Raw genomic sequence first — 55,773 nt, 5'->3', positions numbered from 1 at the left:
TGGCTTATGAACGACCCCAAACCACCATAGCTGGGCAGCCACTCCTTTCCAGGGAGATTTAACTTGTAGACGGAGGGCCAAAGGCTCTGAACGCCAGCCCTCTCCTGCCTGCTTCACGAACCTTTGGTCAGCCTTGATCTCGCTGTTCTGGTGATCCTCACTCACCACTAAGGATAAAGCTGCTCTGTCCCTCTGCCAGCACTGTTGGCCCCCGACCAGGCCTCCAGGCTCCCATTTCTTTTATCTCCAACACACCAGTGATCGGCCCCATGCGGACTCAGGCCTTAACTTAATGCCCTTAATGAATATCAAGGTGGGCTGGGCCAAAACTGAGTAACTACAATACATGTCTGTATTACAATACAAGGACCCACTACAATATATATATACAGTACTATATTTATACTGTAACTGAAAAGGGGTAAAAAAGCTATTTATGATGCAGACAAGCTTTAAATTATCTGAATAATTTGGGATGTTTCAGACAAAAATCCTTCCTTGGCTGGTTAGAGAGCAATGTAAACACAATGCAGTAAACATATTAAAACCTGATGTCATAACAAACCTGTACGTGGCCCTAATGACACAGGAGCTGCTGTTTTGCTGAGGTCCATGAAAGCCCAGTCAAACTAAATTCAGCCTGGTCCCTAGTGTGATTGTCATGGTTCTGTGCGGACTTGTGCCCTCGCCGCTCCACCCCACCGGTTCAGTCTGCAACACCTGGGCGCGAACCTGGGTCTCTGGTGTAATGCCACAGGGAACCCGTCGAGTGAGCTAAAGGAGACCTCCCCAAACCTGGGCGGCTGAGGTCCCTGCTACACGCAGGGAGGGCGATGACATCACCGTACTAAAACTAGCTCCTCTATACTACCAGTGTTCAGCCAGTTCTGTGTTGCCACTTGGTCAATTTGGGTCCTAATCTGATATTAAAAAGTGGTGCCTCAGCTACAGCGTTCAACCTGTATTTAGAAACATTGCCTACAACGGCCTGAACCGCTCTGTATTCCACACAAATTTTACATTTATGGGAAAAAAAATCTTCAATTGCAACTTTTATTGAAGATACAGTACATCCAGTGTAATTTTCAGAAATACTTACCTTTGAAGTTCAATTAATTCAGTTTGAGTTAGAATGTTTTTACTGACCTTACACTTTTAATAATATACATCATCTTGTACAAATGTTCAGCTGATTCACTTAAACATTGTTAATGTGAGTATATTTAGTTCTGAATGCAAATCTACTAAAAGCTATATTTTTCTATTCTTTGTCCTGCAGTCATTCTTTTGTAAATATTCTTTGGTAGAGTTCAGAATAAATGTGTCAAACAGTATTGATTCAACATTAACTTTTACTTGTTATTACTGAGATATGTGCATGCATTTACATTTGGTAGTCTGTTATAAATATACATTACTCAACAATTTAGAACATTTATCCATAATAAACTACAGTATTTCATACTATTTGAACTATGAACCTACTAAAACTATAAAAATGCCGTAGTATACCTGTTGTTATTCGTCCAGACGCCAAATGTTTTTCCACGTCAAAATGAAGAGTAAGGAGAAATAAAATGAAATAAAACATTCCTTCAGTTTTGAGAAGCACTGTCTCTTCACAAAGACTGCTGAATCCCTTTTGGTTTAAAGATTGTATTTCACTGCTACCTGATGGTTGAGTTAAAATTGGTAGCCCAGCCTTTTCCAAATTTTTTTTTTCTATAGGAATGAGAAATATGACATTCTGACATGCTGTTTGTGCATTGCTATTGGACACAGGGTGGTATGTTAGTTTCCTGGAGCAGTATTGGATCTTTCTGACATTCTTAGATACCATGCACTTAAAAAAACTGGGAACTTCACTGAAGATAAGCAGCCCAAGTAAGAGTCTGACTGATTTTGTTCTGCAAGAATTGCTTGTGAATATGGACTTCTGCAGCATGAATTATAGTATTTTTTTTAGAAATAGATGTAGAATGATTATAAATCGGTGGTAAATAAATTGGAGCAACCTCAAAATGTACTGCAGATTTTCCAAACATAATTAACAGCACATGAATTCAAGAGAATATTGGCAGGGCTGTGAAAAAAGAATGCTCTCACATTGATATCATGGAGACTGTGGCAGGTGCACCTGTTTCACTTTACATGTACACACTACACAGCAAATAGCAGCTCTGGTTTAATTTTGAAACAAAACATAAAAATGTAAATTCTTGGTGAAAAAGTAGATTTCATATTGGGGTAGTGCAGGAAAAAAGTAATCAGAGGGTTAAACTGAACTTGATGTGGTATAAATGTGGCTGCACTTTGCACTATGTGTATCCTGTCTACAATGTCTATGTCATTGTCTTGTCTGTCCTGCCTGTATTTCCACTGTGGACGAGGAGGAACAATATTTCGTTTCACTGTATACTTCTCTATGGCTGGAATGACAAATAAACATGAACTTTAAGTTTACAAAATGCAACAGGATGAATTAAGGAGGCCTATGGTACCCAGACAGACAGTAGAAGAAACAAGCATTTGTAAGTTTTCAGTAGGTCATAGATCAGGTTGGAAGATTCCCTAATACAGGCCTCATCCCCTTATCTACTTTAAGAAATATATCTGTAGCAGAAATTGAGGTAAGTAAAGTATAAAAGCCACAGAAAAATTGTACCCTCTAGGTACTGTGGACTAAAGTCTAGGTTTTGAGGCAGTTTACTGAGTGTTAGTCACTTCACGTGACACCTGAATGGTGAAAGCCAGTTCTGCTGCCTTGATGACATCAGTGAATAAAACTGAAAAACTTCCTTATTCCTGTTTCCTTATAGCCATTTTTACCCCAATGGACTGTGAAGGGGGATTCTCTACAGCAGGAGGGTTAACTACTGTATCACCCTACAGATAGTCTCGAGAGTACAGTTTTTTTTCCGGGCCTTAGGCACTAAAAGAACAACAATTAACAATATTACAACAGAGGAAAAGCAAACATCTAGGAAACATTTCTAAGAAAAACAGGAGGATGACAGGCTGCATTGCTGGTCCTGAATAATGGGCAAATTTAGCCCCATTGATAGTTTTATCATAAACCATTGGGGCAAGTTTCAATCAACTGTAACCCCTGAGGCTGTTGTGTAGGGACTCTGTAGGGACAGGTGTATTACAAACTAAGGTACTGGGATTCGTGTGCAATTCTTAGTGGTAGGAAAAACCTGTTGAGACCCTGAGGAGATCCTATTACCAAGCCCCAGGGCCCGTCCTGATGCACTGAAATGTCTGAAACCTATAGTACAGACAGGACAAGTGCCATGATCCCGTACATTGTACATAGTCAGGGGAGTTAAGGCAGGCGTCAGACAGGGAATACAAGCTGTAACGAATGGCATCCTCTGAGACTCACTAGCATTAGAGCAGTAACTATCAAAACCCTTAGGTTCTGTGAGGCGTGGGGAAAATGAGAAAGGGATAATATATGCTTGTATTACAGTAAACAAACTAAAGATAAAACTGGGAAAAGGTTCACATCTTTATGCTCTGCACATGTACTGTTACACAGTACTGCAAGTACTGTAGATATATTCAGCAGTCCCAAAGGACGCTAACAAATTACTGTGCTTATGCTTAACTATTAACTACCAAATTGGATGGAATGGCTTCATGTTCTTATACTGAAAATAATTAGTGAATCTCAACATCTCAACAATCTCAGCACAAGAATTAAATTGAAAAAAGGCTGAGCTGTGGTGTGTTGGCATGTATGTAGATCAGCTACTAATCGTGTTTAATGAAAATGGTAGGGAAGGGAATAAGTACTGTGCTACTCTATTGAACAGCTACTGTATGCAATGCAGCTAAAGTCAGTTTCCACAGTACAGTAACAGGTCATGTGGTTATTGAAGTAGAGGTAGATTTTAGGTAGAGTCCTACAGTATATTAGGATAACTGCAAAACCCGAGCATGTAGAAAACTTGAGGAAAATAAAAAGAAGGAGTTTGTCAGGGGTCAGGTAAAGGAATGTAGAAGATTACCCAATGTGGACCTCATCCCCTTACTCTGATGCTAGTCTTTCACAGCAGCAGAAAAAAAAAAACAGTTTTGACTGGCTGATCCCACCACCTGAATCAATGGAACCTGTGCTACATTTACGTACTGTAAATCATTTATACTAAATGTTTTACCACTTGAATCCATTGTGCCAGGGGTAGGTGGTGAAAGAGCCTGGAGTGCTGTGGGTGACTGATCAGATCCTTATGAACACTGCTTTTATCACTGCATGTGATTACTGCTTATGGGTCATTATGTTGGAATCTTGGCGAGAAGCAGCTGTTAGCCCGAATGTGTGAAATGTGTGAAGGTGGTGTTGTTGTAATAGTTCAGGTGGGCAGCTGCGTCAGCCTGCGTAGGCTGCAAAGGAACAAGTAATAGGTTAATTCCATGCTGGAAAAAAGAAGAAAGAAAACACAACATTTCGGCCGTGGAGCCTTCTTCAGGTGTGATGAAGGTTGTTGTAATGTACTGTTTTGTTCTTATTTTCTCCTATTTTCTGCAAAACAAAAAACAGTTGAACTAATAAAATTAGTTGTAATAGTTATAGTTATAATTATAGTTATAATAGAGTCTTTTTTCATTATTATTTTCATCTGCATTGGACTCTTCAACCATCATGCAATTTCCTCATACCATGTGCAGGAGTAAGCATCGTGTTTATTTTTGAAAAAGACAAACAACTGTATCATCTGGTACATACCCTAGATTTGTAGAGACTGCAGCGATTCCCCCCTGTTTCCCCTTGCCCGGTTGCACAGGCGGTGTTATGTCAAGAGAGGCAGAAGAGATTGCCCTTTTCTGGTACATGGGCGTGCAAGTCACTTAGGAAGGAGAGGCAGGCAGGAGGCAAAGCTTGGAGCTCAGCTTATGGGTTTGTATGAAAGAGAGAGTAGGGGAAAGGGGCCCCTTTTTATAGAGGCAGGTAGAAGGGAAAAGTGCCTGTAAAACAGAAGGCAAAGGGGTCAGGGTACAGAGGCTCCCAGATGGACTGCTTCCAGGGGCACAACGCTACAATATCAATCATATATATCAACAGTGCATTTCATTCACAGTATTTTATAGCAGCACCAGCTATTAGCAGGTTAAACCAAATTCTCCACAGCAGTTAGACCAAAATATATTCAACTTTCAAAGAAAGCCATACAAATAGCAGGGAGACTAATCAACATGATTTTAATTATTTTAACAATTTTAATCAAGAGAACGACTACTCAGCAAGTATTTCTCTCTATTTTAGTTCAGTTTTGGCAGAAAAAATAAAACTCCAGGAACTTCAGTTAGCGAAACAGAGGTATCAAAAAGTAGTCTTTTGTACTCTTCTGTATCACAAAAATAAATCTCCTTGAATATTCTAAGAAGATAATTTATCCTGTTTTACATGTTGCTTCATTGAATAGAACAGTATGTTTTGCAGATTGGGTATTGCTCTAATGGTGGAATACACTTGGAAAGTGCTGTGTTTGTTCATTTCCTTGTGATATAATAATGTGAAAATGTGTTATGTGGGAAATGTATTTACTGGCAAAGCAAATGTGATACACATATATATTTATATAGGAACAAGTAATAGGTTTATTCTGTACTGAAAAAAAGAAGAAAGAAAACAACGTTTCGGCTGTGGAGCCTTCTTATATATATAAACACACACACACAACTATATATTTAACTCAAATAGTACATATTAGTAACCTCTGTCTTAGAATTTAAATTTTCCCTTCAGTATCTAGAACAAGCAAATGCATATTGATACAAAAAATGGCAATGATATGGCAATTAAATGGTCAATGATAATAATTGATTAAAATTATCGGAATTTTAATTTTTATTATCTGAAGATTAAGGGTCCCGTTTAGTAATCTTTAAAAGTTTAAAAGCTAACTAAATATAAATAGCTTTACATAATATTCACTTTTTGCAGTTCATACAATTAAATACATATATTTAATTTGTAGGATTTGGCCAAATAAAAAATCCTGTCATCCTACGTTTTGATAGGACCCCCAGAATGTTATGCATATTAATTGTACAGGCATCTTGACACTGATTTCAAGACCTCTCTTGCAGTCAGAAACTTTAAGTCATATACCAAAAAGACAAAGCGAATATCATAGACATAAAAAGGCCTAGAAATTGCTCAGGGTGTCAGAAACTACTTTCTATAATTAATGAAAACGTTCATATTTGGTCCATCAGAACTAGCCATTGAGGTAAACTAATTACGTTGCCATACAAGAACAAAACAAACAGTACTTCCTCCCATTGGTTGAAGTATTAATTACATATTACTGTCCAGCTGGGGAGAATTAGATGGGCATTCAAACGATTTGTCTTCTTTTTCCTTTCCATCTCAGAGTAAAGGTGTTGGTTGGCAGGTATTTCTGAACTAAAATGTTAAGCTGAAATAAATAAAAACATTAAGAATCAAGTCAGTTTCAATATTTTTGATCATTTTAAATGATAACACTCCACCCAATATCAAATGGTAAACTCTAGAAAATCATACATAGCACAAAACATCACCATCCTGTATATCACTTACACAAATATTGTAAAAACATATTTCGTAGTCAATTGTTCAATAAGCATTATAATTGGTATCATATATGATCTATAAATGCAGGGGATCTTATAAAACTTGATTTCCTACTTCTTATTCCAATTGTGACTTAGAGAGAAACTCAAAGAGAAGCAAGATAGAGACAAATGTCTTGAGATGTATTACCTTGTCAACAATTACTGCTTCCATTTCTTCATTAATTTCAACATAGGAAAGAAGTGAGGCCTGGATCCTTGTTGTTATTGGTATTCCTGAAAAGAAAGAGAGAAAAAGTCAAATTCTAGACATCGATGTCAAGATTAATTCCAGGTGTGTGGTTAAGAGATTCCAACTGATAGCAGTGACAGACAACTGGCTGAGCTCCACCAGGGTGTAGAATTAGGACTGGTCAACCAGGGCTGTCCTGACAGAGAGCTGCTGCTCCAGTCAGGCACTCTGGAACTTGGACTGTGTTGATAAAAGGCTCCATGGGTAGCTGTTTCAGACAAGCAAGTCTGCCCTTTCATTCTCTGTGTGTAGCACAGGGGTTATTTATCAGAGCCGTATACAGACAAAGACACTGTCACGATCGTCTCTCTCTTTTGTTTTTTGTTTAGTTCCTTCACCTGTGTCTTGTTCCGCCTTTCCCCTATTTAACCCTGCCCTTCTTTTTAAACTTCCATGTTCCTGGTTCCTGGTTCCATGTCCTCGTTCCCTGTTTTTATTCTTGTCGTTGTCTTAGATGGACCTTCTGGTTTTGGATTATGGACCGTGCCCTGGTTTCCCTATTTGGACTGCGTGGGACTTGTTCGCCCTGCCCCACGCCCCTGAGCACTGGATCCCAGGGTCACGCCCCCCTGTCTGTCATGCCATCCTGATCCTGCCGTGTTTCCCCAGGTGTCCTACTCCAGTCACTTCCAGATTATACCGTCTGCATAGGGTCCTAAACTTAACATTTGGGAGTCAGAACCGGCTCCCATTACAGACATAGACATATACGATGGTAATGGTACATGTACTTTGAGCAGTATAACCGGTGTTTCCAAAATTGGTGGGTACAAAATGGACAAATCAAAAAATGTTCACAAAAGAGAATCTGTTGTAACTGGTGCAATAGAAGTGTGAGATTGCAAAGGAAAAAAGTCACAGGAATCATACTGATTTGTTTTTGCTGATCAGTTTTAGTGAATAGTGTCTTTTTTTCTTTATTTTCAAACCTGTCCTAAGTTCCTAGATGCTGTTGGTTGAAATGATGGGACTCCAACCATTTAATAGCTACGTTTCTTATGCTAAAATTGAGATACAGCCTTTCTTTATTCAGTGAACTTTCATAATCTTTTACATTATTTCTCTTTGATGTCAAGAGCAGACTGGTAGCACCAACTTCCAAAAACGGATGACAATATGTCTTCTTTTAAGGAGAATGTTTATCATATAGTACGTGGCTACCTGCTTTAGTACTAAGTGCTGCAAGAACATTGCAAACTGAAGGATTTAGTTTCAGCTGAGACAGAAAATAAGGGAAAAGATGCCTAAATATTTTCCCTGTATCAGACACAGTATATCATTCACTTTACTTTGAATTAAGGTAATAATTAATGCAAAATTGAGTTTATAACGAAAGTTCGATAGGGATGGCAACAACCAAGTTCAATCAGACCTGCCTGTCAGTAATTAGCAACCCCTCCAGATGTCATTTCTTCTCCTAAACACTATAAATACTGTAAGTGATCCTCTTCTCTCCCTCGCATACATCTAATACCTCCTTCCTCCACCTCATCTCCACCCCTTGGTCACTCCTCACTCTGCAGGGAGGTCCCAGTCTCCTCGTGCTCCGGCCAGGAAGTTAGCCCTCAGCCCATTGGGTCAAGCCTAATTTCAACTAAACACTCCATAATCCTTTCAGCATAGTTCTTGGGTGTTGTCATTAATTCTTTGGTATTGTTATTCCTAGTGAAAGAAGATAATCTGAAACCTAGAGCTTTTCCAGATCTTGTACCTGTGTTTTATCTTTTTAAGCTGTACTCTGTACCCTTCCCCTGGCTTTCCAAGAGGCACAGTGATTTCTCCAATGTAACATAGACTTGAGAAAGACACAAAATAGGTCCTGCTGAAGTACTATGAGAGTTAAAGAGCTGGCTTCATGGGCAGGGTAGAACTGACATTGCAAAACATGAAAAAAGATGTGTAAAAATATACAAGGCAGGATTAGTATGAGTATGGAATTAATGTGCTGTTATTTTCATATACATCTATTTTGCCTTAGGACCTTAGCATCACGTACAACAGAGTATTTCATTTCATACTTCAATCAGCCTAAACAAAAGTAAGGATGCAGCATTGGTTTACAACTGTTATTAACTGTGCAGAAAAGCCAGGAAGTGACTAATATTAAACTCACCTGTATTTACTGAAGTTTTTACAGGTTGTCCTTCAGTTTTAGAATCTGCAGCCACAGCAATAACCTGCACTATATAGGAACTGTTAGGTACCAGCCCGCTTATTTCAGTGAATAAGGTGCTGACTGTAATACTTGAATGGCTGGGTCCTATTGACTCTACTCTGTAGGCAGCAGCACTGCCCTCTGGTGGATCCCACTGGAGACTGATGGATGTTAAACGGATGTTATAAACAGTCAAATGTTTGATGGTGTCAGGGTCTGTAGGAAATTAAGAACAAAATATCCTTCTAAATTCATCTCTTCAAGTTCATAGTACAGAAGAGCAAGACATTTGTTCTAAATTTCTAAGTGTGTTTTCTTTTGTAATATTACATGATATTATAACTTGAAAGAAGAGAAAAAGTTAAAGTGACAAGATATCAATTAATTGTCTTGGAAAACAAAATTATATAACATTAATTTCTATCTTAAAATGTATACAAATACCAGAAAATACCTAGTGTAATTGCTAAATAGATGTGCGGTATGCAAAACTGATTCTGTCGTTGCTTAAGAAGAAAAAAAACAACAAACATAAATGAACTTGATCAATGCAAATTACAAAGCTAGTACCAAAAAGATGACTACAAAAAATCTTCAGGCAAATAAGACACCTCTGTCAAGCATGAGGTTTTTAATTTGCAAATCGTAGATAAGTTCAACTTTCGATTACACCCTGACTTTATAATGAGGAAAAGAAATAGAAGTTCATCCATCCATTATCAGAAAAGCATAAATTTCAGAAGCACACAACAGAAGGCAATGGTCCTCCAAGACCAGAAACTCCCACTCCCACACAAGTATAAAGTAGGTGTAATAAAAGAACATCACACAAACTTCACACATCACAGAAGATGCCACAGTCCAGTTTTCACTGCTATGCCACAATCAAACATAGTAAAGGAAATAATATAGACACTCACTTGTATAATTGAAGATACTGACTGGTGTCCCTTCTGTGACACTGTTGGCAGCCAGAGAGATGACCAGCAGTGTATAACCATTACCAGGAACTAATCCAGTCACATTCGCAAATAAAGAGCTGACCGTCATGTTATTGCCTTGATTTCCAATGGTCACAATCCTGTATCTAAATACATTTCCAATGGGCTCACTCCACTGGAGGAATATGGACGTAGTTGTAGTGGAACGCACTGTCAAACTGGTAACCGCTTCAGGATCTGTGAAAATACCAGGAAAATAGACAAAACCTAAGAAGATGGACACCAAGGTTCTTATCAAAGGAACAAGAGGAGAGGGAGGGATGAGCTAAAGGAAAATGTAGATAATCTGGGGAGGGAGAATGTTTGAAGAACAGATTAGATTTAAGATGTTAAACAGTTGAGGATGCATATCTTACAAGTAAAATGATCATTGTTTCTTGCATATTATTTTTCTGTTTTTAATTATATATTTGTTATTAATATTTAGGGAAACTTGACTGAGAATATAAAGCATATAATTTATCCTTAATTAATATAGGCACGGCATTTTACAACCAGAATTAAGTGGTAAAATAATACCACACAATAGCAAGAACAAAAACAATTAACACAAGAGATTAAATTACAATTGGTATTTATACATTTTTGAGAAATAAAATGCACTACTACTACTAATAATAATACTTTAGCGTGGCTAAATAAACAATGTAGTCCTGCAAGGAATATAAGTATATCTTTGTAGGCAACATACTTGTATATCCTGTGACTATGTCTTCAGCAATTTCAACACTGTTGGCACCCAGAGCTGTGACCCGCAGTGAGTATTGGGTACCAGGTTCAAGTCCAGTGACATTAGCAAACACTGTGGTCACCGTGAAGTTTTTGAAACCTGCTGACTCCACCCTGTAGCTCGACACGTTTCCCATTGGTGCACTCCAGGTAAGATACACCCATCTCGTGGAAGTGGAGTTTATTTTTAAGGAAGGAACTGGAATGACTAGGAAACGAACTGAGAGAACAAGAATGGTTTCAAAAATTAAATTAAATTAATTAATTGCCAAGTTGTAAATACTCACAATTACTCCAAACAGAAATCTCAGTTCAACCAGTCATCCAATTTACCTGTAGGTGAATACCAACTGCCGTTCACAGGCACACAGTAATGATCCTATCTGTTTCAACTGGAATTCCCAATAAACTAGATGATTAATTACTCTGTTTAGGAGACTGCAAGACTTTGCAACCATCTTGTTGGCTCCTCAGCTACGTTTACATGTATTTCAGATCATCTTAAAAGGAAATATTTTCAGGGTCTTCAATCGTTATACCGTATATATAGTATATGTTCATCAAACTGGATGCAGGAGAATATTAAAAAGGATAAATTTGCTATGTTATCCACATATCGTATGAATGAAAAGGCCATTTCTCTGCACTCACTTGTAGATGCTGTGATTGTTGCTGCAGCTCCCTCAGTTACACCATCTCCAGCTACAGCAATGACCTGAAATGTGTAGCTGTTACCAGGTGTAAGTCCAGTAATGTTCGTGGACGAAGTGCTCACTCTAATGTTAATGCTTCCCAATTCACTGGACAAAATCCTGTAGCTAGAAGCATTTCCAGCAGGGGCATCCCAGCTAAGAAAGATCGATGTCATCGTGGAGGAGGATGTCAAACCAGTAACAACTTCAGGCTCTGTGAAAAGGCGATGAAAAAAGGTTGAAGATAAACCTTAGTCTGCATTTTCTTTTACAAAGGATAAATAAGAAATGTAACTCTGATCAATGTGAACTTGTGATACCAACATTATATCTCTGGCCCTCAAAGTACAAAAGAGAATAAATCAAAACTTGAAAATATTACAGTACAGTATGTAATACATTTGCAAATACTGTGATTGACACTGCAGCTTTGTCAGGAACATTGTCAGCAGTCACAACACTGCCTCATAGTGTATAACCTGGCCTGGATTGAGGTCCAGCCACAATAATGAATATTGTCATCCATACTGTATGTTTATTATTTATCAGAAAGTCACGTATTCCCAGCCTGGGTCACTCAACACGAAGTCTATCCTAGAGAGGCACAGGATTCAAGGTACACTGTAGAATGAATCCCTGGACAGGACACCAGTCACAGGGCACACAAAAGTACACCAAACTATTTTGAGAAGCCACCTAACCCAGCCAACATGTGGAAGGAACATCTACATTCCCATCTACAGTGGAAGGAAACTGAAGCTCTTGGTCTCTGTGGACCTTGAGAGAACATGCAAAGCTAACACAAAAGGTGTCACAGTCTAGAACTGAACCCAAGACCCAACAGCTGTGAGACAGCAGCACAAACCACTGCACCACCAGGTCACACACAGAGGTAGGAAAGGAAATTAAGTAACTCACTTGTATAATTGAAGATACTGACTGGTGTCCCTTCTGTGACACTGTTGGCAGCCAGAGAGATGACCAGCAGTGTATAACCATTACCAGGAACTAATCCAGTCACATTCGCAAATAAAGAGCTGACCGTCATGTTATTGCCTTGATTTCCAATGGTCACAATCCTGTATCTAGATACATTTCCAATGGGCTCACTCCACTGGAGGAATATGGACGTAGTTGTAGTGGAACGCGCTGTCAAACTGGTAACTGCTTCAGGATCTGTGAAAATACCAGGAAAACAGACAAAACCTAAGAAGATGGACAACAAGGTTCTTATCAAAGGAACAAGAGGAGAGGGAGGGATGAGTGAAAGGAAAGACAAATAGAAGCAGCTGAGGATGGAGAATGTACAATACAAAGATCAGAATTAGGACGTTAAATAGTTGGGGAAACATCTGTTATGTTTAATATGTTAATAGAAATATTAGCATATATTTTAAACAGTTTTTTATTATATATTTGTTAATAATATGGAAAGAATCTTCACTAAAAATGTATGAAATTAAGCAGTTGAGTGAATAGACCTTGGGATATTAAAACACTGCGTAGAAAAGGTGCCACACAATAATAAGTTTAATAAGTTAATAAGTGCTAACACTTTAGATAAAGGCATTGCAAATCACATTTATTAATGTTTGTGTTGTGTAAATGAAATGTCATTACAACCTATCAAAAGGGCACAACTGTGGTTAAATAAACAATGTGTTCTGGCAAAGAATATACATTATACTGTATCTGGGTACTCAACATACTTGTATATCCTGTGACTGTATCTTCAGCAATTTCAACACTGTTGGCACCCAGAGCTGTGACGCGCAGTGAGTATTGGGTACCAGGTTCAAGTCCAGTGACATTAGCAAACACTGTGGTCACCGTGAAGTTTATGACACCTGCTGACTCAACCCTGTAGCTCAACACGTTTCCCATTGGTGCACTCCAGGTAAGATACACCCATCTCGTGGAAGTGGAGTTTATTTTCAAGGAAGGAAGTGGGTAGCGAACTGAGAAAACAAGAAGGATTTAAAAAATATATTAAAGGGATTAATTGCCAAGTTGTAAATACTCACAATTACTCCAAACAGAAATCTCTGTTTAACCAGCCATCTAATTTACCTGTAGGTAAATACCAACTACCGTTCACAGGCACACAGTAATGATCCTATCTGTTTCAACTGGAATTCCCAATAAACTAGATGATTAATTACTCTGTTTAGGAGACTGCAAGACTTTGCAACCATCTTGTTGGCTCCTCAACTACGTTTACATGTATTTCAGATCATCTTAAAAGGAAATATTTTCAAGTTCTTCAATCGTTATACCGTATATATAGTATATGTTCATCAAACTGGATGCAGGAGAATATTAAAAAGGATAAATTTGCTATGTTATCCACATATCGTATGAATGAAAAGGCCATTTCTCTGCACTCACTTGTAGATGCTGTGATTGTTGCTGCAGCTCCCTCAGTTACACCATCTCCAGCTACAGCAATGACCTGAAATGTGTAGCTGTTACCAGGTGTAAGTCCAGTAATGTTCGTGGACAGAGTGCTCACTCTAATGTTAATGCTTCCCAATTCACTGGACAAAATCCTGTAGCTAGAAGCATTTCCAGCAGGGGCATCCCAGCTAAGAAAGATTGATGTCATCGTGGAGGAGGATGTCAAACCAGTAACAACTTCAGGCTCTGTGAAAAGGCGATGAAAAAAGGTTGAAGATAAACCTTAGTCGTCATTTTCTTTTACAAAGGACAAATAAGAAATGTAACTCTGATCAATGTGAACTTGTGATACCAACATTGTATCTCTGGCCCTTAAAGTCCAAAAGAGAATAAATCAAAACTTGGAAATATTACAGTACAGTATGTAATACACTTGCAAATACTGTGATTGACACTGCAGCATTGTCAGAAACATTGTCAGCAGCCACAACACTGCCTCATAGTGTATAACTTGGCCTGGATTGAGGTCCAGCCAGAATAATGAATATTGTCATCCATACTATATGTTTATTATTTATCAGAAAGTCACGTATTCCCAGCCTGGGTCACTCAACACAAAGTCTATCCTAGAGAGGCACAGGATTCAAGGTACACTGTAGAATGAATCCCTGGACAGGACACCAGTGTCTCACAGGGCACACAAAAGTACACCAAACTATTTTGAGAAGCCACCTAACCCAGCCAACATGTGGAAGGAACATCTACATTCCCATCTACAGTGGAAGGAAACTGAAGCTCTTGGTCTCTGTGGACCTTGAGAGAACATGCAAAGCTAACACAAAAGGTGTCACAGTCTAGAACTGAACCCAGGACCCAACAGCTGTGAGACAGCAGCACAAACCACTGCACCACCAGGTCACACACAGAGGTAGGAAAGGGAATTAAGTAACTCACTTGTATAATTGAAGATACTGACTGGCGTCCCTTCTGTGACACTGTTGGCAGCCAGAGAGATGACCAGCAGTGTATAACCATTACCAGGAACTAATCCAGTCACATTTGCAAATAAAGAGCTGACCGTCATGTTATTGCCTTGATTTCCAATGGTCACAATCCTGTATCTAGATACATTTCCAATGGGCTCACTCCACTGGAGGAATATGGACGTAGTTGTAGTGGAACGCGCTGTCAAACTGGTAACTGCTTCAGGATCTGTGAAAATACCAGGAAAACAGACAAAACCTAAGAAGATGGACAACAAGGTTCTTATCAAAGGAACAAGAGGAGAGGGAGGGATGAGTGAAAGGAAAGACAAATAGAAGCAGCTGAGGATGGAGAATGTACAATACAAAGATCAGAATTAGGACGTTAAATAGTTGGGGAAACATCTGTTATGTTTAATATGTTAATAGAAATATTAGCATATATTTTAAACAGTTTTTTATTATATATTTGTTAATAATATGGAAAGAATCTTCACTAAAAATGTATGAAATTAAGCAGTTGAGTGAATAGACCTTGGGATATTAAAACACTGCATAGAAAAGGTGCCACACAATAATAAGTTTAATAAGTTAATAAGTGCTAACACTTTAGATAAAGGCATTGCAAATCACATTTATTAATGTTTGTGTTTTGTAAATGAAATGTAATTACAACCTATCAACAGGGCACAACTGTGGTTAAATAAACAATGTGTTCTGGCAAAGAATATACATTATACTGTATCTGGGTACTCAACATACTTGTATATCCTGTGACTGTATCTTCAGCAATTTCAACACTGTTGGCACCCAGAGCTGTGACGCGCAGTGAGTATTGGGTACCAGGTTCAAGTCCAGTGACATTAGCAAACACTGTGGTCACCGTGAAGTTTATGACACCTGCTGACTCAACCCTGTAGCTCGACACGTTTCCCATTGGTGCACTCCAGGTAAGATACACCCATCTCGTGGAAGTGGAGTTTATTTTCAAGGAAGGAAGTGGGTAGCGAACTGAGAAAACAAGAATGATTTAAAAAATATATTAAAGGAATGAATTGCCACGTTGTAAATACTCACAATTACTCCAAACAGAAATCTCTGTTTAACCAGCCATCCAATTTACCTGTAGGTGAATACCCACTGCCGTTCACAGGCACACAGTAATGATCCTATCTGTTTCACCTTGAATTTCAAATAAACTAGATGAATAATTATTCTGATTAGGAGACTGCAAGACTTTGCAACCATCTTGTTAGCTCCTCAGCTACGTTTACATGTATTTCAGATCATCTTAAAAGGAAATATTTTCAAGTTCTTCAATCGTTATACCGTATATATAGTATATGTTCATCAAACTGGATGCAGGAGAATATTAAAAAGGATAAATTTGCTATGTTATCCACATATCGTATGAATGAAAAGGCCATTTCTCTGCACTCACTTGTAGATGCTGTGATTGTTGCTGCAGCTCCCTCAGTTACACCATCTCCAGCTACAGCAATGACCTGAAATGTGTAGCTGTTACCAGGTGTAAGTCCAGTAATGTTCGTGGACGAAGTGCTCACTCTAATGTTAATGCTTCCCAATTCACTGGACAAAATCCTGTAGCTAGAAGCATTTCCAGCAGGGGCATCCCAGCTAAGAAAGATCGATGTCATCGTGGAGGAGGATGTCAAGCCAGTAACAACTTCAGGCTCTACGGAAACATGGTGAAAAACAGGCAGAAATGGGTTTAAATATTACATTTAAGAAGGATTTTTCTTTTTTTAATAAGTAATATCAACTTACAGTATTTATCATTGGTCAGCATGGTACCTCTGACATGTTAGCCATAGCCCTGAGTATGTTTTTAATTTTTTCATCTCATATACAGTATACTGTCAGGAGGTGATTGAAAAACAATTCTTAACAATTAAAATCACTAAAGTCTGAAAAATTAAAAAATCAAAAGATGTTATATAGTATGTAAAATATAGTACTTGTAAAAACCATAATGGACAACTTTACGGTCGTATTGTGAGCTAACTTAACAGTTAATTATGTATACCTAGGCCCAAGTCGAAGTTACTTGACTTCAGTGAATTAAGCTTTTACTATCATATTATTGTGAAATCAGTTCTACACAGACTGCATAAATATTTAGGCACATTGAAATGTGTTGAATATCCAGTCTGTTCTTAATAACTTGTTTATCCATCAAATTAAAATGTCCCAAGTGAAAAATAATGAGAGTCTTTAACAACAAGAATAACATCTTGCCGATTATTGTCACGCTCCTGTTCGTATGAATCAGATTAGCAATACATTTCTTTTCCACATCACTTAAGATTCCTTGGTGTTTATTGCATATTCTTTGGTTCAGACTGAACGTTATTCGGCCGTAAGAAAGCCTTTTTATCACTACAAGAATATATTTAAATCAATGTCTTTTATCATACAGTATTTATACTGTATATAGCCTAGAACATAGTAAAAGTCAGATGTTTTAATTTTTAAACAACCAAAATGTTATTATATTGTGTCATGAATGAGTTGACATTTGGTATAGATTAAATTAATGGTAGTTAAACAAAGGCACCCACTTGTATAATTGTTGATCCTAACTGGATCCCCTTCTGTGAAGTTGTCAACAGCCACAGCTGTGACTTGCAGAGTGTAAGGATTACCAGGTACTAGTTCTGTCACATTTGTGAACAAAGAGCTCACTGTCATGGATTTGCCTTGAGGTCCAATCGCTGCAACCCTGTAACCAGAAACATTTGCAGTGGGCCCTGTCCAGTTAAGAAATATTGAGGTTGTTGTAATGGAGAGGACTGTCAAACTGGTGACAACTTCAGGCTCTGTGGAACACAAAACATTTATATTAAAATCTGCACCAAACATTTGTTTTTTTTTTAAATGTGCGGAAAAAGTGACTCTAATGTTTATGACAAATGAGCAAAGAAGGGCGGGAGATGGAAGATTCAGAGGACACGAAAAGAGAGATCTGAAGAGGGGTGTAGAAGAGATTACGTCTGAGCTCTGTTAAACATCCATGGAAGTAAATTGCTTGTATTTCCTTTGTTCTCAGTGAAATGTTTGTTTCCATGTTTCATTTCATACATTTAATATAGTAAATATGAGGAAGTAATTTCATACTTACTTGTTGACCTTGTGACTATTACTGTGTCTCCTTGTGTAACACGGTCGACAGCTACAGCAGCAACCATCAGTCTATAACTGCTACCAGGTATGAGTCCACTTATATTAGTAAACGGGGTGCTCAATTCCACAAATTTCATTGTTTGTCCAAATACCCAAATTCTGTACATAGATAAGTTTCCAGTTGGCGCATTCCAGCTAAGAAACATTGAATCTGTGGAAATGGCGGTGACTCTCAAATTGGTAACAACCTCTGGCTCTGCGAAAATAAATTTTAGATGAACAAAAAGTTTTAAGGACTGAAATGTTTTAAAAATATTTTTTTATTATTTTTAATATCCTGAATAATCAGAATTATATAAAATAAATTAGATGGCACGGTTGATGGATGCTTATAAATTTAATTTTAGCTACAGAAATAGAAGAATTGTTATTCACTGAAAAATAAACTAAAAACTAAGGAAGTACGGAAGGCACTACTACTGAGCACAGAACATAAGGAACATTCTTCACTTCTTGAGAAAAAACGCCCCCTGGGGGAAGACAATCATCCATCCGTTTAAGGCCACATCTAACCCTTCACAGGGCTAAAACCCTTCACACAGAGACACAAACACAGTCATGTCACCTTAAGGCAACCAAGAATATGAAAAGTGAAATAAGATTGGTCTGACCTTATCTACTGGATAATCATCTGCCATCCTTCAATAATGGCATATATTTAGATGTATAAAAAATACCCCCTTTAGAAATTCTTATTTTCTTGTTTCTAGAAAAAAACATAATACCTACTTGTGGAAGCAGTGATTGTCACTGGAGTCCCATCAGTACCATTCTCAGCAGACGCAGAGCTGAGAGAAATTTGCAGTGTGTAACTGTTTCCAGGCACGAGTCCAGTTATATTAGTGGAAAGAGAATTCACTGTGATGGTTTTGCCTTCATTTCCAATAACCAAAATCAGGAAAGTATAATTTCCACTTGGTACATTCCAACTAAGGGAAACTGATGTTGTTGTAAAGGAGGTGACAGTGAAATCCGTAATGACCACACGCCCTGTAGAAAGATTTTGAAGAGAAAAAACAATAGCATGGACACAGAACCTTTGGTAGAATGTGAATACACTTGAACAATGATCAATTAAAAAAGTGACATGAAATTTAAATAATGCAAGCTATAACCTAACAAAAATATTGCGTAACTATACTTGTCTTTAACTAGTGTGTTTATGATAAAGTTAAGCATTGTCAAAAGTTAGAAAAATATTACTTCAAGGCCCATTGTAAAGAAAAAAGACAATGAAAAGTTTTGAGCTCTAATCCATTAACATCAACACTGCATTAATCCAGACTTTCTTTTGAAACAAATAGAATGGACAGATAAATTTAGTCTTTTGTATTAGAAATGTTGCTGTTTTAGTTTGCTTGTAAAAGATTGAAGACTAAAAACATCATTATTGGTGAAATGATTCTTATAGGAATTCATTTATTGTGTTTTGTCTTTACAGGCAGGGTTGCTCACATTGTGAAATGACTACAACATCAGAAGGGTTGTAGGCGCATTATGCAACAATTTCCCCAAAAATCTTACTAACAAATCTTACAGATGGAAAAATACTGAATTTGGCTAATGTAGTTTATGGAACTTTTTAAATATACAAATCACTTGATCTGCTATTAGGATTACATTGTCTTAATATAGGTTTGCAAGATAGCTTTTATTGATGCACTTATTTTATTGTGTTTAAATGCATAAATAATCCACATCTGTGTGCTTCAAGATTTTTGCACTTTGCTCAAGGAAGTTCTCTTTCACAATATCCAGCATTTCTTCATTACTACCTCACATTTATATTTGGACACAAAAGGTGACATCCTGTGGCTGTAGCTCAATACTACAACTTTACTATGTATGGAAGCCCGTTTCCACCAGGGAGTAAAAAAAAAAAAACGCTAAACGGGCTTCAATTCAGAACTAATGGACATGATCCATGAAAACAAAAGAAAAAATTCAATGAATCGACAAGATAAACAACTTTACAAATGGCTATTCTTTTATAGCAATGGGCATGTGATGTCTGCAAACTGTTATGCCGTGATGAGTTAAGATGTACTGTACCTCATGACAGCATAGACTCCCCATTACTTCAATGTTAATTGTATGTCAAATGAATGATCGAAAGGTGGCTTCTGCCATTTTTTTTCAATAAGAATATAATATGTGAATTACCTGACATTTCTATTCATAAGTCACAGAAGAGAGGTATCATGGAAATCATCCATAATAAAATGGATTCAAAATGTTTCTTAATGTTTAATCTTTTCTTGTTAAATAAAGTGGTACAAACCCATTCAACACATATTTACAGTTCTCTAAATTAAGGATTTACCTTTATTACATGTAGCAGAAAAGTCCTGGCAACAGTCTGATAAATTAAAGCAAGCTACATCACAAAAGCAGTCTAGCTGGACACAGGAATCATTCCGGTCTGGACAACAGAAATAGCCACTACACCTTCCTAGAAAAACAAAAATGTGTTTTTCAATAGTTTATCAATAAACAGAATCAGAAGAAAAATACTGGAACAAAAAAGGAGATTCACTACTTTATTTATTAAATAATATAGTTAAAATAATTCAAACTTGTCAAAAGTTTTAGAAATTTATAGAGTGAATACTTTTAAGGTTTGATTTTCACAGTATTTCATGAAGAGAACAGTATTTATTCAACTTAAATTGTCAAGCAAGTTGTCTGAGACATATGGTGCTGCCACCTGTATCTGCATATATTCGACCAAAACATTTAACCTTTAGAAGGACTCAGAAAAGAAGATTGATATCTCCTAAATCTTCTATTTATAATTCATGGAACATTGTTAAATTTCTTTGTGTAACACACAGGCACTGATGTGCCACTACATGTTTTTAAAATCTATTGATTTTACACTTTTTACATCATTTATGTATTTATGTCAGGAACCTGTTGGTCATACTTAAGTTTCATTTACCTTTTGCAGAAGCTGTTGTTTCATTGTTGCTCATAGGTGTTGTAGAAGGAGATGTGGTGTTTGTTAGGGGAAGTTTAGTTGTAGTTGGTGGGGGTGTAGTTGTGGCTGTTGGGAGAGATGAGGTTGTGGAGGGAGGTGTAGTTGTGATTTTGGGAGGATATATAGTTGTAGTTGTAGGTGGAGATGAGGTTGTAGGTGGAGGTGTAGGTGTGGTGGCGGGAGGAGATGAGGTTGTAGGAGGAGGTGTAGGTGTGGTGGCGGGAGGAGATGAGGTTGTAGGAGGAGGTGTAGGTGTGGTGGTGGGAGGAGATGAGGTTGTAGGAGGAGGTGTAGTTGTGGTGGTAAGAGGAGATGAGGTTGTAGGAGGAGGTGTAGGTGTGGTGGTGGGAGGAGATGAGGTTGTAGGAGGAGGTGTAGGTGTGGTGGTAAGAGGAGATGAGGTTGTAGGAGGAGGTGTAGTTGTGGTCGTTAGGGGAGTTGAGGTTGTGGTGGGAGGTGTAGTTGTGGCTATATGGGGAGATATTGTTGATATGGACGCAAGAACAGATGGAGGTGTTGTTGTAGGAGCTGGCGTTGTACTTGCAGGAGGTGATATAAGTGTTGGGGTTGTATGCAACATAGCTGTTTCATTTGAGGGAAAACTTGATCCTGTTGGTTCTACAAGACAAAAAAGGACATGATTATTTGGAAAAATGGTAAATATATTTTCAAATTAAAGTTTTAAATAAGAATTTCATAGATCTCCATATGAATTACTGAGTATAATAACAATCTGCTCTGATTCACAATGGAATGCCTATACTCTGTTATTATTGCAAACGCATATCAGTATATTAAATACTTTACATATTATAAACCTGTACTTATATACAGTATGCAAGTTTGCAATGTGTGATAGTCATTGCCAAGCTTGGCACCACAGTGAAGAGAGTTACCGGAAATACTTCTCTAAAGACTTCTACAGACACAGCAGTGCTGCGGTTTAGAGAAGATTCAATGTAACTAAAATAATTGACCCTTATATCTATAAGGGCAGTGTCACTGGTTGTATGTCACTGGGACAACATCTTTGAGCCTGTTATGGTGCACTTTGATGTCACCATGCACATGATCATGATAGTACTTCTTCAGAGATACTGTATATAGGCCCTGCCTTGGCAAGCAATGCCTCCTGACCTCTCACCTACAGAACCAAGAGTCCAAGCATAAAAGCTCACCGACCTACCCTGCAATACTTCAAGCACCTTAGGTTCTTTCTACTAAAGAATTTGAAAGCGAAGGGGTGAGATTAACTCAGTCAGAAGACTGGGAAAAGAACTGGATACCAGGCTACAAAGGTGAGATGATCATGAGGCCTTTATTTCAGAAGATCAGGCGCAATATACCAGCGTGAGAGAAAAGGTTCTTCTCTGCCCCTGTCCTCCTAGCTACTTTTATAGCCAGGTACAGTAACAACAAGTCAAAAACCGCAATACAGTGGCTACGTCCTCATCTCCATCCTTCGATTAAAAAGACAGTTGGAATGCCTTCCGCCTCCTTTCTCTCCCTGTCAGTCACTCATCTTTTGTAACTATCAGCAGTCTACACATTGTTATTGTCAGAATTACAAAGACAGGTTTTTTAACAATAGCACAAAAAGTTAAGCATAAGCATCGGTGATTCTAGTTAAGATAGGTTACACAGAGGATATAGGCCTGTTACTAATGCACTGATAACAATAATGTTATATACTGTATAAGATAAAATCCAATCCTTCGTGTTCTATATTTGCCTCCTCTTAGGAGACATTTCCTATAAACAGACATTGTCTCATTCTGCTTCTTACTCTTTACAATTCTTATCCTTCTTTTCAGCTTTCTCTGCAATAGCACTAATCCAGGCCACCTCTCCTTGCAACCACTCTCTTTTTTATCCTGATGCTCTCTCTAGTGCCCTCTGGAACTGCCAGTCTGCCACAAACAAAGTGGACGACAATTTTGCTGGTTGTGTTGCTAGACTGACTAAATCAGCAGTTTCTGACTGGGGTTTCCCCTGTCAGCTGTTGTTTCAGACAGCATGACAAAATAAATCAAAGCAATGCCAAAACATGGGATTTCGCCTTGTGCTATTTGGATACACTGTTTTTGATTCTTGCCGGAAACATTGATCTGATTGATCTGCATGAAATACCGAAATCCATGAGTAAGTGAGAGTATGGAACAAGCTTAAGGGTCATGTTGTTGATGCCATTACCCCAGCTTCACCCAAGAAACAGGTGGATGTGATCCTTCCATTAATTATCTCCTACCTACCAAACAGATTAGATGTCTGGAATGGCCTCCTCCCATTCGTCACCTTTCTTAGGTATGGTTTCAGTATGTCAAAGCACGCACAGAAACACAAAGGCATTCAGAGGCTAAGCAAAGTGAAAATGTATCTGGTAGCACAGCAAAGTGCACTTTGCGGAAACAAATGTTGTTAATGCAAACAAGAGACGTCAGATACGGGTACAGTGCATACGAGTACTGTGTAAAGATACACAGATACTGAGCTATGACACTGAATTATGCTCAGCAAATTCAAATCTTTGTGAGTTTTGTAAGAAAGCTATTAACCAAGCAAAACTGACAAAGAAGGCTACAGGAATTTCAGTTTTATTTTTTCTATAAATTAAGTAGAGATAACCGCAGTGTTTAATTTATTCACCAGTATCGTCTGATACAGTACAAGTTTAAAACTCTCCAATTTAATGAGACATATAATTACATATAAAGCATGAAACCTATAAGGACAAGCAACATTAACTTTCTGAGCAAAATGTGAAGAACCTGCTTGACAGTACAGAAGTAATGAATTCTATACCTTCCATGGGTCATAAAGCTCGTAAGGTCATCTTGCATATGAGCACAGAAGTGAAAGAACTACATATTTCAAATTCTGAGACTCCAATAAGAAGTTCCTTATTTGTAGTAATTTTGTCAACTCTATTCTTTACATTCTGTTGACTAGGTAATATTGTATTACTCTAAGATGTCCCGTATATACAGTAAATAGTGGACAATTCTTAAAGCTTTCACAAAATGCCAAAGTGCTTTATTTTTTAAAGTCATTTTACATTCCTTATAAGCTTCAGCAGGCGCTTATTAGTAATGTGTACTTCAAGATCCTGCTTGATTTCTTTCCTTTCACTTTTAAAAGAAGCACTGAGACAGGCTACACAAGTTTTTGCTCTTAATCTGAAACAACTCTTCAACAACATCAGAACTGAAACATTAATGATCAACCAAACTATTCATGCTTCCACTGAACCATGCCTTAAAGTATGCCTCATCAACAACATAATTCAATGTTTTAAATGTAAAAGCTGTTCCCCCCAATCCTGACACATAGTAAAGATACCAAATGCACTTTTTTAAAATCTTGCCTATGAAAACTTTGACTTCTATATACGCTAAAGTACTTCTCTTTAGTTTCTTGAGAATTGCTTTTGGTCAATCAATCAGATCCCATTTCTTTTACAGCAAATGATTCTGGTGGTTTCAACTCTGTATGTTATACTTTCTCATACAAAACTTGCAATGAGTTTCAAAACCTTAGTCTGGAGATAAGCTTTACTCTTTTGACATGTTGTAGATACTCCCAGACTGATTTAATATTAGGCTAGATTAGTAGATTATTATTAATAGATGGCTTAACGGCTAAAACGTGTTTTCTTTGTTCTCTTTTCAGCATGGAATAAACCTCTTACTTGTTCCTTTGCAGCCTACGCATGCTGACGCAGCTACCCACTTGATTTAATATTATACAAACTTGTTTATAATAAAAATAACAGTGTAGTGGTGTGAGTGAAAGGAGAAAACTCACCAAATCTGAAATAGTATTATGAAACTGTACAATATCTACCAATTTAAAAAAAATAAAAATCCTTACCCGTTGTTGGCATCACTAACTGTTCAAAAGACGTGTTGATACAAATCACAAATAAAACCAAATTAATTCCTGCTTTTTTAAATAAAAAGTACATGTTTTACTCTTGGCCTGGCAAACTAGTATCCTGATTTTATTCTGAAAGTATGTCTCTTAAATGAAAGTTACATTGCCCTCAGCTATACTTTAAGGCTGTCAAAGGTTTTGAGAGAATTGTTTCCGCCCTGTCTAATGTTCTTCAGGACGCACCACATTGATGTTCTGCCCAACCCACAAGCAGAGCACAGGTAATCGAAGATCATGCGTGTGCGACTGCTAGAGCTTTTGCATTATGAACATCTCAACGCATTCTTGCAAATGTCAGAGAATGCCCTTCCCAGAAGGGTAATTGTTTTCGTCATCCTATTGATGCTATCAGCACAAGCATACAAGCTTGTGTGTAAGCTCATTTTTTTCTTCCTTAAAGAGTCTCATATTTCACACAGCTGGTGTTCAGCCCTGTGAAATCTGGTCAGCTACAACAGACATTATTTGGAGCTTTTAACACAAGCTTCCTGTTTAAGCATATTTTATGTTCAACTTGTACCTTAATCTTGGATTTATTCCTGCTTCACTGTTAAACTTACCATGGAAGGTTAATTATAATTGTTATAATAGGACATTGACAAAGAGATCTAGCATATTAATAATTGTTTGCATTTACAGTGCATAGCTCTTTTCATTTGATAGGGTCCCAAAGCTCTTTACACATAGAGCAGCTATTAAATACTCCTGTAAAGCACACTAACCCCTTAGTTGACACACAGCAGCTACAGTATTCTTTGCTATTCTTTGAAATGCTTTGAAAGGCTGTTCATGAGGCACATTAACACGAGACAAGTCAGGAAGCCTAATGACCTGGGCATCAGCATCTCTCTATGCAGCTCGATTGTGGATTTCATGACTGGCAGACCACAGACTGTCAGGGTTGATGGAAAAATGTCTTCCACGCTGACCGTTAATATAGGTGTCCCTCAGGTCTGTGTGGTTAGCCCTCTGCTGTTTTCCTTGTTTACCCATGACTGTGTGGCCAGACACAGCTCCAACTCCACCTTCAAATATGCTGATGATACTACAATCACTGGCCGAATCACTGCTAATGAGGAGACAGCATACAGGGATGAGTTCAGGAACCTGGTAGAGCAGTACCTTGACAATAACCTCTCCCTCAATGTCAGCAAAACCAAAGAGCTGGTCATCGATTTTACGAAGCAGGGTGGGGACCACACACCTACAGTATTCACATCAATGTGGTGCCCATAGAGATGGTTAGCAGCTTCAAGTTCCTGGGTACCTACATCACTAATGATTTTATGTGGTCCCAGCATGTAACTGGAGCTACAAAGAAGGCACAACAGTGTCTTTGCTTCCTCAGACAGTTTCCTCAGACATTTTAGAGGTGTGCTATTGAGAGTGTGCTCACATGAGGTATTACAGTGTGGTTTGGCAGCAGCTCATTGTCTGACTGGAAGGCATTGCAGGGGGGGTGATAAGGTCAGCCCAGTCTATCACTGAAGTACATCTCCCCTATATTTTGGACATTTTTTTACAACTTGCTGTCTCAGGAAGGCTGGAAGTATCGATAAGGATACCAGTCATCCTGGTTTCTCATTTTCCTCTCCCTTCCCTCTGGTAAGCGTTATAGGAGCATAAAGGCAGGGACTTCAAGATTCAGATTGCCACAAATTTTCAGATTACTGAACTCTACCCCTATCACTGGCTCACACTCAACTTTTTTTAAGTTGTATGTTATTTAACTTGCCATTGCTGCTGCTACTGTTCAGTGTTTGTTTTCAGTTATTTCTTTAATGTCTTTGTATTGGAGCATACATGCAAATAAGCATTTCATTGCACTTCATGACAATAAACTGAATTGAACTATTCTGTGCCAGCTGCAGCACATGCTACACAGCAGAATCAATAGAGAAGTGAAAAATACATTTACCTATTGAATAAGGAGGAACTTCTGCCAATCCAGACTGTGCAAGCCCAAAGTGGAATTTACCAAAAACACCAGGGTTAACACAACTATTCTTATGAACATTGACAAAGGATCTTAATTGAGCAAGTAGCCTGGACCTCAGTTTATCATCTTATCCAAAGAGGAACATACTGTATCCTATAGCAGTGTTCCTAGTCAGCACACTGCATTAGTTGGAGGATTGAGTACATAGTGGTCAACCCATGCCTCTTACAGCAGAAAGGACTCCCATCCCTGTACTGACCAGGCCCAGACGTCCTGAGATCAGGCTACAAGGTAGTAACATGTTAGGTATCGCTTCACTCAGATAAAAGAAACAGGGAAATAAATAAATGTAGAAGAAAAATAACTCTTCAGCTCTGGTTTTAAAAAGTTATAATTCTATATGTAATTTAAAAGGAGCTTTAGGCAAAACCAGTTCTTACTTTCACTATGTACAGTAAGTCAACATGCTTTCTAAAAACACCATTTCATATCTGACAGACAGGTTTTTCCATCTACTAGTCCACATTTTTTAACTGATAATAATCAGACACACCACGTGGTTGCAAAGAAAGCCCATTGCCCAGGAAAATATTTTTAAAGGAAAGTTATGTGGTATCATTGCCTTAAGAAGTCCTCCCAGTCCATCCTCTTCGTCACCAGCCGAGTGACCAGGTTTGGCTCAAAAGAAAAGAAACTCCCACACAGCAGTCTTCAAATGCAAACAAAACTGGATGTATTGCCATCAAAATAGGGATAACAAACCCCCCTCCCTCACAGGAGTCCTCTCCACACCTTTCCTCCAAGGCACCCTCCCCATACTGAGCTCCCCCAGTCCCTTTTATAGCCCCTCCTCTTCTAAGGACCATCCTCTTAAAGGGACCCACTCACATTTTCTTAACAGAGATGGGCAGTTTGACCAAAATTAAGCATTTAACCATCCCAAAAAAAATGTATAAATTCTAACAGAATCATGCAACCGTGATATATTCACTTAAACAAAACAACTAACCTTACATCAGTTATTTATAGATGGCTCAACAGTAACCTTTCCCTTCATTTGTGGGATACTACAAGCAGAAAAGGTGAGTGGTGGCCATCTTGATCAATACAATCCAATACCCCAACAGGGAAAACACAGCGTGATTTTAGGGAAAGAACAAAAAGGGTAAGTGGTATCATTCACACTTCATTCGTATCACATACACACTCTCAAACATACCAGAAGGGGTAGAGGGAAATATTGGAGTATTTCACATTCAGTGAAAGAAAGAAAAAATAACAAGCACTCTGTCACACTCTTGCTTAATTGTTTTATTTGGAAAAAACAGAGTATGATTGTATCTTGACTTTCAAGGAATTGTACTATGCCTTACATTGAGGCTTGGATTAGATGTTTCACTTCAGGCATATTCCTATTATAAGAACCATAGTTTAATAACAATAGTACAGTATAGACTCAATTCCTGCAATCTTTAAATTATATAATAATAATAATAATAATAATAATAACTTTTTTATAGAGCACCTTTCCAAACCCAAGGAATCTGTACATAGTGATAAAGAAAAAGATTAAACGTACAATGAAAAGTAAAAGAAAAAACAACATACAGCACAGGTTCATACAGATAGAATGTAAGACAATCAGACATAGGCCGTGGTTTAAAGGTAGGTTTTCATTTTGGATTTGAAGAGATGATGTAGTATCTCTTCCAAAGGGGGAATATCCCATGTAATTTTCACAAAAGGCTCTTGCCTGTTTTTATGACACTCTGTATGTACTGTAGACAACATTTGGAAAGTTAAAACTCAACTTATTTAATTTAAGTTATACATCACGTACAGTACTAGAGCCAGATCTTATGCAAACTAGGCAACGATGGGCCATGCTAATATTTTGTATCAAGTGGTAGAAATGAACAGAAACATCAGGTTTAGAGAGGAAGTTTCTCGGGTGGACCAGTCAAAAGAACTCTTTTCTGCACAGTTATTTTTGACCACTATAAAATATTTGGTTATGAATGTAGTATCTTTTATATCCTTCAAAGATATCAGAGTTCTCTACACTGGAAATACACAAGTACTGTGGAACAGGATTTTTTTGCCTGGGATATTTATTTCTGAAGTTATGTGAATATGCTGACAACCAGCCAAAAAATGTGACTGAGATATTGTTCAAGTACATTATGCAGTACTGTATTATATTTATCAGTCCAACTCAGGAACAACTGTGTAACCTGAGGTTAAAAATCTAACTTAGGTTTTTCTTTGTGTTAATAGAAAAATAGAAAGAATTAAGAGCTACATAGACAGTTGTTGTTTCCATCAGTTCATCACTCTTAGAATGAAGAGATTAAGGAAAGAAGGTCTGAAACAAGAAGAGTGTGCATCTTTATGTACAGTATAACACATTTCTCACTTATGTATGGAAGCCCGTTTCCACCAGGGAGTAAAAAAAAACGCGCTATGCTATCTCAGAATTCCGACTTAGTAAGTCAGAATTCCGACTTAGCAACTCAGAATTCCGACTTTATATCTCACTTCGAAATAGCCATATTTCATTGTCTGTCCTTTTGTTATTGTAACGGATTCGGGTTCTAGGGCTTGTGCCCTCGCCGCTCCCACCCTAGTTCGTGCCTCTCTGCACTGGCTCAAACCTAAGTCTTGCCAGCTGAGCTAAAGAAGACCTTCTTTTTTAAGTAAAAAAGGACATACGATGGAAATACGTAAAAAGTATGTTTCAGCTTTTATTTGAATTCTTCTGGATGTGAAGTGCCTATTTCTGTATCTTATTTCATATTCTGTCTACGTAAATAAAAACTATTTTTAAAAAGCCCACCGTGCACTATTCCATCCGGGTACTATGGAAGCCTCACTAGCGGAAATGGGATTCTATAAAAATTAGTGTAATTAATTTGATTTTTATCAGGGCACTGTACAGGACAAGTCTTCAGGTTTATAGATCCTATGATCCTGTATGATTCATGAAAATAGTGTAACGGAACGGCCGACATACAGGTTGTACGATCTGGTTGCAGTACACCACCCTCCCCTGCGCATAACAGGGATGCTGGCCGCCGGGGTTAAAGAAAGTGTTCTTAAAGAAAGTGAGCCAGTGCAGTGAGGCACGAACTAGGGTGGGAGCGGCGAGGGCACAAGCCCTAGAACCCGAATCCATTACTATAACAAAAGGACAGACAATGAAATATGGCTATTTCAAAGTCACAAATGTGAGATATAAAGTCGGAATTCTGAGTTACTAAGTCGGAATTCTGAGTTGCTAAGTCTCAATTCTGAGATACTAAGTCGGAATTCTGACTTACTAATGTAACGCAACGGGGGCTCAGGCGGCCGCCCTTGCCGCATCTGGTCGGCCCCTGCACCGTCCGGGGCTCAAACCCGGGACTTCCGTGTCTCTCTGCAGCGACCTAGCCCCGTGAGCTAAAGAGAGATCTCTCCACAGCCCAGTAGCTGTGGTCCTGCTATCACAGGGAAGGGCGGTGACGTCACCCGCTCTGGTACGCCGGCTCTTACACACACTGCTTGTCGGCCGTAAGCGTTACACTAAGTCGGAATTCTGACTTACTTAGTCGCAATTCTGAGATACTAAGTCGGAATTCTGACTTACTAAGTCGCAATTCTGAGATACTAAGTCGGAATTCTGACTTACTAAGTCGCAATTCTGAGATACTAAGTCGGAATTCTGACTTACTAAGTCGGAATTCTGAGTTGCTAAGTCGGAATTCTGAGATACTAAGTCGGAATTCTGACTTACTAAGTCGGAATTCTGACTTACTAAGTCGGAATTCTGAGATACTAAGTCGGAATTCTGGGTTGCTAAGTCGCAATTCTGAGATACTAAGTCGGAATTCTGAGTTGCTAAGTCAGAATTCTGAGTTGCTGAGTCAGAATTCTGAGTTGCTGAGTCGCAATTTTGAGATACCATAGCACGTTTTTTTTTTACTCCCTGGCGGAAACGGGCTTCCATACTTTATGGGTCATTCTAACTGCACTGCTGACAATTTGCAAAAACAAATAACCAGAAATGATGTGTGACAAGACTACAAATGAATATCATAGTTTATTATGACTCAATTTTGCACATTAAAATTCTATCATAATCCAACCTCTCCTTTTTTAAGTAAATCACACAGGTACAGCTGTGGCAATATTCTGGGCTATGCAAACCATAATTAAATGATCACATCTACTGTACATGCATTTTCAAAATATCTCCATGCATTTTGTTTAAAACCTGCTCTGCTGAGCAGTGATTCCTGTTAGCAGACAAGACTGGCGTGCTTCTACAAGCTCCTGTCCATTCTTTCAATCAGATGTTGTGATTGACAGAGAATTTGTGGACAACCTCTCTGGCTTTAGCATCTGATTTAATGCCACACAGGATCAGAGGCTGACTTTGCAGGGAAAAAAAAAAGTTAGGAATGGTAATGAGGCACACGAGATGCAGCAGGCTTGGTTTCGTCCACAGACAATGTGCCATGCACCTCATTATGTCCATTAGCTGGGTTGTGGTTGGCGGTGGAAAGCTGTCCTTCTGAGACCACCAGGAATGAAAAGTTCTTGTCATGGATCATCTTGGCAGCTCGACATGCTTTGAGGGTCTTTGAGGTACTCCTGCTGTTTGAGTTGATGGTTGGTTTTTGGCATCTCACAAAAGAACAAAAGCATCTGTAGAACTGTGAAACAAAAAGAACCAAAAACTTACATTAAAAACCATGTGTTAAAACAACTATGAATTATACCAAAACGCCATATGGACAGCTGGTTATTCTAGAACAGAATGCAGGCAATGTATTCTCATGTCATTTGATTGCATTGTTTTCTGTTATACTCAGCAGTCGCAAAGCCAGGGCCATCAAGTAATTAGCCGTTGCATACAAAGTACTGTATGTGGAGAGTGTAATATTGTCCCTACAGTGAAAACCTGTAGGGACATGGCATGGCCTGCTTCAATGCCGGCATGAATACCTCACTTAAAAATGTCTTTGCACTGTCAACACCCTCTTGTGCTTTTGAAAACCAGTTTGTTCAAATCAGTACAGCAACACCTTAGCTGGAGCACAACAGACGTTGAAACAAAGAAGAAAAACGAGTACTACTGGATTGAGAGTAGCTTTCAGCTCCTAGCTCTGCTAATTATGCTTTAAGATTGGTGTGAAATTAAAAAGTGTGGTTATTTGTAAGAACCTGATTTTATGCTGTATAAAAAAGGCTTAACTGCACTGCTTGTAAAAATGAAAATGGATTAAATTAACAGTTTCATAAGAAAACTAATATAAATATATATATAATATATATTATAATAATATAATATATATAATATATATAATGAACATAATGCTTAAGGAATAGACTCTCTATGGTGTTGATGGTGAACAGGAAAAAGGTGCTAATATCACGTTGCTCAATATAAAACAACATACATGTTTATACAGTATAGTCATCAGAAATAAAACAGCCTCAGGAACAAAAGATTACAGGTCTTCTCTACTCACCCAGGTCTGAGAGGCCCTGCTATGGAGCTTTCTTGTTTTGCTGAAGAACTTCTTCTGATTATTTAGTTGTGCTTGAATCTGTACAGCATTTTTAGTCTTCAACTCGCCTCAACTCAGTAATTCCATAACACGGGCTGGGAGGAATTGAAGACTGAAAATGACATACAGGACATTAATTCCCCATTTCCTGTAAATAAAATCGCTCTTAAATATTTAAAAGATGCAGCATTTGCAGTAAGGTGGTGAAATAAAATCTATTTTTTAAAAGCCCAATTTTGCATTTCTAGAATACCACAACTACTTGAGCATGACGTTTGTGGTATTCACAAAGGAAAAGTAAAAGAAGAAGGAGAAATGAAAGAATGAGCCCAAAGTGCATGATGTTGATGGAATGTAGATTTTAATCATTAAAAAAAATCTTTGCTTGACTCTGGCCTTATATTTACAATTGAGATAAAACTGCTAATGCATACAATATCTGCCTATAGAAGTAGCTTTCCCAGATGGGGTTGCTCTTCACAAAATCCCAGCTTTAGTGTTAGTATTTAATGAACAGAAAGACACAGGAAATGTGCTGTAAAAAAAGTAATAACTTATCTCCAGGGCATCACCTGGTATATCCAGAGGTTATTTTGTCTTGTATAATATACAGTATTAAGAATACTCTAATGAAAGTCGCATATACATTCTGCACTGTAGGCTTTTTATTTAGCTAGTGAATCCTGGCTGAATGACTGAACTATATGCTTTATTTATGTTTGTTTTAAGGTCAGATGCACAGTTACAAACAAAAATTTGGAAATTCTGCGTTTAAACATACAGTATCTAGGAAGCTCTACAATAAATTGGATCGCCACAAAATTGTTTTATATCAATCATAGATTGTGGATCAAACTTTTAAAAGATTGTTAAGAATTCTAGAGAAAGTCATACATTTGTATATAAATCAATACAATAAATAAAATATCATAAACAATGTATTAAAATTCTGACACTATCTTACAATGTTTGATAAGAACAAATTTAAACAGCTGTGTTTTTTATATGATCTTGTGTTACCATACATTATCATAAATATCAGTTTCAGAACACAAGCTTTGACACACTACTTAAAGCTGGTTTCTTTATGAAAATGTGATAAGGTCAGATGAAACCAAGTTCCATACTGTGTCTCAAGAGGTATTTCACATTGGTTTTATTAATCATTTAATGGAATAGTGACTTAAATAGTGCATTTAATCACATATTTTAAAAACACTACAGTATATACAGTATAGAAATGCAAGTGTAGCTATTGATCAGCACAGGTTATGCTCTTCAACCCTGAAACAAACATCAGCATCTATGAAAGAACACATACTAGTTTTCAAATTCTCATGGGTTAAGAAGAGATTATTAAATTAAGTTCATAATTTTCTTCAAAACCGAAATAACAGTAACCAAACACCAAACCCCCCCCCAAAACAGTACACAAATTCTTTGAGTAGCCTGTATACAAATACTAATTAAAAACTTGTTTCAATTCTCAGCACAAGAAAGGATCCCCTAAACTATTTTTAATATTCTTAACTGGAGTTAAAAATGTTCCCAGAACTAAGAAAATAAAAATGATTCTTCAGCAAGTCCTACAACATACAGTAGGTTTAAAGCTGGAAAAATAAAAAGTTACACAAGACGGAAAAATGATCAATTTTGTGAAAAGGAAAACAAAGGTTTTTTTCAACTTTATTATGACATAGATTAGGGAGATGTCCCAGATTCCTTCATCGAACTACAGCATAGACCAATTGCTCTGCACTAGGCGTTTTGATGATGCAGGAATATTAAATATGGAAAAACAAATTTTGAGCCCCAAAAAATTGCATGTTACTGCAGATTTCAAATGACACCTAACTGTCATTTCTGACTCAGCAGATCATCTTTTTTTACATTTTTTTAGCTGTTAATTGCTTTCAACATCTCTTGCTCATCTCTGTGAAAATAATTTGTGGAGTTGTTTTCCATTTTGTATTGCGCAAACATTCTGTCAGAGCAAATGACAATTAACAGCCCTTTTAATTTATAATGTTGTTACTTTGTGATAGTCTACATTTGACACATCTACACATCTACATTTAATTGACCGCTCTTAACTTCCAACATAGTGATCCAATCTATTCTACAGTAGGTGCTCCTTCCCTATCTGAGTTGAAAGCTTGAAAAAAATGTTTTTGAAACAACAAAAATTCCAAAGAACCACATTCCAAAAATGAAGAAAAAAAATGTTACAGGTGACAGGAACACACACTATAAATAAACACAATCGTACATGGTACTGTACGATTTCTGTTATCATTTAAAATCATCTCATTGTTCAATCTTGTTACTGCATTCTTTTATTAGAAAATGTATATTTAGCCTATTTGTATTTCTTTAAAACAATAATTCTTACTTAAATTTTAGTTGCTAACTGTATCTTTATTTTAATTCCACCTTATTCTCCTTTTTAATGTTAATATCTTTCGTGGGTCTATACAGTACATTCAGCATCCTCACATACAGTGCCCCTTACCTGATTGTTCATAAATACATAGATAATGGGATTGTAAACAGTGCTGCTCTTAGCCAGAACTGAAGGAATAATGCTGACAGTGGGAGTGATGAGACCAGGCTTCCCAAATGTGGCTATCAGAGCCACTATCCCATAAGGCAGCCAGCAAAGCAAGAAGCAAATCACCATGGCAACCACCATAAGCAAAACTCGTTGCTCCCTTGTGCGTCCAGTCACAGTGCTGATGCCACTCACCTGGAACAGAAATAGAGCAGGGGATTTGGAAGCAGGTAAAATCATCCTCGAGAGAAGAGAGAAAATTCACCACTTGTTGTTTTAATTTGTATCTTAAGAGTTTATTTATTATTTACTGTACTGCACACCATGGCACAATATATTATACTGTATATACTCTGTTTATAGACTTCTCATACCTTTTAAACTGAATCAATAAAACTCAAAAAGTACGTAAGACACTGAAGTCAGGGCACTTGTGCAACATTACATGAGTTCATAGGATCATTTTAGAGATTGGCCAAGGTGAAATCCAAAAGTGTGTTAGGATTTTAACAATAATAATAATAATAATAATAATAATAATAATTATTATTATTATTATTATTATTATTATTATAGCACTCATCACTACAATGGATTTTTAATATCAGTTATTTTTAAATAACTGAAAGAAATACAATGTTAGGTGAATATTTAACCTTCTACTTTAGTAAACAAAACATAAAAAAGCTTTCCTTTAAAGTAGTAAAACAACGCTGTTGGAGAAATAATCAATGCCTATATCTAAGTGATGGAAGTAACATGAATAATTGCAAAAGACATTCTTTTAAGGTACATGGTGAACAAAACAGTTTAAGCTTTTCAAGTGTAGATTCATATTGTGGAAATAATTAACAACTAACAACTAACCTCAGTCCAGAATTGGTCCTGGATATTGAAGTGATCAAATGTGAAGTATAACTCATTGTACAGGATTCAATTTAATACATGGAGAAAATCCCCATGGCACCGACTACACTAATATTTGATTTAATATGAGACATGAACTTCTGTTCATTGCTAGTAACATTTCGTTTAGAGTAATCAGTTCTGCTTCATTTTAGGTGTCTGGTAATAACAGGTTATAAAGAGTCTATTAATATGTTGAGTTTGGGGTATGCTTCAGGGTATGGTCAAGATTAGGATTTAAACTACAGTAGAGATAATTAACAATTCACATTTGCAGTATGTCACTCTATCTATTTAGAACAAAATTTAATTTAGAAAGTGTTTAGGGCTCTGCACTCTTGAGGTGAAGGTCTGGTGTTCAAGTCCCGTGCAAGTTACACCAGTACATGCCCTGTTGTGCAAACAGGTACTCTCCGGTTTATCATTGTTATTTGATTAAATAAAGGATAAAATTTTAAAAAGAAATACCATCTGCAGGTAATACCTACAAATATGGACTGAAACATATGTTAAAAAGATACAAAATTGCTGTACATGTGTTTTCTGGGCTAAGATTTTTTCCTACAGTCAGAGTTTAGCATGAAAACTCACCTCACAGAAATTAGATTATACACACAGATTCAGCCTGATTATTCTGATAAGCTTTTCATTTTGGAAAGTGCAATACTGAGATCAGTGAAATGAAGTTTATTTTTAGATATTTCACAGTCGAGGCTCAGAAGTTCTGTGAGCTTCAGTCTGAGGCCTACAACCATCAATTAACTAAAACACTAAATATTGAGTTAGAGAGCCCAATGTGATGGAACAAATGGATTGTGAGGATATTAAAGGATGTGTTTATTACTATCACGAATAAAATGTATAAACATGTTTGAGGAGACTAGCTCCACTATTTAACCTGAACACAGCTGCACGTTCTAGCACAGGGGTGTTCAATTATAGACTTTGATGTTCTCAGTCAAGCACGGTTTTCATGATTCTTCACATTGTCAAATTCCAAAGGCTATGGGGTAAATTGGTCCAGTGAAGGTTTAATTGGATCAAACTGATACTCTCCCAGGTGAACAGTTATTTACAATCTAAAGACACATAGAAAATGTGCCGAATTATGGACCCGGAGATCATGGAATTCCTGGTCTAGAATTCTTTATGGAAGATTCCGTTGCTACAGATCTGGGGACTGTAATGTCTGTGAGTGGAAATTCCAGTTTACAGAGCTTTAAAAATAAAGTAACTGCAGCTGACATAACCTACTTTGTCATCAGCAGGAGAGCACCTTAAGCAACACATACAGTATACAGTATACGGCTGACTAGTTACTGTCACATTATCTTTCTCCATTTGGATCCTAAGATACTTTCCATGCTTATAAGTGTAATTGTCATGAGAGGATGAGTGACCCTGCTCACAGCTGCAACAGCACTCTCTTTACAACTTTACATTGTACTTACTGTATTTAACATTATAAAGAAACAAAAGGGAGATCGCAAAAAAGAAAATGGGTTGATGAATTGAAAAAAGACCATCACAAATTCATAATTAAATCACTGGTTCTGTTATAGGAACAAAACAACTCCAAATTTTAACGTGTCCCTTCTTGGCTTTGAAATAAATGCAGATTTCCAACAGGGCTGTTTAAGAACCATCACAACTGCAACTTTTTTCTTAGAAAGATGTTTTAGTCTTCACCCTGATGGCGAGGCAAAGGCTTCAAGAGCAAACCATAATTTGACAAGTAAAATGTTGGGACAAGCTGTTTTGCTTTCAAGAAGCACGGGAGAAATCTTGTGAAGGAGATTCAGGAAAATATTTAGTAATTGGAGCAATCTGGTAGAGAGAGAATACTCTGAATTTAACAGGTTTTTCAAACTTAAATCTTGAAAGGCAACCCTATATATGAGGACAACTAATTCACAACACCGCCTTTTAAAAATCCATCAACAAAAAAATAACTTAAGGCTGGGACAGGCTGCTGAAGGAGATAAGAGTTTTAGATTTATAAACATGGAAAGCAGTCCTACCAGTGCCCAGTGGTACAAATATCTCAACTAAATCAAGTACTTTTACCCCATACTCAGACACACTTAGAGCTTAATTTCTTCTAAACTCATCTCATGATGCGTTCTTTTCCAAAAGTGCTGCAGCCTACATCACAAATGAATATACCTTTATTGCCACTCTAAAACTCTGGAAAAGAAGGAACTTCAAGGGACAATCCTACATAACCACTGTTTTAAAAAGTAATACAGGACAGCACATGTTTTATAGTTTTCAGCTGCATTGCTATAGAAGTTTCGGGCATAATCAAAGGATTTTCTTCATCCTTTTCTACATGTTATGCCCTGGTAAATTTCAAAGCAATGTTGCATATTTATCAGGAGATTCATCCGCATTTTACCCAGCTGTGTCTATGATCTTGCATACCTAGGTACTGTACATCAAACTGGAACTCTTGTTGCCCAGCGTTTATTTTTCAATTCGCTTTTTATTTATCGGAAGATTTCAGAACGAACTGGCAAAAACCTGCCTTCCATTAATCAAATAAACTACTGCAGTACAAAGACAAATAGCCACGCTGCCTTACTTATTTGTAAGGTATGGGATTCATAATTCATGTTTTATTGCAATAGGCTGAGATCTTATTTGTGGTGCATTTTTATTCAAAACATATCCAAAAAAACATAAGAGGGTGACCTAGAGGTTATTTCTTCCACCAAACACAGTAAAAATGTAATGGGCTCCATAAGGGGCATGGTACCACCACATTTTGCTTCTAATTTTGTGCTGTCTCATGTTGAGAAATTAAAGTATCTAAGTAGAACTACAGTAGAAAATAATCTTTAATGCATGTGAAAGGATATGCAACAAATTAAGGATAACAAAGAAATTAACACATTTAACCCACACGTGAGAAAAGTCAAAAGACCATCTGTCCTCACTGATTATTCTTCTTGCATGGTTAATGATGGGTCGGTTCTGTGAGTTTTGTTTAGATTTGCGGACTTAATTGGTTTTCTCAAAGGAACTCAAAGAACAAATGGTTGAGTGTTGAAGCTACACGCAAAAGGTCAACAGTGCTTTCAAATTTATTCAAATTAATATGGAGGGTTGTTTGCTCTTCTTCTCTTCTCAATTGAGAATAAGGAAATGGTTGGAAAATTACAATCTGGATTCACACCCATTTATTCTTGATTGGTATTAGAAAAGTGTGACCCAGAATGACATGTAATGAGCTTTCATACCATCTCCCCTGGCCTTTTGCAGGTGTATTGAACAGGATTAAGCTATAGAATTATTCAGAATGTCACAGAACACCTCCTATGTGGGTAGTGTAAGCCAGGGGTCGTGTAGTTACCAGAGGAAGAACAAACGCACAATGGTAAGGCATTACTAAAAAAATAAGAAGTCCCAGCTTCCTCGATTACCCACCCAAACAACCTCTGGGATCCTTCCCCAGGGGGAAAAATCCCAACAGAAAACAACCTGTAGGGTATACCATCCCTTTCCTCACAAGTTCTCTGTCTTTCCACTGTAGACACAAACTAGGGGTTTGATCACACAAAAGATCAACAAACATTGTGATAAATTACCAGTTTTTTCACAAGTACTTTGCTCTTATTATTTGTCCTCCTTATACCAACACATCCAACTCCTACTGTATCTCCAACAACTGTAAGTACTGTACTTACCAAGCTCTTATATATGGTTTGGGACATACCATTACAATGGGAAAAAAACCCAACACATAACACATACAATTGTAATCTGGACTACATGGACGCACAGATCCTCATGCACAAACAGTACAAGTAAAAATAGTTTTCAGTTCTTTGTTGGACATTTAGAATTTAGAACTAGCCTTCTACCTACACGTTTTGTTGGTGACAGACTATTCTGTCACACAGGATGTCTCTGGAAAGGTTCTTGGATCAACTTTTAAAATAATGTTTTTTTTTTCCTGTTGAAGTCTTTGATATCTTTCACTAGCAATAATCAGTGAGAGCTGTACAGTAGATATGGCACTACCTTGTGCTAAATCTGGCCATCATATGTCATATGAGCAGACAGTATTGTAGGTACTAGGTACTGCACTAAAAATAGTACTATGGATGTGAGCACCAAAAGTCACAAATGTACTTAGGCAACCATCCAGCTGTGAAAACATGAAGAACAGGTTTACTTAACGGTTTCACTGTTCTCTTCCTGATATACGTTCAATTTTTTGGAAGAGGCTTTTGTTGGATTTTTACATGGGACTGTTCCTGTGCTCAATATTGTTTTGTTGCTGTCCTTTTTTATCCATTGCAAGATACAGTTGAGCTTTTGAAATAATTAATGTTATCAAATTCATACGGTAACCAAAATAATTAGAATATATGCTGCAATACTGCAACGTTAGGACTTGAATTTGAGATAATTAAAATGTATAATGTATAATTAAATGTATATACAGTAGTCTCTGTAATGTATGTAGCTGTTCTGGGAATATCTTTGCAACACAATATTTCAATGACGCATATCAGCTGATCATTTTTGGCATCTACCTCTCTTTAGTAAAGCTACTAGGAAACCTACAGGTGACACTAAAAGATATTGCTTTCAAACACTAACAGAGACAGATGTAATGAGCTCAATTAAATTGCACTCCTGACAAAAAGCTGATGAGGTCTTTTTCTGATAAGATGCATTTTTAAGGTCATATCTTCCATATGTTGCCTTCTGGCAGTCGACCAGGACTTACCTGTTTAACAGTGAGCAGTAGCTTCCCATAGCTGTAGATAATTATCATGAAGGGCAAGACTAGACAGAAGGTGAAGAAGCAGATAATATATGACATGCTGTTTGCACTCTTGGATTGCCAGTTTACAGAACAGGTAGTACCAGGTCCCTCAGGTCCATAGCTGCTCCATCCAAAAAGAGGAGGTAACGTCCAAAGTAACGAGTATGTCCAGGACACTAAAATCCCCAAGACAGCTTTTTTGTAGTCTGTAGCATCAGCTTCCACAGTTCGCATCATTGTGATGTACCTTTCATAGGACAGCAGAGCCAGGGAAATAAGAGAGACTGTTCCTGCAGGATTAGCAGAACATTTGGAACCTTTAGAGATAACAAAACTGATGATCTGAGTCACTGAGTCAGAATATCTGTAAAGCTTTTTTTTTGTTGTTTTGCTAATCCCATTTATTGCTGTTCCTTCCTTTTCTGAAAAACCAAACCATAATGTAATAAAAGATCCTATTCGCAACCACAGCATGTACAGGAAGATGATTCAGGTAAACTCCTGCTTTGTACGCAGTAATACCTTCTAAATACTGAGCAGGCTTTGAAAACTGGAGAAAAAAACATTCACTTTGAAGACTCATCAAAATTAATACTTTAATTGCATCAGGTTCTGATTGCGCTTATGGAAAACTACCTGAACAATGATCTGTTATTTTAAAAGTTTATCTGCAAGTTATTCGGCCAAAAGCAGGCGGTCTTTCGAATAAAATAAATTTCCAAACATTAATATGAGTACAAGATATACATTTTAGGAAGAAAGGAATCCAAACGCGGGATCTTCATTAACCAGGGTGCAGAATACTCAAAGGACTATAATGCAGTATTAAGATAGAAAGGTTTTTAGAACGGATGACCCAAGTGACAACAGATGAAGCATTAATTCTGTAATGCGCAGCCTACACTATTTATTACCAAGACAAGATTGTATTCCACGAGGAAACTAAGCAATTAATATAAACCTGCACTTTATTAGAAAGAAAGGCTTACTTCCACAGTAATGGATTCAGTAATCTGGAGGGATTCGCAAATTGTACACATTTCCCTAGCGACTATACAGTACTCTACAGACCTTGACTAGCTGGAAACAGCTGAATCGAAACAGAGTAGACGTGTTATTTTTAAAATGTGTTTTAAAGATGCTTTTTATTTCCACTTTCGTCCGCTAAAGGCGATACTCCGATTACTGGTGACTGCTGATTAATTCTCCATTAATGTCTTACAGAAATGTGAAAGTTAAATTTAACATTTTGCAAAACGTTTTGATATGATTACCTTGAATATACCTTTTTTGTATGAATTTCTGAAAATCAAAATAAGTACTAATAATATTATAAAAATGTGATAAGAACTGTACGTGTAACGTTTTTACACCAGGTAGCTATTATTATATCTCTTTATTAGCATTGCTTAAAAGGACGAAACTTACCGAAAAGTGAATTGACAAAGCCATACCAGACACATCCACTTTCGCCAATGAGCCAGCGTCCCTGCGTGCTCGCTGCGAAACTGAACGGCGTTCCCATCACACATACCAGCAGATCGCTAACAGAAATGTTCATTAGCAGCATATTAATAGGAGACCGTAAGACTTTGTACAGGCAAAAGAGCAGGAGAACTAATAGGTTATTTATAAATCCCAGGGTCCCGATAAAGCCCAAGCAAATAGCCACGATCAGATGGCCAGTAGCAGTTAAATTGTATTCCCTGGAATTGTCCAGGTGCGCATCTCTAGTGTTCTTGCACTGCACAGCGTTGCCACCGATACACTCAAGACTCACGTTAGACGTGATCATTTTCAAAATAGCGTGTTAGTGTTAATCTAAGCATTTAAAAAAGTTCTTATTTAAGAATTTCGTTTGCTCCGCGAAGTCTTAGGAAGGAAACTTCGTCTCCTCTATTTCTTCATGTGCAAAGGAGTAGATCACCGGAGCAGCCGACGATACAGGGCAGGCTTTGGATGAAGTGTTGTATTGCGGTCCACCCTACGCTAGCGAAAGTACTTTGTGTTAAATTTGTATTGCAGCGCTCTTCGATTCTTGACGTACAGTATGGAGTGCAGCGCAAACCAAAGAGCTTCACCAGTCACGCTAAAGGCAATATAAAATGTGGAAGCTGAATGAAAATTAACTTAAAGAGACCTCTGTGGATATAAATCGTTTTACAACCAGACAAACGCAGAGGTTAGTGGAATTAGGTTTAAATTAATCTTTCTGCGCTTTCTCCATATATGTTTGTTTTCAATAGATTAATATTCGTTTGCAATTACTTGTATTATTATCAAAGGTATTTAAATACATCTAAAAACGTAAACGTACCATTCAATGACGTCTGGATTTTATTTCGGAAAAATTGAATTACGAGTGGCCGTGATTGCTGCTCCAGACTTTATTAGGCCTAACTGTATCCAGTCTTTGTTAAAAGTACCCTACCTCAGCATTAACAACTCATGCGATCCTTTTCATTGTGTGATATCCTTTCTTATGAGCTCTGAATTTAATTGGAATTACTGCAAAATTCCAGAAAAGCTATGCAAGTATTCAGTCCAAGATAAAAGCACTTCAAGGCATTTCAGTATTACACGAGATTCAACAGAGCATACATACTCTACTGTATATAACATACAACAAAGGAATATGAGCAAAAATTTGATTTTGTGATTGAATTGTACTGCTGTACTAATCAGCATAAAAATTAAATTTATTTTCCATCATAAACAGATGTGTTATAAAGGTATCCTTTCAGTTAAAGATCTTACTGTGCCTCACAAAACTGTTGTAATAAAAGCCCAGCAAAAGCTAGACTGACACTTTTAAGAGGGAGATCTGTATACTCAATCATGAGCTTGGACACCAGCAGTCAGCAACATTAAAGTCATAAAATGCTTCAGAGATTAAAACCCTTTTCTGTGCATTTTTTCTGGAAATATCCCATAGCTACAGTATGTGTTGTAAGATGTCTCGAGACAAGATTGGAAAGACTAAATGATTGAAGATCATCCTTTGGATGAAACAATAGTTTCTGACTTTTAATTCTTCTCTTAATCTGCTTATTAAGACCCTAGATGTAAAGAGCAATGTTACAAGTTTCTACTTCTGTAAGGCACGCATAGCTGATGCAGTTTATGGACCCTATGTGGAGTCCAGGACGCAGGTCAGAAAAGATGGGAACTGGGAAAGTAATCGGTACTACCAAAGCCATATCGCTAGACAAGAAACGAAGTCGAGGACAGGTTCCAAATTCAAGGCCACTAGTGATATTAAGAGAGAACAAGAGAGAACAAGAGAGACATTCCTAAGGAGTTCCCAATACCGACCAATGAGATGAGAATGGGAGGGTTTAAATACGTCTGGATGTGGAGAGTGTGGTAACCAGTGAGCTGTCCTGATTGGATAGCGGGTCCGATCTGCAGTGTTCGTGGGGATTGCCTCCAGCTGGTGCTCGATTGGTCGCGAGACCATTTGTGTGGAGGATTCTGACTAGCGGCGGGTGTGACAACGTTGGACTTTTACAAAGCTACTGGACTAGGATCTTGCATGCACAGTTTTTGCCATGTTGGATCACAACCTTAAAATTCCTCTGTACCAACCTAGTGTCATGTAAACACCAATGGTCCTTTTCTACATGTGTGAGCAAGCCAAGCATGAGAAGAATCCCATCCAAATCATGTTTTTATACAGGTACATACATAACCTGTGGTCCTGGCTGGCACGCTTAAAACATTCTTCAGCATCTTTCTGTCTTCCTTCCTTGTCTTACTGTTCATTACAATTCTCAGACCTTCTGTCTGATGATTCGAGTTCAGCTGCAGGTGACACGGAGTGAACAAAACCTGGGTACTGTTACAATCTACAACTCAAAACCACAATTGTTGGTGGTGGGGAGGCAGATTTTCTGGTCTTTGCTGGATTGTTACATCTGTTAAACAGCGGTGAAGAGGGGTGACGGTTGATGAAAACACTAAAGAGAAACTGAGTGAAAACCTAAAAAAGACAGCTGTGCAGTTTGCATCTCCTTTTCGTCAGGTGGGAACATATTTATGCACGTACATACACACACTAATCAATAGTTAGGATGAAGCAGCATGTCATGAAAACATTCAGATTTTCACTTTTAACATGAATTATTTTGTGCACCCTTCCACAGTTGTCTCCATCCAGGAAGCTTTGTTTTCACATTTGTGGATTGAAATTTAAATTGAGCTCAATTGCGTTCAATGATTCTGTGTTTACATTATGGTGACTGGAGTGTGTCTGCAGAAAGATTCAATTGTGTGGTACAAGCTTGTTTTCAGCTGAGGTCCTGAATTAAGAAACCCTTACAAAACCTCAGCCTGCAAACAACTTTCTCTCAATTCACAAGGCACCCGTATTGCATATGCATGTAAGAGTTTATTGTGTTTATTCTGTAAGTGTGACATTTCTGAGAATTGTGTTGACTTACTGCACTGAAATGTCAGACTAAACATGAATTGAGAGAAAAAAAATAGAAATGTCTCATTTTTTTCTTTGAGTTTTTCCTCTTTTGGAAGAATTTCTACATTCAATAGATATTCGAAAAGAGCCAATTAAACCAACGAAAATGTTTTGTATACACAGTATATATAATACTCAGTAAACAAATCAATGTTTTGTTGGACTATTGCACATACCATTCAAAAGAAATAGGAATGAAAACAATGGTTTAGAAAAGACTTGTTCTTTCAATTTATATTGACTCACCATTTGTTACCCTAATATAACATTAAGGTCCTGGGAGCTCAAGGGACTAAAATCGTAGAGATTCAGTAATAGTTAATTTATTCTGGGATCCTCTGGAGATTTGGATGGAGTTTGTACTGCACACATTTGTAAAGGAGAAATCATACTCTAGAGACTTATGAAAAGGAACAGGCAGGGGATGTTCAGTCAAAGTTATTTGAACACACTGAAGTAAAGTCACACAGAACAGAAAGAAAGCATGTGACATATCATTACAGTGCTTTTGGTAGTTTTTTTATAAGATCATTTACATTGTTTGATACCCATCAATAATCATAGATTCATTCTCTGTCCCTTACTTCATTTCTGTCTTTCTTTGTATTTAGCCTATTATTTAGGCTCCCTTTTCCCCAGAAGCCATGAAATTGATTATCTATAATTAACTAGTTTTCTAGGTCATCTCTTTACAACATGGCAAGGCAAGGAGAGATATATTTGCTCACTTACTAAACATTCAAACTATCTATCAGAAAGAATATTGTGGCACAGGAATCTTATTTCAAAGATAAGTAAATGTTACTAAATTTTTTTTTTCTGATAATATATGTTGAAAAAGGGTAGTCTTTAAACAACTTAGATTATCAAATTCATGCAGAAAGGAAACAATTATAAGGCTATAATGTACTGTATAAACACTGCATTATTTTTACTAAATCCTATGAAAAAGTACTATAAGCCCTCATTGAGCACAATATATCTGCGAGTGGTAAGTTGTAGATACTTCACAATTTACTGAATATTGTTCCTTATTGGTATATGAAATTCAAATGTGTATAAAATTGTAAAGAAAGGTTTTCATAATTCATTTCTTGAGCGGACCGAGGAACAAAAAGTGCAATTTTTGGTAGCAATTGGTAGCATACCAATAAGGAACAATATTCAGTAAATTGTGAAGTATCTACGACTTACCACTCGCAGATACTTCACAATTTACTGAATATTGTTCCTTATTTGTATGCTACTCACTTTCACCACCAATATACTGTACAAGATGGGTCAACTAGCTCCCTCTCATTTGCATCTTTTCTTGTGTTATTGCAATGATAGGAATGACATAAATGATACATGTAGGGTGAAATTCAACATCTGAAGTGTGCAGCTTTTTAAAGTAAAAGTAGCGTTTTTTTTAAACAAAACCCTAGACTTTGTGGTTTTTCTTGTAAAAATAAAAACTCCCAGGTTTACCAATAACTAGAGTTGCCAAGATATCCTCAGCTGTCTCTGCAATAAGACATGAAGTATCTGTGAGGGTAATAATGTTTCCCAAAGGTCCACATTTCTAGTAAATGTTTTATTTCAGCCTGAAATAGACAGACCTGTTGGTCCTATTATCTGCAAATGAAGTGACCCTTTATCATCTGCAAGCTCTCTTTTCAGGAGTCAACTTCCTGCAGGATGAATAATCTTATGAAATTCAAATGTGTATAAAATTGTAAAGAAGGGTTTTCATAATTCATTTCTTGAGCGGACTGAGGAACAAAAAGTGCAATTGTTAAATATACACTCAGTATCAAATGCATTAACATTTGTATGATTTAAGAAAAATGTGTGAGGATTTTGGATATTGATTAAATTTTTGGGGTGTCATTTTGATTAGTTGATCATTCATGACTAACCGTGGCATTTCGAGTGACTCTGATTGTTGCATAAACACTGAGTCACTTCAAGACTGAAATTAAGAGAGAAAAATCCAGAACAGAACTTTTTTGGCATCAATACATTAGAGGCTGGACTGAAGTGTACTGTTGGTTGTTGTTGGGCATCTGCAAAGCCATTTTTAACCTGGCAAGCTCACAGCCAAATATGAATTCCCAATGGTGGCTCACAGTCTAGGAGATCACATGTTACAACACCCTGCCAAGATTGATATGGAGGTCAAAGTGGGAAGGTCAAGCCAGGAATGTGTACACCTGTTGCAAAACTAATCATCACTTCACTGAAACCTTTGTGAATTCAATGCATGGATACATTAATATTGTAACGCATATGGCCTCCATTGGTTGTGAGAGCTGGCTTACGAGCGCGGTGACATCATCGCCCTCCCTGTGAATCGCAGGAACCGCAGCCACTGGGCTGAAGGGAGATTTCCCTTTGGCTCGAGAGGCTGGGTCCCTGTTGAGTGATGCCGGAGGCCCAGGTTTGAGTCCCTGATGGTGGGGGGCTGACCTGAGGTGGCAGAGGTGAGGGTGCCCATGTGAACCCTGTAGTGTTACAATATACAATATATGTTTATTTTGATCATTTATTAATATATATATTTAGTTTATAGCTGAGTAGCACATATTCCTAAATCTTTCCAAGTTGTAAATGCATGCATTTCTATCTTAATTAAAAAAAAGAAAAAAAGGTGCTTTGGTAGCAAAGACTGTGGGGAGTTTTAAAACATTGCAAGCAATTTCAGCTGAAAGCTATATAATCAATTAGGCTTCACTGATTTCTGCCTAGAGGGACATCTCTGCCGTTAATTCTCCGATACACACAGCTGTCCGATGCCGACGACCAGTGCATTTATCACCTGCAAGGAGATTAACAAGGAAAAGAATAAAATAAAGACATTACTGTGTGACTATAAATCTAGAATACATTTGGAATATTAATTTTTATTTCCAGTCATTTTCAAACGTGATTAAAAAAACTATGAATGTTAAAAAAACAATCACCCAAGCACTGTCAGGGATATATGTCAGCATATGAACATGCTAATTAGGCACAGGTGGTGCAGCCAGTGGCAGGAAAGAATACTCTCAAGCTGTCTTACATAGATAAACAGTTTTTACAAGACAAAGCCTACCTGCACAAAACACATAACATTTGAAATCCCTTGAGCGAATATGCAAAGTACAGAACTACCTTTCTAGAACTACCTTCTTTCATGCAGGTAGTGTTCTGAGTATCCACAGACAAAGACTATTCAAAAAGCACATGTACTGTATACAGAAAAGCTTATAGTAAGGAATATTCATGTATGGGTGGCAGTCTCTTGAAGTACAGTTTATGAATGCAATAAAGGAACTGCTTTGCCATTTATATTAAAGAATGAAAAAAACAAGCTTGGTTGAAACTATTTTATACAGGGTTTTTTGTTGCAGTAGATTTCCATGTTAGCAGAAGAGTATTTTGAAATTAGTTTTACTTTTTTGGATGTACAGTACTGTATATTTTACATTTATTTTTGAGAAAATATGTTAATAATGACTGCAACAGTTGTGGTACTGTATACAGTATATGTAGATCAGATCTTTGCCTGTCTTTATTCTTATATGTAATAGGTAAAAAGTTACATTTATGTAAAAGCTACTTTTGGTCCCCTATGCTTTAACATGGTAATCCCGAATTTATGATTCTTAAATTTGAAAATGTAAGATGTTTGAGAATTAACTAGGGATCTGAGTCAGGTCTGTCCACAGTAGCCAGAAGATTTCATTTTAAACTCATGTCATGGAAGCAAACTGTTCAAAATACTTATCAGCGCCTACAATCAGGAAACAGCCTTTAATTAGCATGTCATTCTCTCTCAAGTGCTTACTTATCTTTTCACTGACTTTAAGAGTACGGTACTTGCAAGTATTTCATTCCGAATATACCCTTGATTTTATAAATGGAATATTACCCTCTTATGTTGATGAACATCACAATCCTGAAAATTACTTCTTTCATATGTGAAAAAGCCTCATCCATAATCTTGAATGTTTTCAACGGTGTTCAAAAGTAGTTTTCAGTAATTAATTCTGCATCACCATAGTCCTGACAATAATAATTTTAATACTATGCACACTAAATGAAAAAAAGAGCTCATCTGTAAAATCAATCTGTATTCTCTAACTGCTTTTGTACCTTAATATATGCACTGCTATTACCACACACTGATATAAAGGCATTTACAAGATGAGTCCCAGTTTCTATTTTAGTTCAAACCTAATACAAATTGGACATGAAGAGTTACAATTACTCTACACACAGTCTGTCACAATTTACAGTATGCCAGTCTGTAGTTTCCCCAAAGCTGATGAGTTTATTCCCTTACATGCAGTGTAACTATTTAACAAATCCAGAGCTAGAACCTACTAATATCAAATGTAGCGCATACAGTCAGAATTGTTTTACCACAGAGGTGGCAGTTCTTAAGAAACTGAGACTATTTCTAGTCAGAAGATCTTGCTACTGTAATGATTTAGTTAATATTTGGACTATGCTGGGACCTGTGTAATTCTGTAAGAACAAAGAAGCTAACAAAAATATCCTCATATAGGTCAAAGTACAAGTACAAATCTCAATTTCTCATAGCTCAGATTGTGAGTTAGCCCATGCAGATTCAGAATATATCAAGCAAGCCTTAGTTTGAAGCAGTGGAAGGTGAGTGAAAATAGTCAAATCAATAGTGTTGGCCTCAATTAGAAGGTCCATAGATGGCAGTAAGGAGATGTGCTCCGATTGTTTTTGGTTCACTGCTATCTTTCAAGACTATCATATGTATCATTTATATTTTCAAGCTTTAGTTATTACTTTAGTGAAGACTCTGCTGATATGTAGTGAAGGATGCTTTGTTTTTTAGAAAAAAAAAGAACAAGTTATATTCACCATCTGGCACTGGTTTGTTTGGAATTGTGCAGTTTCCACAATGATTTATCAAACAATTCTGATCATATCAATGTTTTTCTAAATCCACTTCAAAAATACTAGGAGTCTGTATGCATCACTTTCAGATCTTAAAACAGCAAAGCCATAACCTGCCTATCAGATTCAGTGTCAGTATGTGCAATTATAAACTTAGGACTGTGTGAGGAAAGCAGAGAAGCCACTAGATGGCAACAGCAATTACCAAAGGAAAAAAAGCTCAACATGTCCTCCACAGTGTGACTAAGAGTTCCTGTCAGTAGGTCATCTACAAATGCAGCTTTAATGCAAGGAGTCACCCTCTTGATCACATCGCACACTGCCACCCTTTGTCTCCTTCTTTCAGTTGTATTACGTTACAGTTGAGGCTGAAGGTCTCAGACTGTGACTTGAATGAGACTTTGAATTGCAGTAATAATAATAATAATAATAATTGCTTACACTATATAGCGCTTTTCTGGACACTCCACTCAAAGCGCTTTACAGGTAATGGGGACTCCCCTCCACCACCACCAATGTGCAGCATCCACCTGGATGATGCGACGGCAGCCATAGTGCGCCAGAACGCTCACCACACATCAGCTATCTGTGGGGAGGAGAGCAGAGTAATGTAGCCAATTCATAGAGGGGGATTATTAGGAGGCCATGATTGGTAAGGGCCAATGGGAAATTTGGCCAGGACGCCAGGGTTACACCCCTAATCTTTTCGAGAAACGCCCTGGGATTTTTTAATGACCAGGGAGAGTCAGGACCTCTGTTTTAAGTCTCATCCGAAGGACGGCACATGTTTACAGTATAGTGTCCCCGTCACTATACTGGGGCATTAGGACCCACATGGACCGCAGGGTGAGTGCCCCCTGCTGGCCCCACTAACACCTCTTCCAGCAGCAACCTTAGTTTTTCCCAGGAGGTCTCCCATCCAGGTACTGACCAGGCTCACACCTGCTTAGCTTCAGTGGGTTGCTGGCATACATACTTTCAGTACATACTGAAAATAGTGTAAACTGTACAAATCTGTATGCTAAAATCTATTTTGTGTATTTTGGCTGTGGTAAGAGAAGTAATTATTTGTTTTTATAATCTCAAAAATATTATCAGATGAAGCTAATTAATCTTTCAAGAAACAGTTAGATTGGATGTTTGGATTGATTAGTGAGCTTACCAGTGAAATAGAATTGAAATCTAAAGCCAAGGCAGATAATATCCTCAAGTTATTTAATAAGTATTCTACCGGAGAATTATAAAGCACATTGAATACTAAGAAAATGGTACCAGTTAAAAAAACTCCCCTTCTGACAAAACAATGACTAAATGAACATTTATGTCATGTTGAACAGAAAAAAAGTTGTAATTGTGAAACTACAAAAACTCAGCTACTATGAAATAAACAAAAAGGTAAACAATGTTCGGATATTTAAACATTAAATCTAGGACTACAGCATAGTCCAATACAAGAAGGACAGACAACCATTACCATCAGAGAGGACTGGACAGCAATGTCTCAGAAGATAAGAGTTACTTTGCATTGTTAATTGCTATACAACATCTAACACTACCAAATAGCAAGGCAAGGGAGAGAGGAGCTACTCAGGACGACAATATCACTTTCATGGGGTGAAGTGTTCTTAGAAGAACAAATAAAACAGAGATACTGTGAACCTTAACATTTACTCACCATTAGTAATTTCCATACGTACAGTAAATGCAATTACTCATCACAAAAGCAGGCTGTGATGTTTGAGACCACAAGGAAATGTTTACTTAAGACATCCTTTAATACATTCTGACAGGACTTTCAAATGGCATGTGAAACAAATGTAACATTATGCATTTTGTCAGTGTTCCACACATTGTCAAACTCAACGCAATCACTTTTCAACTCCCAAGAGGTCAACTGACATAGTCAATTCAGAATTCAGACTTAAAATCACAATAGCACGGGATTTAGAAAAGAGTTCCTCAAGGATACTGCAACTAATATAAGATTCAGTCAGCCTCAAGAGCAGGATTCATGAGCTATTCGATATTCTGATATCAGATTCTGTCTGAATGGAGATGAAATGATATATAGCCTAAAGATTTGCAGAGCACCAAGCAAATGTTCAGATTTGTGTGCCATTATATTGTAATGTTGTAAAATCTAGATTTCAATGTGCTATTGCAAATTCATATTTAAAATAATACTATCATTTGTGTTATCCAATTAAAAGGCAAAGGAAGGAAATATAGTTTGTTTTGGAAAACAATTACAGTACTTGCCTTATAGGTATGATTATCCTACTAGAGATTCCACAAGATAGTGACCTCTATCTCACAGTTTGTTTTGAGCACTGTTGTATTTAATGACATACTAATGTCTTGTGAGAATATGATTCTGTTCCAGGTACATTTCCAACATTTGCCAGTTCGCCATAATTGGAAGAGTTTTGTGCTTGTGATATAATGGCTTTGAGAACCTTTGTAACTAAACCACTTACGCAACAAATGTCAGGTGCAGGATGAGGTCTGGCTTCATTAAAGTGCAAGGTTCTTCACATGGTGTTAACAATTCCAAAGACAGAAAAAACACAAAAGAAAATCTAGTGCTTCTGAAACACTAGAATACCTGTCTATGTGGGAAATTTTGCTCTGTTTACCCTTTGATAATAATGTGCACACAGGATTTGATATTGAAAAAGTTATGGCTATGCAACCTTCCATACAGTTCCCCAAAACTACCACAGGCTGCTGACATCCTCATGAACCACCTTATATATCCTGGCTGCCTCAGCTGAAAACCCTTCTTCAGAAATTGGTGCCGAATTGTATGAACACATACAGTAGCTATTCTATTTCACCATTTCAAAAGTAATAAACAAAAACTTCAGTTGCTTAATGAGGTCACCCACTGCCTCTGCACCTCAGCAGCATCTACACTTACCCTAAATGAGTAACCACTCACAAGCATCTTAATTTTACATTTATTGAAAAAAACAATATGCCAACAATATTTTATTATGTGGTTTTTAGAAACTCCAAAACGAGACAAAAACATGCAAACAAGGTACCTGGTCCAGCCAGTTTTTTGAGGCAAACTCTTCTTTGAGCGTGAATCAGAACTGATCTCAAACCAACAGGCTTCAGCTCAAGGCAGGAACATGAATGCAGAATACATGGATTCTAACAAACAAATCATCGTTAAGCACCATAAGAAAACATTCACGTGTTATTCATGCAAAACACTGATACATGCAATGCTAATTTCTGCAAAAGCAGTTGTACACATTGAGCTGAAAGAACTGTAGTGTACTCTACAGGGTATGTGATACTTCTTTGTCATCCTCACTCCCCACGGGAGCTACAAACAAGAACAGAACCACATCTGTAGAAAAAAGCTGGTCCACTTACAGTAAATCATGCTTCAGGTGTAAAAATGGAACATTAACAAAATCCAACAAATGAAATACAATTGAACCAAACTCCAACAAATGTCACGACCACAAAATCTTTCAAAATGCAGTCAGCAAAGATGTCAGTTTTCCACACTTTGGTTTCAAACACACTTGTACTCTGTAGGTTTACCACAGGGTTCTGGTTTCAATACGTGACTGAAACACATATGCAGAGGTTAGAAAAAGAGTCATACCGTCCAAGTGTTTTACACCACAACTGCTACACTACCAGAATTCACACAAAGAGACACATGAGTTATGAGAACGAGCACAGGAAAGGCCATCTTGTTTTTTAAATCCCACACAGGGGACATGTAGTGCAGAGCAATTTTTTTTAGCCATAAAAGGGAAAAGATTAAATGTGACTTTACCTGTTTCCTAGGTCTTCTAAATACATAAGATTATTTTTACTTTATAACTATTTTGTTGAGGAGGCCTGGTATGAAAATATCTCCAGGAAGGAAAAAGCATATTGGAATATTTTACCTAAGCTGTGATTTGACTTCTACAGAATTTCTAACACCATTCTTTAATGTGCAATTAAAACATCCAAATAAAAGTTTTGTCTTTTCACATATAAACTTAACCCAATAATGACCCCATACATACCTGCTGAAGAAAAAAAACTGTACACAAATTCAGTAGTCTTACATGAAATGGCCTGATGTTCCACAAAAAAAAAATCTAGGCAAAAATTCACTGCAGGGCTAATTTTACCTTGTAGAAAAATCACCTCGTACAAAAATACAAAAAACGCTCAATGCTCAATGCAATGTAAAACTACAACAGCCTCCTTTAAAAGTCCCTTTTTATGTACATTTAGTTTGGAAACCTCAACTTTACTAAAAAGAAGAAGATTTCTGTAAGTTGAGAATTATACACTGGGTCTAGTGTTAATTAATTACCCTAGAAATGTAAATCTTCTATGAAACACCCAATGGTAATTTCACTCTTGCTTTTAAACAAATGAAATGAAATCAGATGAGATGATCTCATTGCAGGTGGAGCTTATTCCAAACTGCACAGTACAAAAAGTCTATTTCCAATGATAAATCTGGTCTGTAAGCAGCTGGAGTAAAACAAAAAAAAAAAGATCTTCTCTGTCATTTTGCACTGTGAGTACTTTTATAATTTTGATGGTTTGGGGCACAGTATTGACCTACTGTATAATGTACAGTATTAAACTATTACTCATTTTAGAAGTGTCAAGAGAAATTTCAAAATAACTATTAAAACGTGTTATAATTCTAATGTTCAAACAAATAAACACTAGTCTTCCTTGTCTGCTGTTACAGATTCATTGCTCTAAAATGTGGTTAAACTTTGTATTAGTGTTAATAGATCACAATCAGCAAAGCGTGCTATCTCCAGTGGTGCTGTAAAATAGAGAAGCAGCTATTCTTGTGACCTGCTGAAAACAAAAGTACAAACGTTTGCACTGTAACAAATTAGAATGTGACAACTCTGAAAAATGTCGTGCAGAATTCCATGATTGATGTAGTCTTAAATATTTATGGATGAAACTCAAAATCAATGAGCTATTTGAAACATTTGACAAAATTGCCCCTATCAGAGGTTCTTCTGTCCGGCAGCTATACTTTCGATGTGCCTTTTTCACAGCAGAAAATCTTACCTTGTCTCCTTCTTTTTCTAGAAGCATAATGAGTAGGAATGAAAGCTGCAATTTGACATTAACATCCGAGGTGAAGGAGTTCCAGAAGGCAGCTTACATCCCTCTTATCGTCTTGGGACTATTTTTTAATGTCACTGCACTGTGTGCCTTCTGCTGTAGGAGATCAACCTGGACGGTGACTCAGGTTTACATGACAAACCTGATAGTGGCAGACAGTGCCATCATCCTTTCCCTTCCATTTAAAGTCTACGACTCCTTCAATAATTTGAATCTTGATTTGTGTGCATTTGTGGTTTCAGTTTACTTTGGAAACATGTACGCCAGCATCTTTACCGCCACAGCCATCAGCCTTCAAAGGTTCACCCTAATTCAGTTTCCTTTTTGGGGGAGAGTGTTGAAATCCCCACGGAAGGCCATTGTGGTGTGTGTTCTAATATGGGTAATTGTGCTGACGTTGAACGTCATATATTACAAAGAAAACCTTCAAGAAAACAAGCCAAAGTGCTTCGAGAGGACCACCAAGCCATTTCCAGTTGACTTCATCTTGACTGTGGAGATATTAGGGTTTCTCCTTCCTTTGTGCACGATAACATTTTGTTCGACTCAGATAATCTGTACTTTGTCAAGAAACAAGAACGAATGCACCCAAGAAGAAAAAAAGAGAAGTGTTCGGAT

The 55,773-nt window shown here is 37.3% G+C and overlaps 2 protein-coding genes across 2 annotated transcripts; both read right to left on the bottom strand.

Moving 5' to 3' along the window:
- Positions 1–5,191: 5,191 nt before the first annotated feature.
- Positions 5,192–25,203, bottom strand: LOC107079102 (fibronectin-like). The gene is made up of 18 exons (XM_069197604.1): positions 24,871–25,203; positions 20,962–21,618; positions 20,344–20,472; positions 18,750–19,010; positions 17,959–18,216; positions 17,399–17,656; positions 16,258–16,512; positions 15,579–15,827; positions 14,788–15,045; positions 13,825–14,079; positions 13,146–13,394; positions 12,355–12,612; positions 11,396–11,650; positions 10,707–10,964; positions 9,935–10,192; positions 8,973–9,230; positions 6,758–6,843; positions 5,192–6,431 (listed from the first exon to the last, which is right to left on the bottom strand). Exons 1-18 carry the CDS (start codon positions 24,962–24,964, stop codon positions 6,351–6,353), a joined length of 4,377 nt encoding a protein of 1,458 aa, XP_069053705.1. The 5' UTR covers positions 24,965–25,203; the 3' UTR covers positions 5,192–6,350.
- A 5,623-nt stretch (positions 25,204–30,826) lies between these two features.
- LOC102695878 (pinopsin-like) lies at positions 30,827–42,511 on the bottom strand. Its single transcript, XM_006637633.3, has 4 exons — positions 42,090–42,511; positions 40,623–40,951; positions 34,937–35,170; positions 30,827–31,566 (listed from the first exon to the last, which is right to left on the bottom strand). Exons 1-4 carry the CDS (start codon positions 42,454–42,456, stop codon positions 31,306–31,308), a joined length of 1,191 nt encoding a protein of 396 aa, XP_006637696.1. The 5' UTR covers positions 42,457–42,511; the 3' UTR covers positions 30,827–31,305.
- Positions 42,512–55,773: the final 13,262 nt, after the last annotated feature.

The sequence above is a fragment of the Lepisosteus oculatus genome, chromosome 13 (assembly GCF_040954835.1).
Source record: "Lepisosteus oculatus isolate fLepOcu1 chromosome 13, fLepOcu1.hap2, whole genome shotgun sequence".
Lineage (NCBI taxonomy): Eukaryota > Metazoa > Chordata > Actinopteri > Semionotiformes > Lepisosteidae > Lepisosteus > Lepisosteus oculatus.
This window is presented reverse-complemented; position numbering and strand designations above follow the sequence as displayed.

Coding starts and splice junctions, on each gene's coding strand:
- LOC107079102 (XM_069197604.1), bottom strand. CDS start 24,964: ATGTACTTTTTATTTAAAAAAGCAGGAATTAATTTGGTTTTATTTGTG. Junction 21,619..24,870: donor GTTAGTGATGCCAACAACGG/GTAAGGATTTTT, acceptor TTTGTCTTGTAG/AACCAACAGGATCAAGTTTT. Junction 13,395..13,824: donor AACAATCACAGCATCTACAA/GTGAGTGCAGAG, acceptor TTGTTTTCTCAG/TTCGCTACCCACTTCCTTCC.
- LOC102695878 (XM_006637633.3), bottom strand. CDS start 42,456: ATGATCACGTCTAACGTGAGTCTTGAGTGTATCGGTGGCAACGCTGTG. Junction 40,952..42,089: donor CTTTGTCAATTCACTTTTCG/GTAAGTTTCGTC, acceptor CTAATCCTGCAG/GAACAGTCTCTCTTATTTCC. Junction 35,171..40,622: donor TACTGCTCACTGTTAAACAG/GTAAGTCCTGGT, acceptor TTTCTGTTCCAG/GTGAGTGGCATCAGCACTGT.